General features: G+C 38.2%; 1 pseudogene; it reads right to left on the minus strand.

The window, feature by feature from the left end:
* Positions 1–10,549: 10,549 nt before the first annotated feature.
* Positions 10,550–11,374, minus strand: LOC149262999 (uncharacterized; annotated as a pseudogene).
* Positions 11,375–72,089: the final 60,715 nt, after the last annotated feature.

Genomic DNA, 72,089 nt, shown 5'->3' on the forward strand with positions numbered 1-72,089 from the left:
CCAAAATGGGTAAAGTAAGAAAACGTCTTCAAAGTGCATAACTACAAATCAAAGAATTGCAAAAGTGAAATCATGAATTACACAACACAATTGAAGTGCTTACGTGAAAGTTAAAGCAAAATTAAAAACTTAATCAATCAGATGATTAGCACATTAGAAGCAATAAAAGATATTCAAATTGATCTATATATGAAAGAACAACTCATTAATGCGTTCCAGATTAAATTAAGTGAAAAACAAGATCTACTTCATGCACGATGTATAGAAAATATAGATGCAGTTTGTGACACAGAAGACCTCATCCCATCAACAAATGCAAGTTGTGACACAGATGACCTCATTCAACATGTTGATGAAAGTTGTGACACCATATTGATGAAATTTGTGACACAAATGATATAATCCAACATGTTGATGTAAGTTGTAACACAGATGATCTCATCTAGGAAGTTGTGCTACTAAACGATGCAACTAGTAGTACTAAAGATCTAATTGAAAAGTTTGATGCAACATGTGATACAAATGATTTGTTAATAAAGATGATTGATGCTTAGTGTGACACAGATGATTTAATGAATCAAGCACAAAATATGAGTAGCAGTAGCAAGTGTGAAGAACAACAAGAAAATGATCTTTCCAAGAAGGTGATCAGACCTTGGGAAGAAATTTCTTTCAACAAAGATAGACTTGGTCTGGGATACAACAAAGAAAACAATTTGTATGTTCTAGATTTCTCAAAACCAGTTCAGTTTGCAAGAGCAAGTTTTCTCGAAAATGCCCATAATCTTGCTTAGTGTAACCGTTGTAAGAGAAATGGTCATATGGAGAGTAAATGTTAAGACCTTCGTCCTTGTCACCATTGCGGCAAGAAAAATCATCTATCTGAGAAATGTCGAATGCAGACTAAAGTGACAGTTAATTATGGCTCGATAAACCCTTGGAGATGGAATCTAGAAATGAAGAAATTGCATAAGTCCTACAATCTACTCAAGGCATAGGTAAAAATAAAGTCTCTTGAAAGAGAAACTCTCCTAAACCTTAAGGGGGGAGTTCAAAAATCAAATGCAAATGATTGTCTCTCCTTTCAGCTGATAAAGGGGGGAAATGATCATGGAATTGAAGATGGTTTCCATACTAAAAGTTTCGACAACATCAACAAATCAGCTAGTGGGCATCATCAAAGCAGCCAGTGGACATCGTCAAAATTTTCTAGTGGGAAAGTGATTGGGAATCTCAACTTCAACAAATATACCAGTGGGCGGCATCAAAATTTTGTGAGTGGACAAGCGGTTGATGTTGATTGATAACATTTTTGGATATTCTTTTGTTCACTTTGATGCTCAGTGGACCAAGCAAAGGACAGATGGATCCTTTTCCATTTCAGCTTGGCATCAAAGCAGCTAGTGGGCATCGTCTAACTTTTCTAGTGGGAAAGTGATTGGGAATCTCAACTTCAACAAATATGCCAGTGGGCGACATCAAAATTTTGTCAGTGGACAAGCGATTGGATGTTGATTGAGTGCATTTGTGGACATTCTTTTGTTCACTTTGATGCTCAATGGACCAAGCAAAGGGCAGATGGATCCTTTTCCATTTCAGCTTGGCATTTGATGGAGTTGTCAAGAAACTTTTAGGAATGTATCAGACTTGCAGCCAATTCATGTTTCTTAGTATGTTAGCCTCACTCTCACATTGAAAATAAATAATATATATATAGATATTCAAAATAGTTAAAATTATGCAAGTTGGATTTATTCCTACCTATCTATTCTAGAATGTGATTGTTCCTCAACTTGGGAGTTTGTTTCGGTCTAGTTGGTTGAGATATTCTCTCCAACTAGTTAGGCTCCTAGATTAGTGTGTGGTTGAGATATTTACTAAACCAAAGTGATTGAGTGTCCAAGATGGACGCACTATCTTGAGGCATACTCTTGATGTATTAATATTGTATCATTCTCATTAGTTTGTGTAGAATGTGTGTGTGTGATAATACATTCAGGCTTCAGGCCTTTTCCGCCATGTCTCTGGCTCTAGCCTCTCATGTTTTTAGTGTTTTATTAGTTTATTAAATCCTTTATCTATTAACCAGATTCATCATTAGGACAAAAAAGTCAAGGAGAAGAAGGAAGGAAAGAAAATATATTAATCCAAGATGGAGAGTGGGGGTGAGAAAATAAGGAAGAGAATGGTTGGCTTAGAGAAAAAACCTAAAAGATAAAAATAAAATAAAATAAAAATTAAAAAAAATAATATATATATATATATATATATATATATATATATATGTATATATATATGTATATATATATATATATATATGTATATATATATATATATATATATACATATATATATATATATATATATACATATATATATATACATATATATATATATATATATATATATATATATATATATATATATTACATTAATAATACATTATTAAAGAACAACATTATTTGAATGAATCATTCTTTGTGTTAAGTTTCATGGACAATATAGGAAAGTTTGTTGATCAAGTTTTGTAATTTTTCATCATACTCCCAAGATCTTTCTCCAACCATTTTCTTAGTCTCCTTTAGCTTAGTCAAAATTCATTGTTCAATGTTTATCGAGTCTAGACCTTAGCTATAAATCACTCCTTTAATTCATCTAAGGCCCTAGTTCCGCCTTAGGGATTAATCTATATGAACTTAATGCACCATTGTAGAAGCTTCCAACTGTAGGGTTTTTTTGGACAGATAGCCCCACTATTGGTTCCACTCCCTCAAAATATGTTGGAAGAAAATATTTTTAAAGATACATTTTAGGAAGAAAAGATTATCCATTTAGTACTTTAGGGAAAGGACCCTCAGATGACCCTTCCTCAACAACCATTCCAGCACACACTTGGAGTCCCCGTAGACATGAAGAGAGGTAATATTCAGTGAAGCTGCAAAATATAAAAGGTTCCATGCAAAAAACACCTCTACTTTGATGTTTGACCCAACACTAGAATTCAAACAAATATGGTAAGACACATTGCTAGGAAGGAAAAAAATGACACTGCCTCCACAAATCCTGGATTGACATGCTCCATCAAAGAAGTCGACATTTGCAGGTAGTGGATTGGGAGGGAAGCGAAAGGATCGACTTCATCGCTCCTTCTAAGGCTTGACATAATATGAGAAGAAACTCACGATCTAGGCCAAGACGGCATTTATTTCTATAGGTCTTCCCTCAAAGATGAATTTATTTATTACTTTCCATATATCCCATGAAATGAAGATGCGTAAAGCTTTATAAATGTCCATGTTTTTCTCCCACCAAATAAGGCATTGATCAAGAGGCGTCAATGGGCCATTATCCAGGATGTTTAATAACCCAAGGGCTTCTAACCAAAGATTCTTGGAAAATTCACACATAAAAAATAAATGATTAACTATTTCAGAGTCCTTTGAGAAAAGGACACAAACATTTGGCCTGAAAATCCTTTTTGCAGCAAAAGGTCCCAAGTTTGAATTTGATTTTGTAATGCCAACCAAATAAAACACTTCAATTTCGGTGATATAGGTCAATCCCATATTTTTTGGTGCCACCATTTTACCGTTTACAAAGGAGAGCGATGAGATATGGCATTGTAGTAATGACGAGCATTAATTTTTCCAGATGAGGAATTCCAAGCACAAAAAATAGAATCATCCTCCTCATTTTGAGTAATACCACTGAGAAGAATATTTTTTTTTAATAAATCCCATTCCTCAACAAGAGCACCCTGAAGACCCAAATCTGCAGCAATTTTCCACCTACTAGCAAGAGGTTGTCATGAGGAAGACATAAGAGCATGGCATAATCTAAAAAAACTTTGAGAGTTGAGATGATTGATGAGATCATAAGATAAATGGAAGAAATAAGACCCCCCTGTAATATGAAATGACCCCAGTTTGACCTGCTTCCCATTACCTACTTTCCACATCATCCATTTATTGATACAAGGTATAGTGGTCATCATTCCCCTCCAAATGTTCAATCCTGTAGTGTCTTTTGGTGGTCTGAAGGACCAAATCCAATCCTGAACAGGTTGGTTGTGCAAGTATTTGTCCAAAATTATGTTGCTGCAAATACCATCCCTTGTGACTTCTCAACATGCACTTTTCATGGCCAATGCAAGACTGAACCACTGGAGATTCTTGAATCCCCAGTGACCCAAGTGTTTTGGTTGGGAAATAATTTCCCACTTGACCAAATGATGATATGTTCAACTACTTTTGCCATTCCATAAGAAATTACTCATACATTGTTGAATCTTGAGAATGGTAGACTTTGTAATCTTTGCAAGAGAAAACCAATACATGGGGATGCTTTTCCAAAGATGATTTAATCAAGTCATTATGCCACCAATTGAAAGCCATCTATAGCACCAGTTGTTAACTTTGCCTTCAATCTTCTTTATTAACCAATTCCAATCCTCCACATGATAGTATTTTGGCTTGAGAAAAAAGTCCAAGTATAGAAGACAATGGTCCCAGGGAGTCATCTTATATGGTAGCATTAATTCAACATTCTAGATAGTCTACTTAGGGAAATTATTATAAAAGAAGGTGGGCTTATGTTGACTAATCAACATGCCTAAGGATGAACAATAGACTAAGAAAATGCTTCTAAATATTTTCCACTCATATTTGGAGCCATCACCCTAAATAAGGATATCATTGAAAAACAAAAAGTGAGTAGTTTTCCTTGAGAAAAAAATTCCAAGTGTAGAAAACCATGATCCCATGGAGTCATCTTATATGGTAGCATTGATTCAATATTCTGGATAGCCTGCATAGGGACATTATCATAAAATAAAGCAAGCTTATGTTGACTGATCAACATGCCCGAGGTTACTATAGACTAAGAAAATGCTTCTAAATATTTTCCACCCATCTTTGGATCCATCACTCAGAATAAGGATATCATCGTAAAACAAAAGAACCTAGGAAGATGTTGAATGAATTGAAGTTGATTATGGATTAGAAAATCACCAAGATCCATAAAAATATCATAAAAGTGAGTCCTTGCTAATTTTTCCAGATCCTATTGAGAGGCATAGGAATTGCCCTTAGCATCCACAATGCCCCATATGGCGTTCTTATTCTTCCCGTAGGAGGAAAACTTATGGAAACATAGTGTATTATGGTCACCCTCCTTTATCCAGATTTCCCTACTTTTGAGTCTCCAAAGTTCCTCCTCCGATCTGAGTAGAATTGCTTTCCTTTTAGCTAAGAAGTACATCCCTTTTTTTCATAAGATCTGGGAACCCTGTATGAATAAAATCATTTTGACATAAGTATAGTTTAGATTCAATATATTCCAAACCTTGGTGTTGCTCATGGATAAGATTTCGAGACCAGGCTTTCACATGGAATTTTAAATTTTTCATTTTATTGGTCCATGAATCCATAACAGATAAGGAAGGATCCACCATATAATTATTCCAACATTCATACACAAGGGATACAAAGGACTGCTCATTGAGCCAAGTTCTGTTAAATTTGAAGGGATACTTTGAAGAGGATTTATTAAAATCCAACTGCAATAAAATAGGATAATGATCAGAAATGACTTCCTGGAAGATCCAGGATCAATGTTTTCCCACTTTTGATATCAAAGGATCAACTACTAGGAATATATCAATACACTTTGCCACTCCCTTAGTCCTTGGTCTTCGATTTTTCCAAGTCAATCAAAGAGGAGACAAACATATGTCGATAAGTTGAGACTCATAGATAATCCTAGAGATCACTTGTGCAAAAGGATCAAGTAAAGCATTCTCACCCCAGATTTCTCAGACAAAGGAGGAACAATTTAGGTCTCCAACAAGGATAAGGGAGTGTTCTAGTAAAATTAGATCTTTATATAAGTCCTTATGTTTCCTTCCCCTTTTGAACTCTTCCAAGTGGGTCACCTCCATGTATGTTTCCTTGCCTACTTAGGACCAACATTGAAAACCCATGATTCAAACTTCTTCAAATATCAAATTAATTAGGCCTCATACCTCTTCTTGACGCCTTCACTGGGGCATATTTCTTTAGAGAGACTTTTGAGGATTTCCCATCATAGTTTGCAGGTTGGTCTCATAGGACTTGTTACCCCACTTTCTATATAGTATATGGGTTTTTAGAGGATATTTTTAAATTTTGATTGTCATCTCAATGCCTGTGATTCTTGTTACATTGATCACTTTGCAAATGAGATATATGGATCTATATGTAATTCAAGGATGTATCATTGATTTGATGACACCTTGCCTTGGCCATATAGGACACTAGGTGTAGGAAGGGGTTGCTTTAGTTACACGTTTAGATTGATATGTATGATCCATGTGTATATGATATCTCCAATGCATATTATTTTTATTTTTATCACTTAAAAACTATATTCTAACTCTTGATGCTTTGGCTAAAGGTTCTAAGCTAAGTTTTTATGTAGTGTTTCTCGCTAGTGACTCTTCATTAATAACATAACATAGTACCATCCTTAATTCAAGGAGATCATAATGATATATATATATATATATATATATATATATATATATATATATATATATATATATATATATATATATATATATATTCGTGAGTAGGTTGATCCTAGGCTAGGGATAGCCCTTTTATTGGTTATAAGAAGATCAATTTACCCATAATGGAATTTTATTCACTAGGATTGTGTGAGGCTCGATCAAGCCTACACTAGTACATATGGGCAGAAAATTGAATGTTGTACTCTGACAATGTGACCCTACTGCCATATTTTACTTTCATTTTTTGTACTTTTAAAAAAAAATCCCAACTTTTATTGGATATTCAAAGAACACAATTATCAGCATATATTCAATGATACTTTAGTTGGATATCTAATGATAATTGAATGTTTTTTGGAGATCTGACGAACATTGAATTGTCATTGAATATCTAATGTTTGGCCATTGTACCATCCTCCACCTTTCTTTCCTCATAAAATATATGTTTTCATCTAATCAATATGAAATCTTATGGGGTATAGGTGAAGATGTAACTATCAAGAATCAAGGAGAGGTTTCAACTATCCCCTAATAAGATAAAGTGTTTCCTAGAACGATGGCATAAAAAAGGAAGAGATTATTGAAAAGAATGCAAATCCAAATTCACCAAAAGTGGACTCAACTCAAATTTAACCTAAGGATCAAGAAAAAACTTGAGATGAAGTAGCAAGTGTTATGAATTAGAAAATCCATTTGGACAAGGAAGCATATCAAAGCTTGAGAAATTCCTTCAATGCATAAGGTTCATTCACTTGAATCTTTTGAATCCATTTCTCATGTTGAATCTTTGAAAAAGGTTCCTCATTCTCTCTCCCCTTCACTTCCAAAGGAAAATGAATTTGGAGATATAAGAAAGAGAGAAATAAAAATAATTTCTTTGGGATATGAGACCTCTCTGGACTAACTATTCAAGAAAAATCTTTGAGAAAAATATTTTGTTCATGTTACCCTTGATGTTGGGGTTTTGATTCAATGATTATGGGACTTTCAAATTCAATTCTTTAAAGTATACTTTATGAAAGTTGGAGATTTTAAGTGGGAAGAGAGGTTGTTTGTATGAAATTATTTTAAAAGGTTGCACCAGAGGGTCAAGGTTTCTCTTTTTGTTCTATGATAAATGGTGACTAAAATTCCATTAAAGATGTTGCCTCATTTAGGGATGGAAGGAACCTTGGGGGGGCAATTAAGGGCCCAAGTATCTCAATGTAAGAGACTTATGGGGAGGGATTTGCAAAAGAGTTGGGGATGTTGCTATGAGAGAAGAATCTTATCAAGGTGAGTGAGAGGGAGAGGGAATTGAATCTCTATTATAGTGGAAGTGAACCTCCTAGTGTTCAAGGCTCTCTGACTATTGTTGGTGGTTTTTTTGGTAATGTTTTACGGCTGAGTGTTGATATGAGGGTCGATAGTGGTTTTCCATCAGAGGATGATCTCAGATATAATCCAACATATTTGGATTACTATCACTCCCATGTTAATCTCAATTTGAGGATGCTGCCACCACCTCTTTCACGAGAGGACTGGAAACTTGTGAAATGTTTTCAAGTTGTGCCTAGACATGGTGGCATTCATGACTTGAGGAAATCGAAGCCATTTGTTGATGGAAACAACAATATGATTATAGAAGGTTCAAAACTTTAATACCAATTGAGGGTTGATGCATACATAAAATCCAACTCTAAACAACTATCAGTCTATGTTAAATACTCAATTATTTGGAAGAGAAGGAGCTCCATTCTTTTAGCAATGTAATTGTTTCGTTATTGAGCAAAGCATCTAGAAGTGAAATTTAAAAACAGAATAGACGAGGAATAAGATTTTGTAGTAGCCATTTAGGCCACAATATTAAAATAAACTCCATAGTGAGTGTCCCTTTCTTTATATTTTCATTTTATAATTGAGAAAAGAGAGCAGAGCATAGCCCTCACCTTCCAATTGGGTTTTCTCTCGTATTGGGTTTCTTATGATACATATTGTGTTCATTTGTTTGCTCTTTCATTTTCCTATTGTAGTTGTTTTCATAAATTCAAGCACCAAGCTAGTAATAATATGACCAACGTAATAAACTACATTAAAATATTTCATAATATTTGCAAGGCTTATCATGTTGAATTGTTTGAGTGTAATATCCATGGCACTTTACATATCACTTCGTAACTATGATTTGCTTCAACCTTGAATTGTTTGAAGTAGTCAAGTATTAAATGATTTATTAAATCTAAAATAATATCATGGGGGAGATTGTAAAGCTTGTTTTACAATATCCCAAATGGAGTTTTGAAACCAAGTTAGCTTGCTTTTTTGTAGGGGCATTTTGATGCTTCAAGGCATGGTAAAATTATAACTTATCGAAGTCGTGCATTTCGTGAAGGATTTGACATACTAGACCAACGAAAATAGGCCCTGTATAGATGAATTCATTTATCATTATGTTTAGAATGATCACATAATCCCCCATAATTGTTTCCACATGATTACTTGAGGAATAAAAAAAAAAAAAAAAATTAAAAACACTCACATTTTAGCTTCATTATGAATAGTGATCCCAACATCTCAACTATATTTTGATTTTTTATTTCTCTTAAAATCTATGATGAATCCTCTTACATTTCCACCTTGGAAGATGGAATTATCAAGACACTATTTTAATTTAGTTAGAATGATAGAGTTCTTCTTACGCAGAGTTATTACCCGCATTAAATTTTATTCCCTTATTGACAATACACATCATTATTAAAATATTATTTAAATTTTATTATCGAATAAGGTATTGTGCCTTAGAAACACATGTTACATCTTACTTATAACATTATAACATTGCTCTTTCCATCATTATTTAATTTTTTTTCCTTAAGCTAAGGGAGAATCAACTTTGTCGTAACCATTATCAATCTTTGTTAAAAATCTCAAAATGAATACTACAAATATCAAAACCCTCAAATTAACCACCCAAGGAAGCACTCAACATCCCTCATTGATTGGACCACAGAAGTATCCTTGCAATTCTTTTCAATAGATTTTCCCACTCGAGATAAAATTGTGACACACATTGCATGGCATTGTAATTAATTGTGTTCATCAGCCATAAATTTATCCATCAAATAGGTTGTAAACTCTAACGGTGCTACTTGGCGGAAATTGCTGAAGTGAAAAATTGAAGAGAATAATCATATCCTCCATTTCAAACCCAGTGGAGCACTAGATGGATGGATATTTTTCATGGCAGAACGCATTGTGATCCATTTTTTATCAACACAAAGACTTTGTCATGCTCTCGAGGGACTGTTGAATCGTTTAATCTGGCGTTGGACCGGTAATTTCCCAATCTTTAAAAGTTTTATTTTGCAACTCGTTAAATATTTTGGACCGGTTTTTATTTTGCTCTCTAGTTTCATTGAAATATCTTTAGAGTTGCAGTAACTTTGACATGTACGTCATTGGTTTCATTTGAAATATGACATCCAAGGTTTACAAGGGTTTAGTTTGTATAGTGTTACGCACTTTATTCAAAACGGTGGCTTTGGTTCTTCTTTTCCATTTTATGGTTAATTTTTGAAAGGATCTTTGTTCACAACTCATCAACACAAATTGATTTCCTTCCTTCAGAGCTAAGTAAAGACCTTATTTTGCAGTTTATATTGGTTTTTGTTAGCTACCAAGGTAAATAGAGGCTTAACATGTTGTGAGGATGGAATTGGATTAAAAGTCAAACAATTTGCTGAGAAATATAGTTAAATTGTATAGTTCAAGTTAACTGCTTTAAAATCAAGGTGTTTTTTGGTTTAATTTTTGTTTGGTTAGTTGTATGTATTTGACGCTGAAATTAGACTTAAATCGAGGGACTTTGTGAAGATAGCTTAAATGTTGTATTGAGCTAATAAAACCCAAAATGAATGTCTTCTTGTTGAACATATTCTAAACTTAGAACTACAAAGGGTCTCCAAAATGAGGTAAAACTTTTGTTGAACAGAGGCTCTAATTGTAGAAAGGAGCTATAGGGTTTTACTGAAGGGAGGTTGAAATTAAAGCAAGTTGTCTCACAAGATTAAAATTAAACCATTTTTTAATTTTTGTTTCCCTATTAAGTCTTCCTTCAACAAGTGCTACAAGTAACCATTTCTTAGGTTGTACATCCACACTGTATGAAAGCTAGGTTTGAAAGTCCTTTTGGATTGAAAATTTTTGGTTTCCTGTACTCCCCTCAAATTGTTCTATACCCCATTTCCCTTCAAAGACATGAAACTCACCTTTGACCATCTTGAAATCAATATCACGTTGAATCCCAATTGGAAGAATCTCAAGCTCATTCTCATAGACATCCACTATGCCTTTGACTTTGAATTTTAAACCAAATTCGAAGTTTTTCTCACCAATCTGCAAAAGCATAGCACCATTCTCTCTTCGTTTCAGCAATTGGCTGATAGCAAGCCTTAGTATGAAGTCATCCAATCTCTCATAGTCTGTCAACACATTCCAAACTGCATCAAGGAGAGATTCCACATTGATTGTTGTAGTTTTTCTCCTCGAATTTTTCCCAGATTTGTTAATCTTCAAATCAACGATATCCTCCACATTGTCAATCTCTTCCTTTCTCTCTTCATTGTTATCATCTGCATCAATTGTGCCATTTTCAACTGCCCTACACATTGTGATTCATTTTCTACCATGGGTGAATTTGATGGGAAAAAAATGGACTCCCTTGGGTACTTGAAATACTTGGAAGTGTATCAGATTAGCATGGGAAATTGTTATTATGAGATGGGGTGATTTTGATGGCAAGAATTGTAATGGGCATTGTACTTTCAGCATGTATGTGGAGCACTCCATGGAATTATTACTTACATGACCCGGAGCTTTCGTAATCATGGAATATTAATAGAAAAAGTAGCAGTTGAATCACATATTACATGTGGCTCCTAACTTAGGTCATCATCCTCCATGCCTTTGCATTTTACTGTCGTTTTTTCAAAAACATTAATATCAGTGCCTCATTAAACTTCTCCTCCTACGTTGTTCCTTAATAACCTTTTGACATTAATCATCTCTTTTCCAAGATGGTGACCTAGGTCATATTAATCCAAGCACTGAAATTTCCCATTTTATGTGGAAAATCTCACTTTGGAGGAATTGAAATTTCATATTCTATTCTATTGCTAGGGAATATTCAACATTTTAAATACAAAAGGATAGCATACAAAGGTCAACAACAAAAATTGCAGTTAACAACATATTAAACACTAGTTCAAGTTTGTTCATCATCCTTCATGCATTTGAATTTTCCTAATGTATTCTAAAACCCATTAATGTCAGTGCTTCACTTAACTATTCCTCACACATTGTTTTGGTTTTCCATTAATCTATTCATCACCTCTCTACCAACCAACTCAGAAATTTGTAAAATAATGCAATGTTCCACCAAGTTTCGTGGACGAGGAGGCAAGTGAGCAGGGATACACAAGAGTGGTCTATGCAAAAGCTCCCCACAAATTTTTAGGAAACGTGGGGGGATGCCGGGCTCTTAAAAACTTATAAATATAAAATATAAATCAAGGAATCATATAATTGAAACAAATTTAAAACAAAAAGCATGATCATTGATATCATTATCATATAAATTATAATCATACATCATACATGTAATTTTGTAACTGTACAGTGTAACTACTAGTCTACTAACTTACTAACAATGCACAATGAAAATAAATTATAAAATTATAAATGTTTAAAGTTTCAAACTTTAAACTTTAAACCATATTGATGTTCCACTTCCAACTATGAACATTGAATATTGAATAATATAAAAGTCAAGTCTGATACATTAGCAACAACGTTCAGTTCAATGAAGGAGTAGACAGAAGGTTGCTTGGTGATGGCGGCACTGTTCAATTCAACGAAGGAGCAAACAAAAAATGAAATGTGAAATGAACATAATGTAAACCCTAAGTTCCCAGTCAGTCAACAAATATAAAAAATTACGATTTTTTTGTTTCATAAAAAAAAAAAAAAATGATTTTTTTCTAGGGAAACGACCCCTAGGACCCCTTAAAACCCCTTTCTGCTAGGGAATGACCCCTTTCAAGTTTCCTTGCATACCCTGTTTTTTGGGAGCATGGGGAAACGTCCCCCTCTCATCCCCAAATCCCCGGAGCGCAAGAGAGCTAGGAAACTCGACCCCCTGGTGGGGGGACGCGACCCTGTGGAACACTGAAATAATGTAGTCTTCTCCATTCAATATTATAGCATCCAAATTATGCCAACATCCATGTCAATAACAAAAGTACTAGTTAATAACATTTAATATACCACTCCTAAATCAATTCATCGTCCTCCATGTATTTATATATTCCTATTGTATTTTCAAACCCACTAATATCAGTATTTCACTGAACTTTTCCACCTAGCACATTGTTTAGTCATTACCTTCTATCAGAGTTTCCTATATTTCCATTAATAGTCTCTTGTCCAAACACCATTTGAAAACCAGCTATGCAGTTAAAACAATTAAATTTAATGGAAAAATACCTTAAAAATGCATGGGATTGAAATATAGTCTTAAAAACTGGAATTGGGCTTTGAACTGGCCAGCTATCTAACTGGGTTTCAAACTGGAACCAAAATCAAAGCCGAATCAATGAATTGGATTTGGAAAACATACACAAAATAATTAGTTTTTAGTGAAAAATCACTTTAAGATTTAATATGGAAAAACATTGGTCCTTGTGGCTGTCATGAAGGAAAACTCAGACCACTTGTATGCATTCCAAACATAGTTATTTTGGATTCGAATTGGGTGTAATATTTCCAGGAAGCCTGAATACGGTATACCCCACTACTAAATTTTCAGAATATAGACACGTAAATATACAAATAACGCATGTCTAAATTGTGTCATTAATTTCCTTGTTGTTGTGAGTCAATTACATTAAAATATGCCTTGGTTTCAACAAATAAATGACACCTTTTCAAGTGCATGTACCAAAAACAGCTGGTTGTATAATTTCTTGTGTAAACAAAGATAGCAACCCGAATCTAAAGCCCTGAGACCAACATAAAATTACAGACATGAATGTTGTTATGTAGATGAAAAATAATTATTTTAAACATTTTGTCAAACAATTTTCATTTGAACACATAAAAGCTTCAGAGTTATAAATTTCGAGTCATAATTGAGAGAGGATTGTGATTTCTAGGCATTAATAAAACTTCACAACTGTTTACTATGCATCTATAGCCATCATCAAAAGAATAAACCTAAGTCTGTTGTGCATGTACAAGAAAATTTATTCAAAAAATTCTTAGAAATTTAAGTCTCATGTCCAGATGGTTAGGGCGAGTTTGTATTGGTTAGGTACCAGTCTGGTCAACAGGCTAGTTCAATACCATGCCCAGTCCAACAGGCCAATTTGACTTGTTTCAATTTAGACGAGGCCTACATCTAAAAAACATTCAAACAATTTAATTACTTTCTGATGTTGAATAATAAGACCCTAGTGCATGTTTACACTCTAACAAACCACTAGAAAACCTACATGATAAAGATAGGTTAAACACATAGGGGGTCTATAAAAAATTCTCCAAACTGAAGCTAAATTACTAGCACTTACATTGTTTGAGATTGAGAAAGGGAAGCAAAAACATAGACTCAAATTTCAAATTGTAAACAATGAAAAAACATGGAAAGTCTTACTTGTATTGTCATTTAAGTTATCACTAAACAACCTCTTCCAATCTCTTAAGAATGCACTCAAGTTTTTCCAAGACTCTTACTTGTATTGTCTCTCAACATGGTTCTCAAAGGTAGAGAGTACAATACTTATATGGACATATGCATGGGTGATGAAATTTCTTGAAATAAATAAATTTAGATAACAATGGTATGTTCTATGCTCAAGAGCAATTTTACTTCAATTTTATTATTAGCGCAATATCAATTTCCAGATTAGAAATCACATCAGCATGATAGTAAAATGCAGATAGAACATAAATAAAACACTAAAAGACAAACCAAGACAAGAGGACACTAGATATGGCGCTAGCCAGGGACAAACCCAAATGTGGGGAAACCTTTTGATCAATTCTTCTTATTATTCTTCAAAAGTTAAGTAGAGAGGTGGAGTACAATATGTAATATTCACTTGCCCAATCAAAGTGAAATCTATCCAGTCAAACAACAGCCACAGACAGCCCTAACCAGAAAGTCAATGTTGGTCAATAGGGTGGAATTTGATCTCCAAAACAACTCGGTCAAACCCAGTCAACTCGGCCTTCAACAGTAATCCGAATCAACCCAAAAAAATTCTAAAAAACTCAGTCAAACTTGGTCAACACAGGTCAATGCTGCAGTCAAACCCTTCTACAGTCAATGTTGGTCAAACAATAAGGATTGCCTCGATTTTTGTGCCCAAAAATGTGGTCTGCCCAAACATAATTTTCCCAAAAAAAATGCAGTCAAACAAGTCAACGTTGGTTGGTTAATGCTTGGTCAAACCGTTCTTGCAACTCGTTCAATGGCTAGAACAAAAAAGTACAGTCACCTTCTTTGCACATGTGGAGAGAGAGTTGCCCAGAAATTTGTACCCAATCAGATGAGGAGAGAGAGATGTGTGAATATGAGAGTGAGAAAATAAGGAAGAGGCTCCTTCTATTTATATGCAATGTTGAGGATGAATAGACATGACTGTTGGGCTTCTAAGCCTACATTAGTTTGTTGGACGACCTTGATAATTTGTCCATAATATAAATAAATTCATAATTCCATTTGTACATGTCAAAATGAGATGATCTTTAGATCAATCCTACACCTTTCAGAGAGAGGAATCCAATAAAAATATTAGCTGCATCATATGAGTTGTCCAAAGTCGTGGAGTTTGGCCTTAGCTGCCAAATTTAACACTCCCTCTCAACTAGGAATAAGTACACCTGCCAAACCATCTAAAAATCAGTACCATCCCTACTCTGCTCTGCTCTGCTCTGCTGAACCATGAAGAAATAATGAAGAAGAAGTGATCAAGAATGTGTCATACCATTCTCCACTGACCTGAAGTCAATCTCCAATAATCGAGAGTGTATCATACTACTCTCCACTGACCCGAAGTCAGCCTCCATGATCCCAGATCAATATCACACATCCTAGCATATGTAGTACAGTAGTACATAATGCATCCATCGATATTACTATGGTCACTATCCTCATTTCCCTACTCATTGGCCAGACGAGAGGTACTTTCCATGAGACTTAGATTTCATGGGTAGGATGTACCTGTAGGAGAAAGTGAACCACACATCCTGCTCATATTCCATAGGAAAAGGTGAACCATTCATCCTGCTCATATTCCATAAGAAAAGGTGAACCACTCATCCTATGCATATCTCAACATGGGATATCACAGGGGAAGGTGAACCACTCACCCTGTGCATCGCACACCACTAGGGGAAGGTCAACCACTCACCCTATGGTTGTTCATCGCTCCAAGAAGTACCCCAAGCCCCCCAGAGCTACAAGAGATCAACATCCATCTCATGCAGGACCCTCATAAGAGGGTCTCTCCACGACTCCAAGTCGTTCACAGAAGGTTGAGAATTTTACCTTCCCTAGGGTCTTCGTAAGAATATTTGTGATTTTATCATCAATCCAATGTGACAGAGCCTTATTTCTCCCCATTGTACCATATCTCAGATAAAGTGGTACCTTATATCAATATGCTTGGAGTGGTCATGAAACACGGGATTCTCATAAAGACATACCCCACTTTGGTTGTCACAATAGATCACGGCAATATCCATCACATGTTCAAACGACTCACTAAAGAGCTTCCTCAACTAAACAGCTTCACAGGAGGCCATACTAGCAGTAATGTATTCAGCCTCATTGGTGCTCAAGGCAACTGACTTCTGATTCCTACTCATCCAGGATATTGAAGCAGAACCTAGAGAGAAGCAACATCCATATGTGCTTTTACTATCCACCACACTACCAGCCTAGTCAGCATCAGAATAACCATGGAGCCTTACATTCTCGATAGTCTATCTCAGTCCATAGGTGATTGTGCCCCGAAGATATCTCAAGAGATTCTTAGCAACAATCCAGTGTATGTGATGAGGCTCGACCATAAACTGACTCAATGTGTTCACTGCAAAACATATGTATGGACGAGAGTTCACCAAGAACATCAAGGTCCCTACGAGTTGACGATACTCAAAAGTCCTAAATCAGGCCTAGCAGCACTTCCGCATAACTTCTTGAAGTTAAGTTCCATCGGAGTAGTCACGAACTTGCAGTCCACCATCCCAAATATTTCAAGTAGCTTCACGATGTATTTTCCTTGAGAAAGGAAAATCTCACCTGGCTTTTGCCAAACTTCCAACCTAGGAAGTAATGCATCAATCCTAGGTCCTTCATTTCAAACTCAAAAGCCAACTCCCTCTTACATTGATGAATAAGAGGGTATGCATCAGTTAGAAAGAGATCGTCCACATAAAGTACCAAGATGAGAGTTTTATCATTCTCAACCTTAAAATAAAGGTTCAGATCAACTTCACTTCTAGTAAATCACAGCTTCATTAGATAGTTTTCGATCCTCTCATACCAAGCTTGGGGAGCTTGCTTCAACTCATAGAGGGCTTTCTTCAACTTGCATACATGTGTCTGACGATCTTGAACTTTGAACCCCTCAATTTATTCTATATAGACTTCTTCCTTAATTGAACCATGTAAGAAGGTGGTCTTGACATCCATCTAATGTAGATTCCATCCTTGCAAGGTAGCGAGGGCTATAATCAAACGGATGGTGGTATATCAGAAAACAGGTGCAAATATATCATCGTAGTCCACACCTTCCTTTTGAGAGAAGCCTTGAGCAACAAATCTAGCCTTAAACTTTTCATCACTTCAATCAACTCCATGCTTGATCTTGTAGATACATTTAAAGGTGACAACAGATTTGTCCTTGGGTATAGGGACCACATCCCAAACATCATTCTTCATAATCGACTCATACTCTTCATTCATAGCATCCTTCCAAACTTGGTGCTTCGCAGCTTCTTTGAATGTGCAAGGCTCAGATTGAACAATGGTGCTCATGACAATTAAGTACCCTTGGTACTTATTCAACTTCTTACTTTTATGAAATGTCCTCCTTGGTGCAACAGGTCTCTCAACATCTTCGAGAGTTACCCTAAGCCATGAGGGTCTCCATTTTGAGGAGGAGGGTTCATGAGGGGGTGGATCAATGGAATCCATTGGTCCTTTAGCATCGGACATCGGCTCATCTTGCAGTTCTCCCTGCTTTCTTGAATCTTCTTCTTTGTCCTTCCTTGGAATAGGAAGGTTACTAATCTTCCCAAGGGCAACATCCTCATCGAAGGTGACATCATGACTTATCTCCACTTCTCTTTGACTAGGCACATAGATTCTATATGCCTTAAAAGTTTCACTATAGCCCACAAATGTTCCTTTCTTCCTAGAAGCATCTAATTTGCTTCTCTTTTCTTTTGGCACATGAAAATACACAGGGCTACCAAAACTTATAAAGTGAGAAACATAAGGTTTCTTACTGGTGAAAACTTCTTCGGGAGTTTTGGAGTCCAACGCTTGATGAGGGCATCTATTTTGAATGTACACGGTAGTGTTGGCAGCTTCTACCCATAATAACTTCAAAAGTCTTTGATCATGAAGCATGGCATGAGTGGCTTCTACGATAGTACGGTTCTTCCTTTCAGAAACACCATTTTTCTCAAGAGTATATGCGGTAGTAGTCTCCCTCTTAATGCCAACTTCTCTACAATAGTTATTGAACTCATTTGATTCATATTCGGTTCCATTATCGGTCCTCAATATTTTGATCTTCTTCCCTATTTGATTTTCAACAAAAGCTTTGAAAGAACGGAACCATGAGAATACTTCGTCCTTCTTCTTCAAGAAATAAATCCAAGTTTTGTGAGAGAAATCATCACAAATATAACATAATTTAAGTATCCCCCCAAAGGTTTCACGGGCATCATTCTAGATAGATTAGAATAAACCAATTGCAATATGTCGGTTGTCTTGATATCACTGGAGGGGAATGGTCCCCTTGTATGCTTTCCTTTAGCACACCCCTAACAAATACCTTCATGTTCTACTTTAAATTCAGGCATACCTGTCACCATGTTCCTCACATCAGATAGATCCTTATAATGTGGATGGGAAAACCTCTACTACCATAATTCAGATTGAAGAGATGTGTCGCAAGACGTAGATCCCAATGGACTTCCTCCAACTTGATACAAGCTATCAACCCTGAATCCAAGTCTAAATGCATCTTTGAAATTTTTATTCCATACACGTACCTTTCGATTGATGAATGCCACCTTGAAACCTTTTTCCTCCATTTCCAAGATAGATACCAGGTTCTTCTTTAGATCGGGTACATATAGTACTTCTTGTAGATGAATGGTGTAACCTTGATTCAATTAAAGAGTAACATTCCCAACTCCCTTGACATGATAGGTGGCATTGTCTCTAAGGATAATTTCCAAATTTGTATCATTTTCAATCAGATTTGAAAGAGCTTCCTTATACCCAGAGAAGTGCCTTGAGGCACCACTATCAATCAAATAATTTCCCAAGGTGTCTGAAGGAGAGGCAGTAGAGAGGGAAAATATAAGATAAAATTATTTTTGCTTGTTATCAACAACACTAGATTGATCATACTTGGAGTTTCTTGATGTTTTGGGAGGGTGACCATTTCCATGTTGAGTAGTGGGAGCATTCCTGTTTCCTCTATTGTTGAATATGTCATTCCTTTGATTGTTGTTGCCCCTGAAATTGTTTTTGTTGTGGCTGTAATCATCATGAGTTGTATCCCTTCTATTAGGACACTCCCTAGCATAGTGGCCAAACTTGTTGCAAATGAATCATCTTCCCTTCCTTCCATTCTTGAAACCCAATCTTCCTTGACATTGCTTCTTTGAACCTGCATTGTTCTTCTTTTTAGCATGAGCGGAGAATGCAGTAGGATCATTCCTATTTAAAGGAATATCTAGTCCCATCATCCTTGTTTCTTCTTGAGAACATCTAGTCAACAATCAAAACCTGGAATCTTGTCATTGTTAAGAATAGTAGTGTTGAACACATGACATTCACGAGGGAGTCCTCCAAAATGAGAGTGAGCTCCATGTCAGGAATAACTTCTCTAATCGAAAGAATATCATTTTTGATCTCAGTAATCCTCATGAAGTAGGATTGAATACCTTCACCTTTTCCCTTCTTTATGTCCTTCAGCTTGTTTTTTAGAAAGAGAACTTGGTTTGCATTGCTAGCTTTGAACATGCCAACCAACCTGTCATATATCTCCTTTGATGTGTTCAAATCGAAGACATAAGCAACTAAATGCTTATGAATAGAATCCTCGGTGATCTTCTTTGCTTTGACTTCACCGTTCTTGTACTTTGTCTTAGCAACAGTCGATGCATTAGAAGGAGGTTCAATAATCTTTCCCTGCACATAGTCCATAACATCTTGCTCTTCTAAAGTCAAATCAAGAGACATCTTCCATGCATGATAATCAGAATTAGCATGAAGCTTGTCATTAGATTTGAAGTAAGATGTGGAGGCCATTGACTCTTGTCCTTGTCCAACAAATCTTAGTGATTGCTCTTCTCAGTGATTGCTCTTTTCACTCTTGCTTGGACTTTGTCTCCACCTCAGCTCTGATACCATGTTAATTTTACATAACAATGGTATGTTCTATGCTTAAGAGCAATTTTACTTCAATTTTCTTATTAGCCCAATATCAATTTCTAGATTAGCAATCATATCAACATGATAATAAAATGTAGATAGAACATAAATAAAACAGCAGAAGACAAGCCAAGACAAGAGGATACAAGATATGGCGCAAACCAGGGACAAACCCCAATGTGGGGAAACCCTTTGATAAATTCTTATTATTATTATTCAAAAGTTCAATCGAGAGAAGGAGTACAATATGTAATATTCACTTGCCCAATCAAAGTGAAATTTGTCCAGTCAAACAGCAACCACAAAAATCCATAACCAAAAAGTCAACGTTGGTCAATAGGGCATATTCTGACCTCCAAAACAACTCACTCAAACCCAGTCAACTCGGCCTCCAACAGTAATCTGAATCAGCCCAAAACAGTTCCGAAAAACTCAGTCGAACTTGGTCAACATTGCAGTCAAACCCTTATGCAGTTAATGCTCGTCAAATAATATGGATTGCCTTGATTTCTATGCTCAGAAATTTGGCCTACCCAAACATATTTTCCCCAACAAAGACGCAGTCAAACAAGTCAACATTGGCTCATTAACGCTTGGCCAAACCCTTCCTACAATTCGGTCAACGACTAGAACAGAAAAGTACAGTCACCTTCTTCGTACGTGTGGAGAGAGAGTTCCTAAGAAATTCATACCCAATCATATGAGGAGAGAGAGGTGTGTGAATATGAGAGTGAAAAAATGAGGAAGAGTCTCCTATTTATATGCAACATTGAGGATGAATAGACGTGATTTTTGGGCTTCTGGGCCTACATTAGTTTGTTGGCCAACCTTGACAATTTGTCCATAACAGAAATAAATTCATAATTCCATTTGTACATGTCAGAATGAGATGATATTTAGATCAATCCTACACCTCTCGGAGAGAGGAATCCAATAAAAATATTAGTTGCATCATATGAGTTGTACAAGGTGGAGTTTGGCCCTAGTTTCCAAATTTAACAGATGCACATTCAACACCCAAAAGTAGTGGAACCCACAATGGAAAGCTTACATATATAGATTTCCTTATATGACTAGAACAAAGCAGGTTGTACAATATGGACATGACACATCCTTTTGAACATGGTATATAGGTGTAAAGGTTTTTTCACCACCAACAAAAGGCTTTCTGAAGTCAAAGTTATAATTCAGTTTTTTGGCATCCTGTAGTTGCCTCTCACATGCCTGCAAAACTTGTTGTATCTTTGTTGAATGGTTTATAGGGGTTCAATTTCCAATTGTCATCAAGAAAAGTTAGTTGTTGTACTAAATCTCCCTCCCTTATAAAAAACACCCATGGTATTCAGCAAAGCCCACCTCAAAGGGACTTTTTGAAGGTTGTTATGAATAAAATAAATTGCAAGCTCTTTCTGTTGAACAATATCATCCTTAACTTTCTTTCCCTTGACCTACTTCTGAAGAGCACAACTGCAAGCTCACATATAGCACATAGATTTCCCTTTATTATTGGCATAAAGTGTGGTATATAATATGGATGCGACACATCCTTCTGACCATGGTATATATGTGTACAAGTTGCTCCTAAAACAGCAAAAATATTTCTGAGTCATAATTCAATTCTTTTAGCATCCTGCAACTACCTTCCACATGTCTGCAGAACTTGTTGGGCCTTTGTTACATGGTTTACAAGGGGCTCATTTTCTAGTAGTTATCAAGACAAGTTAGTAGTTGTACTGAAGTTCTCTAGCAAACACTTATGGCATTCGACAAAGCCAACCTCAAATGGACTTTTTGAAGGTTGTAAAGGGTAAAATAGGCTGCAAGCTCTTGCTGTTGGACAATATGTTCCTTAACTTCCTCTCGATATCCATTTGAAGACCCATAGTACATTGTTTATTAATTCCAATCAATTTATTCACCTTCTCAACCTCCTAAATGGAATCTACATCAATAACTGGAATTGTGTGCAAGATGGTAAGAAATAACCTCAATGCTTCACTAAACTTTCCATCTGTTGTGGCTTTGTAAGCTAGTCATTTTCTCATCTAATAAATAAAGCTTCAATACCAAATCCCATGGACCTCTGACATTTGAGCTAGAAGTCTCACTCTGGCCTCCCTCTCTTGCTAAGGAGACCACAATGCAGAAACAAATGCAGGAAGATATGTATGGATTTCCACATAAAGATCCAAAAACAAAGGTTTTAACTTTTAATGGAATGAAATCCTTAATACCAAATTGTTGACTTGAGAGCTGCATCGCCATATTAATGTTACTAGCAGTTGCATTCTCACCTGTAAGAGAAGATTTTATGTGTCCAAATTTGAATTATTGGCATATGTGGTGATGGTGTAACTAATGAAATTATGAGTTTTACCTGCAACATTTACAACTTAGACATTTGTAGGTAGCTTAAAATCTTCTAGATTCTATCCTCCCTCATCATCATTGTCTCCTCTCACTTTCGTATCATCGATCACTACAACCTCGCCATTTTGTTTTGCAACTCAAGAAGTGTCAAGGTCTTAACCCTTATTGGTTGCAGCTCCTACATCCTATTCTTCATGGACTACACCCTCTACATTATCCAACCCACCCTCAAAAAGGCCTTTGGTAACCCTCAATAATGGCAAATCACCATTGTGACAAATTGAAGGAGGGGGCACAAGTGATGATTTATTTCCATGTGGTAGAGTGAGCAGATTGTCACCTAACTATTATGCACAAGCCTATCTGCAATATCTATAAGCCCATGAACTGTTGCACTCACATATGGGCTTGTGAAACTAACCCATAACATCATTTTATATTTCTGCAATCTCTAGCATCTTCAAAACCTTATCAATATTGTCCAGGACAAGATACAAAATGAAATCCTTTCAAAATTATTTAATCGTTGGTAAGCATATTCAATAATGCCAGCATTGCCTTACCAAAGGGCCTTAGTTCCAAGTGTATAACAGTGACCTTAACATGTCACACTTTTGCAGAAGCATTATCAATTTGAATATTTACACTTTGCACTACTAAGTTAAGACATGCCTTCTCATGTTTGAAAAACTAAAAAGCCAATTGTGGGAATCCCTTCAGATGTAACTAAGTAATCACTACCTGTACACAAACCAGTTCCTAATCATGCCCATAATATTGTCATACTTCATTTTTATCAGTGTCAACTTGAACATATACTCAAGCATCAATATGTATGACATGGTGTTACATGTCATTTTGTCGCATTAGACAAATGACCATCAGTCTGGATCTTTCGTTACCCATCAAAGTGTTCCAAAGCATCCCCCTGCAAGGCTAAAACCCAAACAATCCTAAAGAGAATAAAACTCCTGGATCTCAAGGCTCAAAAACCTATTTTTGGCTTCCTGCATAGTTCCCTAGTCCATTTTTGAACATATGCAGAAGAAACCATTAGAAACTGCACAAAAGTGTTCTCTGTCTAACACTGTGGCCTGCGCACATGACTTAACGCAAGTAAAAAATAAAAAGTAAAGTCTAGAAGCTTTGTTAGTTGAATATTTCCCAACTAACAACTTCGAATGGATGCCTATTCAAGCCTAATCCCTCCCATCATGGAGCTACTTCCCTCTCTTTGTGGGTCCCCTATCCCACCATTTGTGGATCTCATCAAACACAAGCTAGAGGATTGGAGAGGACTAGTGAAGGTAGGCTTATGCTGAAAAATAAGGCTAGGAGGATTTTCATCCAAGGAGAGGGTTGGAGATTGTGAGAAGAGGCTTGTAACATCAAGGCTTTGAGGTTGTAAGTTTGTTCTCCCTTTTATTTAATAAAAAGAAATTGTTCTTTCCTAATTATGTCTTTTCTGATATCATTTGTGGGATTCCTTGATCACTCACATAGGTTATGATTAGTTATTGATTCAATTTATGATATACACTAAGTTAAGTAGTTAATTTATCTTTCATTTTATATACTAGATGATTTAATCATTTGTGTGTTTATGTCTATGCAGATCTCCTTCGAAACAGCATGGAGAAGTTGTGGGAAGTGCTAGAATAGTCTCTAAGCATCAGGGGGAAGCTCATTGTCGAAGGCACTGAAAGGGACTTCAACAAGCATTTTGATAAAATGGTAAGTGATCTCTCTCATATTGTTTGTTTCAATCAATCGTAAGCTAAGGAAAGGTGGTAGTTATTTTCTTGTTTGTTACTAGATTTCTTTGAGGTCTAAGAAGAACCGTCTTGTCCGCAAAATGGATTATTCTACCTAACAAATTGGCGACTCCACTGGAGATCGTCTCACTCTCCAGCATTCTCTTTGTTTTTACCTTTGATCCTTTTGTCATAGCCCTCTCTAAGTGTTTGGAAATACTGAAAATCTAGGTTTTATGATTTATTTGACTTGTTTTTATTTTTTTCTGAAAATTTCCCGTTGTGCGCACTTTATCTTTAGGCACGGAGTGTATTTCTACACAGTTTTTCCTTTGTAACAATGTGTATGTGCACTAGATTGATCTATTGTTTGTGCACATACCTAGAATTTTTGAAAAAATCAGTTTTCTCTTCATCAAGTCCATAAATTTTTATTTTTCCTGCTTAATTACACTTGCATATACCTTCATTAAGTCTCTGTCAATTTAATTGGGTGTTTTGAATTTCCTTTTTAAGAACTTATTAATTTTATTTCTTTTGGTCATTACTTAGAGGTTGTGTTATGAAACCAGCTCACAAAAAGATAGAAAATATAGATCAACATCTTAAAAATTAGCCTCTTTGAGGGGGCAACCTCCTTTACATTACACAAATGAAAAATTCTTGGATGATTCAAATGACAAGACCTCCTTTCTATATATAGGAGTCTAAGGGTTCCCAATACAATCAAAGCCTACAAAACAATAACAATAGTGGGCTTCTATGGTGCATACTAATAACAACATGGGGACTATATGGGCATAATAATACAATAAGGGGGTTGCACTAATAACAATAAGGGGTTATGTTGGAAATAATACTGAGAGGGGGGGGTGAATCAGTATTATCACATTAATAAAACTTTTTCATTTCCATAATCAGATTCATATATGCTACTTCCACAACTTCTTATGATTAAGTTAATTGATCTTCAATGAGTGCATTAGAACATTATCAACCATATTATCAGATAACAGATGCAGTAATAGAGAATAGATCATCACACATAAGGCACACACATGAACACCATGATATAAGGTGGAAACCCAATGCGGGAGAAAAACCACCTGCTGCAAGTCATCTCAATCTTCTTAATAAGAAAATTCTTTTACAATATTTGTACTGGTGCAGTCTCATACCAGTACGGGAGCTACAACCCCCTTTGCTCTTGTACTAGCCGATCCATTTACTAGTACGCAGGCTGCTACCTGCTACAATGCTCCAAAGATCTCCCTTAGCTTTTGTACTAGCTTAGATACTAGTACATAGGCGCTGGCCTACAATCTTCTCTCCTCCAGGTACCACGTTTCATCAATTTTCAGACTGGATACACTGAAGCACAACACATAATCTGAAAGGCCACTTTTCATCCAATTTTCATACTGGACCCAACAACAACATTGAAGCTCATAATCAAACAACCTTCTGAATCACCCAATCACCAGATCCATACATATACAATGATATTATGAGAGTTATCAACCAGATCTAGTACATAAAGATAAGTCATTAATCATGCTGTTATCTGAACTCAATACCAGTAACCAAACATCAGTTATGCACCCAAAACCCTGCAGAATAGTCAAAGGCGGTTAAAACAAATTTTAAGCAGGGATCGCAACTTCACTGGTATAGATCTGCGGATATCTGTACTACCTCCGCACCTGCGCCTTCTGTGGCGCCGCGACCACCGCCCCTGCGCCTTCTGTGGCACCTCCGCACTGCGCCTTCTGTGGTGCCTCTGTGGCGTCTCTGCACTGCGCCTTCTGTGGCGCCTACGCACTGCGCCTTCTGTGGCGCCTCTGTGGCGTCTCCGCACTGCGCCTTCTGTGGCGCCTCCGCACTGCACCTTCTGTGGCGCCTCCGCACTTCTGCAGCTCCAGCGCTCGAGAGATCACCCTTCATAGATTCGCTTTCAACTTCATTTTCATAGATCAAACTTTCAAAACAATAACCCAATATTTCAGATCTTAAGATATTCAATTGCAAGGATGAATTAGCCAAGTGATCTCCTTTGCTTTATATAGGCTTAGGCCTTTCACAATACCACGGGCCAAAACCATAGGATCAAAAAACTGTTGGACTAATACCATGGTCCAAAACCATAGGTTCAAATACCAAGGACTAACTACCATGGACCAAAGGTAAGTTCTCCAACATATACGCGCTTTTCCTCATAGGTTCAAATACCAAGGACTAACTACCATGGACCAAAGGTAAGTTCTCCAACATATACGCGCTTTTCCTCATAGGTTCAAATACCAAGGACTAACTACCATGGACCAAAGGTAAGTTCTCCAACATATACGCGCTTTTCCTTGCATGAAAGTGCGTGAACTTTTTCTCTACATGAAATAAACATTTCTCTGCATATAAGTGCGTGAACTTTTCTCTACACTATAATTTATTATCTGAGATGAGTGGGTTGCCATCAAGTACAACATATGTATCATAATGCCAACAATCTCCCCTTTGGACTTGATGGCAACAACAACCAATCACTCTCCCCCTTTGACATCAAGGGCAAAGGGTTATGCTCCCCCTAAGAACATGCTCCCCTGACTATAAACCAGATCTGCAAAGAAGAACCATAATCCATGACCATGAAAGAGATAGATTGCAGCAATAATCATACCAGCATCCAAGATCTCCTTCTGTACGTCCTCCATAATGCCAACAATGCATTATAAGCTCCCCCTGAGTACCTGTTGAAATCTCTGAATGAGCTCCCCCTTTGTATATGTCATGGTGCACCAATCTGATCATGCTCTTTTTGAGAACAGGCTGAAATGTCTGCTCTGCTATATAGTGTTGTTCATGCTCAGGCTCCCCCTGACTGTAAGCAAGGTCTGCAAAAGGATGTTCTACATCACAAATGACCTTCCTAAAAGATTCAATACATACATCCATCACCCAACCAAGTGGGGATATATCAGAAAAATGAAAACCAAATACATTACATCTTCATCCCAGGCATAGTGGGGAAACCAACATAGGTCGTTACATGACCTGAAGAGATGACATTATTACATCATGAGTCTTGATATGACATCACCTAAATAAGATGAACATCAGCAACAACACTTTATGATCTGCTCCATAGTATCTGTCAACAGCAAATAGACCAGCAACTTGTATTAGTGCATGAATCATCAAGATATGTCTGCATCAACAGAATTTCACATTCTATGTGAGAAACATCATAGCCATCCAGATCTACATGAATCAAGTATCATCAATTTGGAATATCTGCATTAATCAACATATGTATGAAACAATCCTATCATCATATAGATAAGAGCTCATTATCATCATGTCTCCAACAATGCAACTTTGAATAATCATCCCTGTATCCAGCCAACAATCCTCATCCATTTGTGCCAAGAATGAAAGGAATCATAACTGTAATATATGATCTTTATGCATATGACGACAGCAGCATATGAGTGACTCAACATCAAGAAGATGTGAATTCAAGCTAAGTGCTTCCCATGCAAGCATCATTAGAGAATCAACCATAAATCTGATCCAAGAACCATGTGAACAACTCATAACCATAGCAAGATGAATCATTTATCCATATAAGTATCATCACCAAGGACTATTAACCATAATGCCAATAATGCATTAAGTCCATATGCTCCCTCTAAACCTGTGCCATCTGTCTGATCATGCATATCAATAAGAAGTATCAAGACATCATCAATATCAAGTTAGAACCAAAACACTTCTAACCATCATATCCACACATCATTATTATTAACTAGAGCAAAACTGATCCTTCTCTTGAATCTGTCCCTACTGCCTTTCTTCAAACAATCATATACGCGACTGTGCAGTAACTAACTCGCGTATATATGCAACTTTCCTTTATGGAGTTTGCATATGAGATTCAGGACACTGAAGTTTTGTACTTTCAGCTCCCTCTGATTCTGGTATGTCTGTACGTTGTGCAGTGCCGCCTTTTTCTGACTGTACTTCCTTTTTCCTCCATATCTTCAAGCGTGATGATGACATTTTCTCCTTTTGATATGGTGCCCACACTTTGTTCCTGCATTCCTTAGCTATATGTCCAAGCTTGTTACATGCATAACATCTTACATGTTTCATATTCCTCTTGTAACAATCAGCAGCTTTGTGACCAAACATATTGCAAGCAAAGCAATATCCATAAAAGTACCTTGAATGTGATGATCTTTCTGCATAATGGTCTTGAACCCTTCTTCTTCTAGATCTAGCTGCAACATGTCCAAGATTATGACATACATAACATTCAACATTATTCATAGGAGGAGTAAAGGATTTTCTTTGAGGAATCTCTTTTCTTGGTTGATGATTAGATTGATCTTTCATTTCTTCGTTGATCACTTTAGATTTCTCTTTAGAGTTCCTTGCCTCACCTTGTGAACTAGATTCACCTTCAACAGATTCATGGAAACCAAGACCAGTCTTTATAGCAGGAGACCTTTGACTACTAAGAATATCATCCAAGACTTTAGAACTATCTTGAAATCGTAAAAGCTTATCCTTTTCTTCTAGTTTACCTTTCAAGATATTTACCTCAACCTGAAGCTGTTCTTCCTTTTCAAGAGAATAATTTTTCAAATCTTCTTCATCTTTCCTTCCTTCTTCCATTTGTTCCCTTAGTTTGAGAATCTCCTTTTCTTGTTCTTCATTCAGATCCTGCTGCATTTGACGAACTCGGAAAGCACATTCTAGTTGAGATTTTAAGCTGGTGACTTCGTTTTCTTGTTTTGCAATAGCTTGGAGTAGATCTGTATTCTGCTTCTTTGATTCTTCAAGATCTCCTTTTAGTGAGAGGATTGTAGCTTCAAGATTTTCATAGTAGCTGGATCTATCTTTGAGTTTCTTGATGGTTGTGCTTCTTTCGTTGACTTCTTTTCTTAATGATGTCACTTCATGCTGCAATTTTTGACATTGGTCTTCCTTGTCCTTGAGTAGCTTTCTTACCTTGTTTCCTTCTTCTAGTTGGGCCTTTAGTTTGGTAGCTTCTTCTTTGAAATCACATTCCATTTTGTTCAATAGATCTTGTTAATCTCTAATTTTGTCTGTCAGCCTTTTAAATTCTGCCTCTATTTGATATCTTTCTTGTTCACCCATAAGAGCAAATTCAGTAGTTTCGCTATCACTTTCATCTCTTCCAAAAGGAAATATAGCTGGAACATCAGAGGATAATATATTCATACCTGATAATGATTCTGAATCTGATTCTGAATCTGAAGAGCTTCTTATACCTAATCCCCAATCGATTCTCCCACTGTCATAGTTCTTTTGAGATGACTTCTTTTTCTTAGGTGCTTTCTTCTTAAGCTTCTTTCCCATTGTTCCACGGATCTCCTTCAAGCGATCAAGCTTCTATCAAAGGACCTGCTCTGATACCAATTGTTGGAAATAATACTGAGGGGGGGGGAAATCAGTATTATCACATTAATAAAACTTTTTCATTTCCATAATCAGATTCATATATGCTACTTCCACAACTTCTTATGATTAAGTTAATTGATCTTCAATGAGTGCATTAGAACATTATCAACCATATTATCAGATAACAGATGCAGTAATAGAGAATAGATCATCACACATAAGGCACACACATGAACACCATGATATAAGGTGGAAACCCAATGCGGGAGAAAAACCACCTGCTGCAAGTCATCTCAATCTTCTTCTTAATAAGAAAATTCTTTTACAATATTTGTACTGGTGCAGTCTTATACCAGTACGGGAGCTACAACCCCCTTTGCTCTTGTACTAGCCGATCCATTTACTAGTACGCAGGCTGCTACCTGCTACAATGCTCCAAAGATCTCCCTTAGCTTTTGTACTAGCTTAGATACTAGTACATAGGCGCTGGCCTACAATCTTCTCTCCTCCAGGTACCACGTTTCATCAATTTTCAGACTGGATACACTGAAGCACAACACATAATCTGAAAGGCCACTTTTCATCCAATTTTCATACTGGACCCAACAACAACATTGAAGCTCATAATCAAACAACCTTCTGAATCACCCAATCACCAGATCCATACATATACAATGATATTATGAGAGTTATCAACCAGATCTAGTACATAAAGATAAGTCATTAATCATGCTGTTATCTGAACTCAATACCAGTAACCAAACATCAGTTATGCACCCAAAACCCTGCAGAATAGTCAAAGGCAGTTAAAACAAATTTTAAGCAGGGATCGCAACTTCACTGGTATAGATCTGCGGATATCTGTACTACCTCCGCACCTGCGCCTTCTGTGGCGCCGCGACCACCGCCCTGCGCCTTCTGTGGCGCCTCCGCACTGCGCCTTCTGTGGCACCTCTGTGGCGTCTCTGCACTGCGCCTTCTGTGGCGCCTCCGCACTGCGCCTTCTGTGGCGCCTCTGTGGCGTCTCCGCACTGCGCCTTCTGTGGCGCCTCCGCACTGCACCTTCTGTGGCGCCTCCGCACTTCCGCAGCTCCAGCGCTCGAGAGATCACCCTTCATAGATTCGCTTTCAACTTCATTTTCATAGATCAAACTTTCAAAACAATAACCCAATATTTCAGATCTTAAGATATTCAATTGCAAGGATGAATTAGCCAAGTGATCTCCTTTGCTTTATATAGGCTTAGGCCTTTCACAATACCACGGGCCAAAACCATAGGATCAAAAAACTGTTGGACTAATACCATGGTCCAAAACCATAGGTTCAAATACCAAGGACTAACTACCATGGACCAAAGGTAAGTTCTCCAACATATACGCGCTTTTCCTCATAGGTTCAAATACCAAGGACTAACTACCATGGACCAAAGGTAAGTTCTCCAACATATACGCGCTTTTCCTCATAGGTTCAAATACCAAGGACTAACTACCATGGACCAAAGGTAAGTTCTCCAACATATACGCGCTTTTCCTTGCATGAAAGTGCGTGAACTTTTTCTCTACATGAAATAAACATTTCTCTGCATATAAGTGCGTGAACTTTTCTCTACACTATAATTTATTATCTGAGATGAGTGGGTTGCCATCAAGTACAACATATGTATCATAATGCCAACAATCTCCCCCTTTGGACTTGATGGCAACAACAACCAATCACTCTCCCCCTTTGACATCAAGGGCAAAGGGTTATGCTCCCCCTAAGAACATGCTCCCCCTGACTATAAACCAGATCTGCAAAGAAGAACCATAATCCATGACCATGAAAGAGATAGATTGCAGCAATAATCAGACCAGCATCCAAGATCTCCTTCTGTACGTCCTCCATAATGCCAACAATGCATTATAAGCTCCCCCTGAGTACCTGTTGAAATCTCTGAATGAGCTCCCCCTTTGTATATGTCATGGTGCACCAATCTGATCATGCTCTTTTTGAGAACAGGCTGAAATGTCTGCTCTGCTATATAGTGTTGTTCATGCTCAGGCTCCCCCTGACTGTAAGCAAGGTCTGCAAAAGGATGTTCTACATCACAAATGACCTTCCTAAAAGATTCAATACATACATCCATCACCCAACCAAGTGGGGATATATCAGAAAAATGAAAACCAAATACATTACATCTTCATCCCAGGCATAGTGGGGAAACCAACATAGGTCGTTACATGACCTGAAGAGATGACATTATTACATCATGAGTCTTGATATGACATCACCTAAATAAGATGAACATCAGCAACAACACTTTATGATCTGCTCCATAGTATCTGTCAACAGCAAATAGACCAGCAACTTGTATTAGTGCATGAATCATCAAGATATGTCTGCATCAACAGAATTTCACATTCTATGTGAGAAACATCATAGCCATCCAGATCTACATGAATCAAGTATCATCAATTTGGAATATCTGCATTAATCAACATATGTATGAAACAATCCTATCATCATATAGATAAGAGCTCATTATCATCATGTCTCCAACAATGCAACTTTGAATAATCATCCCTGTATCCAGCCAACAATCCTCATCCATTTGTGCCAAGAATGAAAGGAATCATAACTGTAATATATGATCTTTATGCATATGACGACAGCAGCATATGAGTGACTCAACATCAAGAAGATGTGAATTCAAGCTAAGTGCTTCCCATGCAAGCATCATTAGAGAATCAACCATAAATCTGATCCAAGAACCATGTGAACAACTCATAACCATAGCAAGATGAATCATTTATCCATATAAGTATCATCACCAAGGACTATTAACCATAATGCCAATAATGCATTAAGTCCATATGCTCCCTCTAAACCTGTGCCATCTGTCTGATCATGCATATCAATAAGAAGTATCAAGACATCATCAATATCAAGTTAGAACCAAAACACTTCTAACCATCATATCCACACATCATTATTATTAACTAGAGCAAAACTGATCCTTCTCTTGAATCTGTCCCTACTGCCTTTCTTCAAACAATCATATACGCGACTGTGCAGTAACTAACTCGCGTATATATGCAACTTTCCTTTATGGAGTTTGCATATGAGATTCAGGACACTGAAGTTTTGTACTTTCAGCTCCCTCTGATTCTGGTATGTCTGTACGTTGTGCAGTGCCGCCTTTTTCTGACTGTACTTCCTTTTTCCTCCATATCTTCAAGCGTGATGATGACATTTTCTCCTTTTGATATGGTGCCCACACTTTGTTCCTGCATTCCTTAGCTATATGTCCAAGCTTGTTACATGCATAACATCTTACATGTTTCATATTCCTCTTGTAACAATCAGCAGCTTTGTGACCAAACATATTGCAAGCAAAGCAATATCCATAAAAGTACCTTGAATGTGATGATCTTTCTGCATAATGGTCTTGAACCCTTCTTCTTCTAGATCTAGCTGCAACATGTCCAAGATTATGACATACATAACATTCAACATTATTCATAGGAGGAGTAAAGGATTTTCTTTGAGGAATCTCTTTTCTTGGTTGATGATTAGATTGATCTTTCATTTCTTCGTTGATCACTTTAGATTTCTCTTTAGAGTTCCTTGCCTCACCTTGTGAACTAGATTCACCTTCAACAGATTCATGGAAACCAAGACCAGTCTTTATAGCAGGAGACCTTTGACTACTAAGAATATCATCCAAGACTTTAGAACTATCTTGAAATCGTAAAAGCTTATCCTTTTCTTCTAGTTTACCTTTCAAGATATTTACCTCAACCTGAAGCTGTTCTTCCTTTTCAAGAGAATAATTTTTCAAATCTTCTTCATCTTTCCTTCCTTCTTCCATTTGTTCCCTTAGTTTGAGAATCTCCTTTTCTTGTTCTTCATTCAGATCCTGCTGCATTTGACGAACTCGGAAAGCACATTCTAGTTGAGATTTTAAGCTGGTGACTTCGTTTTCTTGTTTTGCAATAGCTTGGAGTAGATCTGTATTCTGCTTCTTTGATTCTTCAAGATCTCCTTTTAGTGAGAGGATTGTAGCTTCAAGATTTTCATAGTAGCTGGATCTATCTTTGAGTTTCTTGATGGTTGTGCTTCTTTCGTTGACTTCTTTTCTTAATGATGTCACTTCATGCTGCAATTTTTGACATTGGTCTTCCTTGTCCTTGAGTAGCTTTCTTACCTTGTTTCCTTCTTCTAGTTGGGCCTTTAGTTTGGTAGCTTCTTCTTTGAAATCACATTCCATTTTGTTCAATAGATCTTGTTGATCTCTAATTTTGTCTGTCAGCCTTTTAAATTCTGCCTCTATTTGATATCTTTCTTGTTCACCCATAAGAGCAAATTCAGTAGTTTCGCTATCACTTTCATCTCTTCCAAAAGGAAATATAGCTGGAACATCAGAGGATAATATATTCATACCTGATAATGATTCTGAATCTGATTCTGAATCTGAAGAGCTTCTTATACCTAATCCCCAATCGATTCTCCCACTGTCATAGTTCTTTTGAGATGACTTCTTTTTCTTAGGTGCTTTCTTCTTAAGCTTCTTTCCCATTGTTCCACGGATCTCCTTCAAGCGATCAAGCTTCTATCAAAGGACCTGCTCTGATACCAATTGTTGGAAATAATACTGAGGGGGGGGGTGAATCAGTATTATCACATTAATAAAACTTTTTCATTTCCATAATCAGATTCATATATGCTACTTCCACAACTTCTTATGATTAAGTTAATTGATCTTCAATGAGTGCATTAGAACATTATCAACCATATTATCAGATAACAGATGCAGTAATAGAGAATAGATCATCACACATAAGGCACACACATGAACACCATGATATAAGGTGGAAACCCAATGCGGGAGAAAAACCACCTGCTGCAAGTCATCTCAATCTTCTTCTTAATAAGAAAATCCTTTTACAATATTTGTACTGGTGCAGTCTTATACCAGTACGGGAGCTACAACCCCCTTTGCTCTTGTACTAGCCGATCCATTTACTAGTACGCAGGCTGCTACCTGCTACAATGCTCCAAAGATCTCCCTTAGCTTTTGTACTAGCTTAGATACTAGTACATAGGCGCTGGCCTACAATCTTCTCTCCTCCAGGTACCACGTTTCATCAATTTTCAGACTGGATACACTGAAGCACAACACATAATCTGAAAGGCCACTTTTCATCCAATTTTCATACTGGACCCAACAACAACATTGAAGCTCATAATCAAACAACCTTCTGAATCACCCAATCACCAGATCCATACATATACAATGATATTATGAGAGTTATCAACCAGATCTAGTACATAAAGATAAGTCATTAATCATGCTGTTATCTGAACTCAATACCAGTAACCAAACATCAGTTATGCACCCAAAACCCTGCAGAATAGTCAAAGGCAGTTAAAACAAATTTTAAGCAGGGATCGCAACTTCACTGGTATAGATCTGCGGATATCTGTACTACCTCCGCACCTGCGCCTTCTGTGGCGCCGCGACCACCGCACCTGCGCCTTCTGTGGCGCCTCCGCACTGCGCCTTCTGTGGCACCTCTGTGGCGTCTCCGCACTACGCCTTCTGTGGCGCCTCCGCACTGCGCCTTCTGTGGCGCCTCCGCACTGCGCCTTCTGTGGCGCCTTTGTGGCGTCTCCACACTGCGCCTTCTGTGGCGCCTCCGCACTGCGCCTTCTGTGGCGCCTCCGCACTGCACCTTCTGTGGCATCTCCGCACTGCGCCTTCTGTGGCGCCTCCGCACTGCGCCTTCTGTGGCGTCTCCGCACTGCGCCTTCTGTGGCGCCTCCGCACTGCGCCTTTTGTGGCGCCTCCGCACTTCTGCAGCTCCAGTGCTCAAGAGATCCCCCTTCACAGATTCGCTTTCAACTTCACTTTCATAGATCAAACTTTCAAAACAATAACCCAATATTTCAGATCTTAAGATATTCAATTGCAAGGATGAATTAGCCAAGTGATCTCCTTTGCTTTATATAGGCTTAGGCCTTTCACAATACCACGGGCCAAAACCATAGGATCAAAAAACTGTTGGACTAATACCATGGTCCAAAACCATAGGTTCAAATACCAAGGACTAACTACCATGGACCAAAGGTAAGTTCTCCAACATATACGCGCTTTTCCTCATAGGTTCAAATACCAAGGACTAACTACCATGGACCAAAGGTAAGTTCTCCAACATATACGCGCTTTTCCTCATAGGTTCAAATACCAAGGACTAACTACCATGGACCAAAGGTAAGTTCTCCAACATATACGCGCTTTTCCTCATAGGTTCAAATACCAAGGACTAACTACCATGGACCAAAGGTAAGTTCTCCAACATATACGCGCTTTTCCTTGCATGAAAGTACGTGAACTTTTTCTCTACATGAAATAAACTTTTCTCTGCATATAAGTGCGTGAACTTTTCTCTACACTATAATTTATTATCTGGGATGAGTGTGTTGCCATCAAGTACAACATATGTATCATAATGCCAATAGGTTACACTAGTATTATAGGGACCTAACATGCCCCTTTCCTTAAAAAAATGTTGTCGTCAACGCTTGAATAGTTTTGGATGCTTCTATATAAAATTCACGTCCTCCCATGTGGAATCTTCAGCGGGTAAGTTCTTCCACATGATGAGATACTCTAAAATTGATCAATTTCGTAGCTATCGAGTTCTTGTTTCTATGACTGCTTAAGGTTCCAATATGACCTTTCCTTCCTCGTCAAGTTACAATAATATTGTTTGAACTGGGAGCTTGTCACCTATAACCTTCTTTAAGTATGAAACATGGAAAAATGGGGGCACTTAGGAATATGCGGGAAGCTCCAATTTGTATGCCATAGTACCAATGTTTTGTAGCACCTTGTAAGGACCATAGTACTTTGGTGATAATTTGTTATCCTTCTTAGCTTGCTTGAGGTACATTTGTATGTATGGTTGTATTCGTAAAGATACTCAATCACCTATATCAAAACTTATTTCGCTACGTTGTTACTCTGCCTGTTGTTTCATTTGATTCTGCATGAAAGTGAGATTATCCTTTTTCTTCTTTATATGTCCTTCTATCTTAAGAGTTTAACAAGTGGTAATTCATGCCAATGCATTACAAGATATGGTTGGATTCATTTCTTCTTTCTCTGGGGTTGGTTCCTGGTGTATATCCTCTTCTTTTGACTCTTCTTGATCCTTTTCTTCCTCCTCTTCACAATCAATGTAAAATAATTTCTTCTCAACACACTTATGACCTTTAGTGTATTTGTTATCACAACTGCAAAAAAGGTTGTTTTCTCCTTTTTCTTCCAATTGTTGTGGTGTCAACCTTGTAGGTTGTGGAAGGCTAGGAGCAACAACACTTCCATCTTTATAATTGTGAGTGGTATGATTTCTTGTTGCCATAATTTTGCTTTCAAGTTTTCTTTCCAGCCCAAGTGCCTTCTCCAATGAATTAGGTTCCCAAAGACAAACCTCATGTTGAATGTTAACCTTTAAAGTCCTTATGAAGACATCAATCCCCTACTTCTCTGGAATATCATTTACCCTTTTATTCAATTTTTGGAAGTCCTCAATGTGCTCTGCCATTGAAACCTTTTGTTTGAGATTTATCAATTGGCTAAAGAAGGTGTTGCTCTTTGTATCCTCATAATGTGATATCATTTCCTCCATGAAAATTGACCAAGTGACAAGTGGTTTATGAGAACAAATCCATTTATACCATAAAAATTTATTCGGTTCTAAATATAAAGATGCAATACATACCTTTTGTAACAGTTGCACATCATGTAGATCAAAATATTTCTCCATCTATAGTCTCCATGTTATGGGATCCTTGCCATCAAACTTCCTCATATCAATCTTCAGAATATGGTGGGTCTTCAATCCAATGTTAGATTCTGTGAAATCATCATTAATATTTATTTTTTTCTCATCATGAGTCTCCTCTACTACCTTTTCGTCATTAGGAGGTCTTTCTTGTAGCATCTTTGTCCCACCTTCCTTCAAACCTTCCATGTTTTTCTTGAAATCTTCCATGCCATTCTTCAAATATTCTTTCATACCATCAATATTAGCTTCCATGGCACATATAAAACTATTTATCTTAGCTTCGATCGCATTATTCAAAACATCCATCCAATTTTGCTTACTAGGTGTTTCTATTTTATTGATTTAAGTCATTATTTTTCTTGCCTTTAGGAGCTTAATCTTGAATCTGTTGTATCTCTAAAATTTCGGATCTACAAGGACTAAAGCTACGACCTGCGGTAGCCCTCTACGTTCTCTTTCCAATGCCACCATTCTGATCAAAATTTGATCTCCACGAAAGAGTTATGCCCAATCTCCCACAATGACCTGATTATACACTTTTTCAGTAGAGCGAACTTGTACGAAGTGCCACGTGTCATTGTTTCAACCTTGCACCTAAAACCGATGCACAGAAAACTAGAGGTTGTCCTCTTTCTATAACATTTTATGAAATTTCAATTTTGCGCTCAGAGAGAAAGTTATGACGCTTTCCCCTTGGTCATGTGTTTTGGATGTAATTCGGGAGCCTGCAAAAACTCTAAATTTCTTAAGCCATATCTCTAAAAGTATAGTGAAACAAGATCTAAAATTTGGGCCCGAGATTTATCACAATTTCGGCTCAAATGGTTTTTAATTTCAGAGTCTGAAACTTTGTAGAAAAAAATTATAGCGAAAATTCCACAATGACCTGTTTGCGATGGAATTCTAGAGCTTGCAAAACCCTAACTTCCTCAAATCATATCTCTGAAAATATAGAGAGAGAAGATCTAAAATTCAGACCCTAGGTTCAGAATGGTGTCGGTTCAAATGGGTTTTTTTTTAGCTTCTGAAACTTCATAAATAAAATGTTATAGTTAAAATTCCACAGTGGCCCATTTGGAGAAGCGAAGCTCTAGAATCCAAAGGCTCTGGTACCAAATGTTATGAAACCAGCTCACAAAATGATACAAAAGATAGATCAACGACTTAAAAATCAGTTTCTTTGGGAGGGAAACCTCTTTTACATTACACAAATGAACAATTCTTGGATGATTCAAATTATAAGACCTCCTTTCTATATATAAGATTCTAAGGGGTCCCAATACAATCAAAGCCTACATAACAATAATATTGTAGGGGCACAACAATAACAATAGTGGGCTTCTATGGGGCATAATAATAACAACATGGGGACTATATGGGCACAATAATACAATAAGGGGGTTGCACTAATAACAATAATGGATTACACTGGTAGTATAGGGACCTAACAGGTTGGTCATTAATCACCTTTGAGTGTCATCACTTTTGATCTTTAGAATTTTCACCCAATTTCCTTTACTTACACTCGATTGGTTCTTTAGCTAGATTAGTGAAGGAAACTAGTTTTGTTGTTATTTCACCGATTTGGAATCATATTGTGTTTGTTTTGAAGAATTCTCTTACATAGATTACATTTGCATAGTTAAAATTCTCATTTTCATAACATGAATGGAAATTGTGCATAGATTGAATTTGCATAGTTTTCAAGCAAATTATGCATATATTACATTGCATGGTTTGACACTTAGGGCTTTTAATTGCATTGAAAAATTATAAGTGGTGCATTTTGGAGTTAATATTTTAAAGAAGAACCTCTCTCCTTATTTTAGCTAGAATTCATCGAAATGAAAATATCACAATATCATGTTCGACTGCATTAAGGTTTTGGGTCAAGTCATAACACCATATGTTTCATGTCCATTTACCCTATGAGTAAGTAACAACTTTTAAAAATGGGGCTAATAAAATCAATTTAGAATTTTTTATCATTTTAGGGTTCTTTTCCACCTACATTAGATCAAGTTGTAGGGCTCTGGAATAGGGAAGTGAGTTAACTTTCCAAAGCTGCAAACAAACATTAGTACCTTGTGATAGGGAGTAAATCTATTTACTATAGTTTGGCTCTAGGAAGCTCCCCTTACAAAGGAGTTAAGCACAGGATCATGTCGGACCTAGTGGAGTGATCAACCCCACTTCGTTGATTACGATAAAGTGATTTACATGTATTAAAAATGGTACCAAAAGGTACTTGGGAGTCACTTGGAAGTAAACCTCAGATTAACCATGTTGAGGAACTTTCAAGGGAATTGAGCTTTGTTATTCTGCCCTTGCGTGTATGCCTGATCTGCAACTATCCCTCCAGGTTAAATTATTTTATGTGGTAACCTTAGAGACCATAATTTTGGGGTTATTACCTGAGGTGACGGTGGAGGGAAAGTCTTTGTTGTACCTGGAACATACGTTGGCTAGACTCACTTGGACCTTTTTGGAGGGTATTCTTCATTCAAGATGACATTAATGAAGTTTACTTGCACTAAATCATGTACATTAAGAGGGTTGTTGTTATCGGGAAAACTAGTGTCCATTCAGAGCTGCTAGTCCCACTAAGACGGGTAGCTATCTTAGAAACAAACAAACTAAAGTTACTTGTGTTTTCCTTTATGAGAGATAGATGAGAGAGAAGCAGAGAGTACCAACCTCAGTCTTTCGCTAGTCTCCTTGCTTGTTTCCTCTCTCCTTTGATAGAGCTTTCGCCACTCCTTTCTCACTTGTCTCGCTTCAAAGAACACCTGTAGAGTCAAGGCAAAAAAATACCATCAAAGCATAGAGATCTATAACCAAAACAATGTAGGATCAGAAGCACATTAACCATACAAATGCATATACAAATACAAGATTCAGAGATATACAATCATATGGAGGAAAACTCAAATAGCTTTATTGATAGAAGTATTAGAAGAGAGAATTAAAACCACGCTGTCTGATCCAGCATCATCCTCCCAGCATGAAAGCCCTCTTCACCTCATACAAAGCAAGATCACCCAACAATACAATGTCTTCAAAGAGAAACCAACAGCAATTCCTTACAAATTACAAAATTCCAGCCTTTTGATCTCTAGGATGAGGGATCCATATATAGATGTTTGCAGGAGAGTGAGTCAGCTTCTGGGATTTTGATTAGTATCATTTCACTGATAGTTCTTGGTTCCACTTGGAGATTTCTTTGATCTCTTACTCATCCCTGAGCGAATTCAAAGAGGCAAGTGTCATATGAGAAGTTTCTGGAAGATTCCATGATCATCCACTTAGCAAACTGTCTCTGCCATTTGTCCTTTCTCGCTCATCGCACCCTACAGAAGGCCTTTTCAGTATGCATTGCACCCTCCGTGTGTACAAGGTGAGATGCATCGCACCCTAGCCATGGAGCAGGTGAGATGGTCCAGTTTTGAGTAGTTTTTCAGGGAGAACTTATGGGAAATGATGTAATTAGTTGACCTTGATCCTTTAGGGTATGAAACAACAATTTTAGGGGTTTGAGAGCTCTTGGTTTATTGACATATATGATTGGGGTTGCAGTGCCCAAATATGTCTATAACAGTTGCCCCCTAAAGTATGAGGTCGTAAATCTTCTGATGTCGGGTGAAATGCTTTATCATGAGGATCCGAGGTTTTTCGAACTAGAAGGTGACCTATAATAAGATACAATACAATACAATACATTATCTTCATAATATTTTCATGATCTAGCTGAGGCAGGCATTCCCATGCTCAGCTTTATAAATTCATTTTCATGTACATAGGACAAACAATCGTCTGTGTGGCAGACTGATGATTCTGGTAGAGCCATCATCCCTTAGCTTGGATGATTATCTGTGTAGCTATGATGTACATTTGATGTCTTTATTTTCCTGAATATATCGCAGCCCGGATGGATGAAACTAGATCCGGGGTCTTCAAACTCGTTCAATCTTCGCCCAAAGTATAAGTCGATCCATGTGAAAAGATGTTCTAATGTCGAACATGGAAAGACATCACCTGATTACCAGCCAATAATGTAATTTGTTAACAGGCACGAGAGGAATCGCCGATAATGATGATGACCCTCAAGGTACTGTAGTATAATTCACGTGGTGTGAATACATGAGTCGATGTCGAACACCACGCAAAATCTTTTGGTCGAAGGCCATTGATGTAAACCTGTTGCCGGAAGTGAGAAACTTGCCATTGAGGCATGCAAGCTTCAAAGTACTGAAAGGGTTGTTCCTAAGTCAACTTCTTGGATAATGAGCTGATGTCGACAAGAAGTGACCCGTTGTAGGAGAGCCTTAATGAATCCCACATCTACGACATGGAACAGAGCAAATTATTTTGTGGAGGTGAAAACGATCTGATGATACAAGGTTCAGGGTGGCGGTCATGAAAGAATGGAGCGTTAAGGTATTGCAGCGGATGAGGCATTAGCTGGGTTGGTAAATTCTCTAAGTGACTTCTCTTGAACATATCGGCGAAACTGGAATGGATCGGTAGTGTTAACCCCAAAATGGATGGTACGGAGGACCAATGGTGATATGACCGGTGAACGGAATAACCCAACCCGACTCAATCATGGTGATGGAGTGAAAGGTTCATGTTCAAGAGCGACTTGCTACCAATAGAGTTCTTCAAGTTTTCTTCCCATTTTTCCCCAGTCATTTCTGACCAGTACCTCTTTATTTTTGTCAAGCTTGAGGAGGATAACATATGCTTGTTCTATAATTTGCCCTTCGGGCAAACCTGTCCCTATGTTTTAACGAGCCTAGTGACAATGAAACTCGCTCTTGTTTGCATGGAAAATTTTGTTACTATTGTTTTAACGAGTTTAACAACAAAGATAACTCGGTCCTTTTCAATTTTAGAGAGTCTGAAAAGAGACGGAAAGGCAACTTCAGTAGTCCTTTTTCGTAGTATAATCCCTTAAGTCCGAAAAAGTATAAAATAACATGAAAGGGATGACTTTTCTGATCACTTTAGCAAGCCGAAAAAGACAAGCACTCGATCTTTTTGTGTAATGATCCCTTCGGTCCAAAAAGATTAAAATATAGAGGAGGGATGGCACTTCCAATCACTTTAACGAGCTAGAGAGGCCAATTTCTTGGCAATCTTTTTATATTTACGAGTCTAAAAAGAGCTTAAAAGAGACTCATTTTTTTAGGAATGAGTGATGTTTTTGAGTAACAGCTGGTTCCAGGTAAGGTTTGGAACTTTTTCAATCACGACAGTGTAAAGAAGGTGGCTAATAGAATCACTCGTTGCAGTTGTTCCTCAAAAGGGTAAACAATCAAGTGGAGGCATATGATCGGCTAAAACATGGAGGTGATGGTAAGAACACGACCAAGGCTCAAAAGCTGATAGCAATGCGATCACAAAGGTTATTTACCAAAGGTGGGTTCATTTTTTAATGAGCTTGAACTTTGGGGGAACATATGCTCATTGCTAGGTTTATTTTTTAACGAGCTTGAACTTCGTGGAAACGTGCTCGTAGCTGGGTTTATTTTTTAATGAGCTTGAACTTTGTGGAAACATTGCTCCTATTCCTTTTTATGTAAGCTAGGAACGACCAAACTATAAAGCTAAAAAGCTAAAAATGCTAAAAAGCTAAAAATGAAATTGGTCGTTTTTTCTTGTATAGAAAAGGTTTGCATGCCCCCAGCATAAAAGGTCTTCAGTAACCATATGGAAACTTACTGTGGTTAAGCAGGATAATTTTCTGTCAATACTTAGACAAAAAACTTCCTGCACTTTGTCCGCCAAATAGACAAAGGTGAAAGGTCACTCGGACTAATCACATAACTTACAGGGAAACTTATCTCTACAGCTAGGTTTGTCCACAAAATAGACAAGGGTGCATGCCCCCTGAAGCTTCGTTACATTCACCAAACTACTCATGGTAATTAGGTGAATGGAATGAAGGTTCCTTTACGAAATCAAGAGAAAGACTCGACTTGGAACTTTGCTAAGCCTTGTTTCATTTTTTAACGAGCTTGACACAAGACAAAAAATTCTACTCAGATCCTTGGTTTCATTTTTAACGAGGTTGACACCAGTCAACGAACTATCCTTTGGCAACCTTTGATCACAACTCATAAGGGGTCATGAAGGAAAGATCTGGTTCCAATGCCCCCAGTACATAATGTAAAACATCATTGACTTGATCGTCAGATGATGTAGGTATGGTAGGGCTTGGAGGCAATACCTCGCGATGATCCACACTATCAAAATGTTCAGAGTTCTTCTTCATCTTTGTTGATGTAGAAGATATCATGTGACAGGTTTCCACTGTGGCCACTTCTGCCAGATTACTCAAAGGCGGAAGGGCAAAAGTCCCCATTAAGGAAGGGTCTTTTAGGAGACCTACTCCGATATTTTGAAGCAATTGAGAGCTTCCATGGATCAAAGGAATGCTTTCGGTAACTTGAGAACTGTTGGGGAGGAAGGTTAGTTGGTCAATGATTGTGATTCCACCTTGAAAGGGGAATGCAATCTTTCTAAAATATGTTGACACAACAGCAACCATAGCATAAATCCAGGGCCTGCCTAGTAGGATATTGTAGTCAAGGTTTCCATCAATGACCTCGACTTCAATTTCTACTGTCTTGCCCCCCAGTTCGACTTGCAAGTTACTTAATATCCCATACAGCATGTATGCTCTTCCATCAAACGTTTTTAATGTCATTGATGATCGTGACAAGGGTGGAGAGCCTAAAGTTTTCCAGCAACTCATTGACATAATACAAGTAGATGCCCCCTCATCAATGATTGTTCGATGAACAATTTTGTTGAGGGTTTTTACCTATATCAGGAAAGGGAGCTGTGCTGGTAACTGAGGTTCGTATCCTTTATGATTAAATGCCACTAGATTGGAATCCACTGGATCAATCCCACCTATTGCTGATAACAAAGCCTATTTTTGGGATGGGCAATTATGTAGTACTTCAAGTGTCGACATGGCGGATGGCGATTGGGCTAGATCCTCCACTATATTATAATTCTGTGTTGCTCGAGCACAAGGATTAAATGTTGATTTATGTACTACTCCCTTAGGCGGTTTTATTGTTAATTCAGGAATGATTGGTGGAACAATTTCCAATGAAGTTGTTGTAAAACTGCTTGGTTGATCTGTAGCCTTGCCATTCGACGATTGTGGATTTCCATAATCTTTATTCCTTGTTGATATGAAAGCATCATTTTGCTTTTTTGAGATGGATAACATAAGCACTTTGGATGGGGAAGCACGATCACTAGCAACCAAGTTTGTTTCTGGGCTCAGAAACGGATTAGTCAACACCGCTGGGGTATTTGAAGTTTTTAAAAACTTCATAACCTTAGCTTTATGTGGACAATCATTCGTGATATACTCGTCATCGCATATGTAACATGGATAACGAGGTTTGTTTTGCCCAGTAGGGTTTTTAGAAGATTTTTCAGGAGGTGAGTTTTCTTGTTTCTTCTTTTTGTTTGTCCCTTTCTTCTTGCCCCCTGGTTGCTTAGGATTTTTGCCTTTGTCAGTTGACACGGCATTGACCTTCGAGGCGAGAGGTTCTTCATCTGCTTTTTGACTAGAAACCATATGGGCTTTCTTAGATGTAGCCTTTGTGGTTTTCATGCTTGTCGTACCTATCACGCCATCGCCAGCATGAGAGTCTTTGTTTGATTTAGGAGGGGGAGGAACGGAAAATTCCGGTCTAGGAGCGTCAAGGATTTTGTCGTAGAGCGTGCCAGACTGAGTATAGATCAAGTCTAAATATTACGCATAGGCAATGACCTGCTCTTCTGTAACAACTCCTCCCTTAGCCACATCCTCTGTAATAGAGGGTAACAATGACTTTATAAACCATTCAGCTAAAACTTGATTAGGAACGTACGTCTTCACCATTCTTCGACGACGCCGCTACTCATGAATATGATCAGATATGTGAGTGGTTGTTGTCTGTTTAAAGTTGGTAAGGAGTTCTGTCCCTGTTTCATACCTTATGGGTAATTGAAAATGGGTTAAAAAGGTAGTGGCAAGGGTACTGAAGTTGTCACGTAGCTCTAGGAAATTCTATATACCATTTAGCTGCCAGACTTGTTAATGTTCACTGGAAAAGGTGAAGCCTAATTGAATCATCATTCAAGGTGTTGGGTGAACACTACAAATGGAAAGTCATCACATGATTCGACGAATCTTCACCCAGATTTCCATTGAATTTAGGAATATCAGAGGGAATTTTATGAGGAATCGTAGGCCACCAAGGGGCATAAGTAATTGGATCATTTGTCAGCTGGTTTAGATCTGGTAATTCTAGAGTTGCTACAAAAGGCAACTGTTGATTCAGGTTAGGCGAAGCATACCCAGGATAAGATGGAATCACCTAAGCAGTGGGTCTTTGCATACCAGCATAATGTATTTGATGATGGTAACTTTGATAAGGTTGATGGGCATAACCATTATAGTATGGTTGTTGATAACCGCTTTGTAAATGTGATTGCCCATTACTTACAAAGACTTGTTGCTCAGGTCCTTAGTATGATTGCTGGAATTGTGGTTGTTGGTATTGAACCAGCCATGGTTGTTGGACCATTTTTTGTTGTCCAATACTGGATGATTGACTAAGATGAGGAGTCACAGTACCTATTTGAGCTTGAGTCACTCCAGATAAGGAGGCACTAACCTGAGGTTGTGATTGAATCATTGAGACGAGAGGTTGTTGTATTGCAGCCTGAGAAACTTGAGGTTGACAAACAACAGGTAGCGCTTGTACTTGCGATACAATCACAATAGCAGGTGTAGTGGAAATATTGACACAAGATGGACTGGTTGCATTGAATATACAACCCTTGGTTGTTAAGGCAGTATTGGTACCCAAACGCTAGATGTAATTCCAGTTTGACCTGAACCTTGTTGTAAACTCTCATATGGTTTTTCTCCAGGAGGAACAATGAAAAGGCATACGGCCCCCCATATGGTTGCAATCCAATACTTAAAGGGTATATTGGCCTTTGAAGACACATCGGATTGACTTGTTGAGTTTCAACATAAGAAATACCAGATGAGAATACGGATGAAGAAATAGGAACTGACCATGTCGTCGAAACAGTCCTTGATTGGACTCCAGCTTGTTGTTGATAACTTGCCGGGACAGATGGTATACCAACAATCATCGTAGGAATGGCAGCAGGAAGCTCCGCCGTAGTTGTGTCTGTTGACACAATCCTAGATGTTGAAGGTTGTTTAGACATGTTTAGTTTATCCAAAAGATTTCCTAGCGATTCGACAAGAACTTGCAATGAAAAAGAACTAACTTCTGTAGTAGAAGGATGTAAGTGGATCCCAGTTCCAAAATGCACTGGAGTACTGGGTGGAAGATCCTCCACTATCTCTTCTATAGTAATCAATCTAGGTGGAAGAGGTAGACCATTAGGTCCGTGAAATATTTCTGGTGCGGAAGAAGGTATAGACTCTACAGCGACAGATGTTGGAGGGGTGACACCTTCCGAATCAGCCCTAGATGGAGCTGGTTTAGGAATAGAAGTGTTTATTGTTACACTAGGATCAGTTCTAATTTCCTCTTGTAACTGCGGAACTTCTTCTGTAGAGGCAGGGGTACCATAAATAATTGGAGTAATTGTAGTCTCTGAAGATGTTGAAACGCAAGTTTCAAATAAATCAGGTGTATTAGACTCAGTTAAACGAGAACTCTTTGCCCGGGATGGTTTCGTTTCCAGAGTCAAAGACAGTTGACTCGTTAGTCTCCGTGAATGATGGGGTTTTGATTGACTTTCTTCCACGATTGCGGATTACTCGAATCAACTCAAAATAAAAAGGGGAAAAATGTTATTCCGAATTAAATGACTTTTATGACGCTTTGACACAACTTGCTTTTTCAATTTTTAAGAGTCGAGAAAAAGCTAAAGATGACTCTAGTCGCCTTCGATTTTTAATGAGCCTAAAGTGACAAGTGCTCAGATGGACCTTTTCTTTTAAGGAGTGTGAAAAGGAACGAAAGTGACTACTCTGGAAATCTAGACAGAGGGATTACTAAACCAATCGCAAAACTGCAGAATACTTTTTAAGGTACGGCAGTCAATCTTCCCAAATGTTTTGTTCAATGCATTACGATTGATAGGGCGGCAGACACGGCTTCCTAAGGATAAAGGATATAGCCTATTGTGGTCTCCCAATATATACTTGATGGTACGTGGGAGCACAAGTCCGTACTAGCACTTGTCATATCAAAGAGGAGGAATCACCAAACGTACGATGAAAACGATAGTTACCAGGATTTACGACGCTAGAATACGTCTCTAGGTTAGACTTCTAGATGTTGTGCGTTAGGTTCCAAAGCGTTTTCATGTTCATTGAGGTTTATTTTACAGTTGATATTTCTTAAGAAGTTTTCCTTTATGGTCACCGCATGATGTAGATGTACAATTCCTAAACATGCAATCTAAGATGATAAACAGTTTTTCACTTTCTTTTAGCAATGAAAATCCTAGCTACTAAGGAAAGAGAAATAAAATTCTTTCAACATAGAGCAGAGAGCACACACTAGATGCACTTTTCCTAAATCAATTTCTTCATGCAGTCTAAATGAAAATGCACATGCATGTATTTGTTTTTTCAATTTCCTTAATGTGAGAATGACAAAAAGAAAACTAAGTACAGATCTGAACTATTTTCTTTCAAAGCAACAGTACTAACAATTTTCTCTTTTCGAAATGAAAGGAAGACTAAGACGACACTTTGCGATTTCAAATTTTAAACTGCTTTCGACACTTGAAATACTAATAATTTCAAAATCAAGTACAATGTCAAAAGTGTAATTGACTATCTAAAAGAGGAAGACTTTACGACACTCTTTTTCTTGACTGAAAACGACAGTTGCGACACTTTCAAATCAAAAGACGACAGTTTGATTAAGCTACTTTTTGCAAAGGAGAACTATAAATGATGAAAAATAAATTAAAAACATTCACAATTCCTTATCAATGGAGGCTGAATAATGCAAAGGAATAAGGTTTCAACAGTGATATACTAATCATAGACAGCAAAATTACTGAATAAAGTTGAAGATAATGAAGAAAAAAACCAAAATTGGAGGCAGAAACAGTCTTACTCAATCATCACACCCGTAACACAAGGAAACAGGGATGCATCTCACCTGCAACACACGGGAGGTGCGATGCATCCAGATTTCCAATCAGAGACAGTGCGATGGTCCAGGGACGAGACTGAGCTTGGTTTTCACTCACAGTTTGCAGCTAAGTTCAGGGATTTAGGCTGAGATAATGATAGTCAGTAAACACAAAGTATAGGGGCTGATCTAATGAGGTTATTTGAGCTACCACCAGGGCATTTAGGATGTTTGTAAGTCAAATGTTCAGTTCATAAACCAACCCGAAGATTGACTAAAGCAGTGTTGATCTACTTTGCAGTTCCATAACAAAAGAAGTTCGAAGGCTAGCTGGCTTAACTTCAGGCTCCATCTGTAGTTTATAAAGCAAATAATAGTAACAAAAAAAAACAAAATATTCGCTCCCCAGTTGAGTCGCCATTTTGTTATCGGGAAAACTAGTGTCCATTCAGAGCTGCTAGTCCCACTAAGAGGGGTAGCTATCTTAGAAACAAACTAACTAAATTTACTTGTGTTTTCCTTTATGAGAGATAGATGAGAGAGAAGCAGAGAGTACCAACCTCAGTCTTTCGCTAGTCTCCTTGCTTGTTTCCTCTCTCCTTTGATAGAGCTTTCGCCACTCCTTTCTCACTTGTCCCGCTTCAAAGAACACCTGTAGATTCAAGGCAGCAAAATACCATCAAATCATAGAGATCTATAACCATAAACAATGTAGGATCATATGCACATTAACCATACAAATGCATATACAAATACAAGATTCAGAGATATACAAGCATATGGAGGAAAACTCAAATAGCTTTATTGATAGAAGTAGTAGAAGAGAGGATTACAACCAAGTTGTCTGATCCAACATCATCCTCCCAGCATGAAAGCCCTCTTCACCTCATACAAAGCAAGATCACCCAACAATACAATGTCTTTAAAGAGAAACCAATAGCACTTCCTTACAAATTACAAAATTCCAGCCTTTTGATCTCTAGGATGAGGGATCCATATATAAATGTTTGCAGGAGAGTGAGTCAGCTTCTGGGATTTTGATTAGTATCATTTCACTGATAGTTCTTGGTTCCACTAGGAGATTTCTTTGATCTCTTACTCATCCCTAGGCAAATTCAGAGAGGCAAGTGTCATATGAGAAGTTTCTGAAAGATTCCATGATCATCCACTTAGCAAACTGTCTCTACCATTTGTCCTTTCTCGCTCATTGCACCCTATAGAAGGCCTTTTCAGTATGCATCGCACCCCCCGTGTGTACAAGATGAGATACATCGCACCCTGGCCATGGAGCAGGTGAGATGGTCCAGTTTTGACCAGTTCTGAGTAGTTTTTCAAGGAGAACTTCTGGGAAACGATGTAATTAGTTGACCTTGATCCTTTAGGGTATGAAACAACAATTTTAGGGGTTTGAGAGCCCTTGGTTTATTGACGTATGTGATTGGGGTTGTAGTGCCCAAATATGTCTATAACAGTTGTCAGCGTAACTGGTTACACTCACTTTATTATTCACTTTTCACATTGATCTATGCGATGCTAGATTTCAACACCAACTAGTGATTCATTGTGAAAGGTTTGTTTGCATGGTTTGACTCCTTAGATTTACTAGCGCATGTTATTTGCTTGTTTTTTACTTTTTACGGACCTGTTAATATTGGTAATAAATTTATCTAAGTTGAATCTAATGGCAACAATGTCGGAAGTTACTAATAAAGAACCCCCTTTTAATGGGAATCCTATTCCTTTTCCTGACTTTGCAAATATCGGTCCTCCTTTTATGGGTATGTTTTCACTTCCTGGATTCATGATAGGTTTATCGGTTTGGTTGTTTTTGACTTCTTTGATCCCAAATACGCGAACTATTCCGCCTCAACCAAGTTCACCATCTCAAATTACCAACCTCATGTTGACCCTTTACCTTTTTCACCCAACATGTCCTCCTCCCTTTCTTCTTCTTCGCTTGGTAAAATCCTTGAGGCTAGTAACCAGGTGACTAAGAAGAAGAAGAAAGGGAAGAAGAATAAGAAGCAAGATAAGAAATAAGTCAACCAACCAACCATGGTTGTAAGTATTGGTAATGTTGAGGAAACTTCCAACATGCATCGTAAGCCCAAATACCCTTGCAAGATTTGTAAGGGTGACCACTTCCTTATCAATTGTCCTAGTATTCCTAAGGTCTTGGAAGTATGGTTTGAAAATTCTTATCAAATTATTGTTGATTCATCAACCAATGATTGTGAGTTGTGAGGTTCCCATGAAAAAGGGTAAAGTTAGGTTTCCTTGTATGTTATGCAAAGGGATTCATCATAGTCACCTTTTCCCTCATATGGAAGAAGCCTCAAAATTGTTGGAAAAACTTATTGTTCCACAGCAACAACTTCCAACTAGTTACCGTAAACGTTCTCCCAACCTACCGTCAGTTGACAAAGTCATTTATCTAATTCGAAGTACAGTCAATCTCACTATTCCATTGGAAAGTGAAACACATATCACTCGGGTTGATGAACCATTGGTTGATCAAGTGGTCAAATCGATTCCATATTTGGTCTATCTCACTCTCCCTTTAGAGAGTGAAAGTAATACCGCTCAGGTTCTTCTTATTACTTCAGATTCTTCTACACATGGGGGCATTTCACCTATTTCCTTTAATCCCCCTCCAATTAATGAGGTTATTTCGTTTGATTGGAGTATACTAGCAGGACCTAGTCTTCCTTCTTACACCCCTTTCTAAATCATTGTGAAAGTGTATGGTAAGAATGTGCCGCGCACAAATGTTGATGAAGGTTCTTCTGTTAGTAGCCTCAACCGCTTGGAAAGCTTTGGGTTCCCCTCAACTCGTCTTGTTACACACAATATTTTGGCTTTTAACAGAACCATCAACCAACGTTTAGGGATCCTTCCTAAGTTACCTATTACTTTGGAAGGAAAAATTGTCTGTATCGATCCAAGGCCCCTTGGATTTCAATTTTATCCTTGGACAAGACTATGTCTACGCCATGAAAGTTGTTGTATCGACACTCTTTTGAGTGGTGTCTTTCCCTCACAATGGAAACATTGTGACTATTGACTAACTTTCTTTCGTTGGTCTTAAAATGACTACCAACCATCCGAAATCCCTTAATGTTCCTTATATGCAAGTGGTATCGACCCCACCACCGTTAATTATGTGGCAACCAATCCAATGTTTTCAGTTGTTGATGCAAGCAAGCCTCTCACTGTTTGCTCGATTTCTTAGGACTTAGATCCAGTAAATTACATAAGGAACCCTATGGGGGAATTTGAAATGGGTTTTCTTACCCCTTTTGATTCTCTTCACATGTCTTCTTTCCAGAGAGCTATTCTTCCTTTGATGAAGATCTCTTGGAAGCCATGCTCAGGATTTATCCCTTGCATGTGTTTCTTCCAAATGGAAGCCATGATCCAGGTCCTTGTGAGGATGGTTCTTTCATTGTGTCAACCTCATTAAAAAATGAATCAGATCCCTATGAGCATGGTTCTTTTACTATGTCAACCTCGTTAAAAAATGAAACAAATGTCCATGAGGACAGTTCTTTTACTGTGTCATCCTCGTTAAAAAATGAAACAGGTCATTATGAGGATGATTATTTTATTGTGTCAACCTCGTTAAAAAATTAAACAAGTTCTTATGAGGATATTTTTTTCACTATGTCAACCTCCTTAAAAAATGAAACAACTCCCATGAGCATATTTCCTTTTCTTGTGTCAAGCTCATTTAAAATGAAACAAGGTTATATGAGCATAGTTATTTTTCTGTGTTAAGCTCATTAAAAAATGAAACAAATCCTCCCCGAATTAAGTTGAGCCTTTCACTTGATCTCGTAAATGAACCTTCATTTCATCCGCCTATTAGTAACAGGTAGTCTACTTAGGTAGATCAAATGAAGCTTGGGGGACATGTGCCTATTTCATTATGTTGGGGGCATGCAAACTTATTTCAAGCATAGTTTCTTGTAGTTTCAAGCTTGTGTAAAAATGAAACCCTCTCAATTATAGTTTTTCCTATGTTTCAAGCTTGTGTAAAAATGGAACCTAATTCGAGTCCATTTTGGTTATTATTTTCATGCTCGTAAAACATATGAAAATGTCGAGTTTTTTCCATCTTTTCTTGCTTGTTAATTAAATTGAAAGTTGGTGATAATGAGTACATTTTTATTACTTTTTCAAACTTGTTAAAAACTTACAAAAAATAAAAACCCATGAGTTCTCTTTAAGCCCTTTTTAGACTCCCTAAACATGAGAAGATCATCGAGTACTTGACCATCAAACTCATAAAAGTAAATGAGCAATCGTCTATTCAATATAAGTTTACCCCTTTTACGGACTGAACTAGACTATTTACGAAAAAGGTATGCGTTGACTAATCATGGTCAATAGAGTTCTCTCCTGCATTATTTTACCATTTTCCAGGCTTTAGAGACTAAATGTACATAAAAGAACACCATGGAGTTTACTTATGTTTTTCTTCTCTCTCAATCAAAATGAAAAACACTAAGCTTTACTTTCTTCGGGCTTGTTAAAATTTTACTTTAAAAGAAATGAACGAGTTTTCTTTTTGTGTATTTTCAAACTCTTTAAACATTAAAACGACATCAAGTTACCCCTTCACTGGACTCGTCAAACTTAAATAGTGTAGGACTCGTCAATCATGACGATACTAAACCACTCCTTTCCATGGTTCGTCAAAAATACTTCGTAGGACTCATTTGAAGAATGAGCTTACAAGACAAGCATATGTTATCCTCCTCAAGTTTTCCAAAAATAAAGAGGTACTTTCCAATAATGGTGGGGGGGAATTTGGGAGGAAAGTTTGTTTTTATAATATAAAGGCAATATGTTGCTCTTGAACATGACAATTTATCACTTTTGTGTCCGAGTTGGGGAATTGTCTCTCAATTGACCATACATCATTTAAAGTCTTCAGTTGGTTTAGGTATTATTTTTTTGTCAAATGTTGCCAAGTCAGAATGTCTTGTCACCAATATGTTCAAGAGAAGTCCAACCTCAGTCAAAATTATTTTTCTATTCATAAGTCTTCAATCGCCATCCCTGATTTAGTCCTGGATTACTCTAAATTGTTGTCCTTCAAAAACTTGACATGAGTTTCATGTCATAGGACCTCCTGCGACGGGTTGCTTCCTATCGACTTCAACTCACTATCTAGAAAGTTGATCTAGAAACCTTTCTTAGTACCTTGGAGCTTGCATGCCTTAATGGAAATTTTCTTGCCTTCAATGACAGGTTCTCGTCATTGACCTTCGATCGAATGATTCTTTGAGTGTTTGACTTTAGGACATCTTTTCACACTTCATAGATTGTACTAGAAGTACCTTGATAACCATTGTACTAGGACATCTTTTCACATCATTGATTAGTAATCAAGTGGTTTCTACCATGTTCAACTATGAGACATTCACTCGCATGGCTAGATTCATATACAGATCGAGAGATGGAGATCAAGACCTTGGATCTAGTTTCATCCATCAAGGTTGCATGGATTTATTAAATATCCATGATTGTAAACATAGATCCATTGATGGTTGCATCCATAATATGTCGTTTATTTACATGGATCTTCAGATGTATTTCCATATTGGTTCTTTGAGACATTTATGCTCTGAGTACGGGAATGCCTACCTCAATGATGATTTTATATTGCATTGTAACATTTGATTGACTGTTTCACGTCTCGGATTGCAGTTTCTAACCAGAACCTTGGCATGTTAATGTGATACAGTCATCAAACATCTTTTCTGACTTTACACTTTAGGGGGCAATCTATTACACGTCATTTTGTCACATTAGCAAAATGACCATCAGTCTAGATCTTTCACTATCCATCAAAGTGTTCTAAAGCATCCCCCTACAATTTTATAACCCAAACAATCCCAAAGAGAATGAAATTCCTGAATCTCAAGGCTCAAAAACCTATTTTTGGCTTCCTGCACAGTTCCCTAGTCCATTTTTGTGCATACGCAAAAGAGAGCATTATAAACTGCACAAAAGTGCGCTTTGTCTAACACTATGGCCTGCGCACATGGCTTAATGCAAGTAAAAAATAAAAGTAAAATCTAGAAGCTTTCTTAGTCGAGTCTTTCCCATCTAACAAGTTCGAATGGATGCCTATTCAAGCCTGATCCCTCCCATCATGGAGCTACTTCCCTCTCTTTGTGGATTCCCTTTCCCACCATTTATGGATCTCATCCCTTAGGAAGTGGTTCCCAAACCTCCTCCTCTTGGCCTATAAATCAAACATAGGCCAGAGGATTGGTTAGGACTATTGAAGGTAGGCTTATGCCGCAGAAATAAGGCTAGGAGGCTTTTCATCCAAGGAGAGGGTTGGAGATTGTGAGAAGAGGCTTGTAACATCAAGGCTTTGAAGTTGCAAGTTTGTTCCCCCTTTTATTTAATAAAAATCAATCACTTTTTCCCTAATTATGTCTTTTCTGATATCATTTGTGGGATTCCTTGATCACTCGCATAGGTTATGATTAGTTATTGATTCAATTTATGATATACATTGAGTTAAGTAATTCATTTATCTTTCATTCTATATACTAGATGCTTTGATCCTTTGTGTGTTTATGTCTATGCAGATCTCCTTTGAGACATCATGGACATGTTTTGGGAAGCGTTGGAACAATCTCTAAAGCATCAAGGGGAAGCTAACTATCGAAGGCACTGAAAGGGACTTCAACACGCATTTCGATAAAAAAGTAAGTGATCTCTCTCATATTGTTTGTTTCAATCAAACGTAACCTAAGGAAAGCTAGTAGTTCTTCTCTTGTTTGTTACTAGATTTATTTGAAGTATATGGAGATCTGTCTTGTCCTCAAGAGGTATTAGTCTGCCTAACAGATGGTCAATTCCATCTCATCCAGGAAATTGACAGAATTCCCAAACACCTTCGTTACACATACTTGAACATCAAGTGTTCCAATAACGCCACCATCTTTGTTTGGAAGAAAACAAAGCAAGATTGTCACCCCATACACCACTCTTAAGTTTTAACAAAAATAGTCTTATGCAAAGCACATTGTACAAGTTTCTTGCTTCCAATGATGATTGCATGCCTGCTCAACAAGGTTACATTTTCCATTTCATTTGACTAGACAATGTATTTAACAAATGGACTCTTGAGGTCCTAAGGTACAATACTCTATTGCAAACCAAGGTCATTGGCCTTTCTTCCTGTATTGCATCACTTTTTTGTCCCAACATTATCTTTTGGACCAAGAAGAAGGATTTATGTTCTTGCACAAAAAATTGCATCCATAGCTATTGGATGACTAGACTTCTTGGTCACCTCATCACTGATATTTTTTATCATCACTTGGTTATGACTCATGTCAGCGACTGCCGATTGATTGCAAGCAGAAAAGACAATAGGTCCTCCAAGTCATTGTCTTTTCTTCCTGCATCACATCGCTTCTCCCAAGTCCCAACACTACCCTATAGACCAAGAATAAGTTAGTATCACCCACCATCAACATCCAAATGTATCAAGACAACATTATCCATGGGCTAAACAATAATGATCATCATCCTTGATCCAATTCATGCATCCTTCCCTTCTTATCTACATAATATGAGAGTCTTTTGGGTTTTAAATCGATGAGCCAACAAAAAATGGTCTTTAGTATTTGTTATAAAAATAGAATCTTTTGGCCATTGATTCATGTAAAAGTTGGCAAGTCTAATAAAATATCAAATTAGATATTCATGGAATCAACGTATGTTTTAAACAAAGTTGGCCAATGGAAAAATTAAATTTTTAAAAGTGGCCCAAAAAACAATTGATTGTTAAATAATAGGTTATAATATTATACTTAATGCATTTATAATACCTCAAATTAAACAATGTAGAGAAATCATAAATTGTGCACACAATATGATAGTGTTGTTTTCCAATTTAGTTTTTTCAATAGAATTGTATCAGGGTATTTATATTACATATAACACAAGTTTACTAACATGACTCGGTTATACTTGTTTTTATACGAAATTTTCACGATTGTGGACAAAAGTGAATTCCCTAGATCTAGTGGCCTGATCTAGAACAACAAAAGACAACAAGATTCAAGTTTTCCTTAGAGAAATTATAAAATCAGAAAGAAGCTTACTTGGAATTTGAAGAAAGCCTTCCTTTCCTCCTTGCTTGTAAGCTCCAAGTCTTATAATTAGAACCTGCACACACAACTAAAACAAGCAAAGAAACCACAATCCATGTAGCATAATCTAAAATATCTATTCAATGAATCAAAATGGCATTGAAATACACAAGTGCAAACATAACACAACAAATATAGGAAAACAAGGTACTTTTTGTATTGACAAATATAGGAGAGAGTTTACAACCATAAATAGAAGCTGACTTTTTAGATGTCTCTCTAAGTTAACGTGTCCTTCCTCATGAGCACCAGTATTGCAGCAAGTATGCCACAACTCCTGGGCTACCAGCTTTACTTTATCAACCCAGGGTTCGTACAAACTTGGAGGTGACAGTGTTGTATACACAAGTAAAAGTGATGGTTCTGCCTATTGTCACTGTTCAGCTGGCGAGAGACCACTGGGGTTCCAAGCCTAAATTCTATGGAGTCATAAGAAGCTTGATTCTTTGATGGAATAAAGGTAAATATACTCTAAGAGAGAATTACTCTACTGCAATAATGGAGAAGGTCGACATGTAATGCTAAATCACACCATTTCCTAATTAACCGCTAAGAAACTATGCTTGGAAGAAATGCTAAATCAACATGAAACAAATGCTACTATCTCTATCATAGAAGAAGCATCAAACATCACTAATGTGCAAGTAAAGAGAGTAAACTAAATATGTTTTTGCTTTTTTTGTCTTTTTATGCAAAATCAAGCATGCAAACTAATTGCTTTTGTGGATGTGGCAAGTGAATTAACGATGTTTGAGGATGGCTAGAAGGATTATGAGATGGTTGGATGGTGTGGAGGACCCCTGGGAGGATTTTGGTGACTTCCTATAGGTTTTCCATCAATTCGGCCTCAAACAGACCATTTCAAGAAAACCTACAGGATATACTAGAAACCTACAGGATCCCCTATAAACCTACAGGATACAACCGAGAGAAAAATGTGAGGTGTTGGAGGTGATGGAAGGCCTAGGAAAGGTGTGTGATGGGTGGAATGGAGTGGGAGAAGGTCTAGGATCACTTAGAAGTCAATATCCAAGATAGTAGATGGCTGGATTCGCTCAATGTGCTTGGAAGAATTTCTATGAAAAATGATGAAAAACTAGTGAAGGTGATGGTGAAAACAAGGGATGGCTAAGGTGGATGGAGTGGAAGGTGGCTGCTAGCTATGAAGTCTTAGTATCCTCTTGAAGCACCTGCTATGCATAAAACATGTATATCTTTCAAAAATCTATGCAAACAAGAAACATTTTCATAAACTAGAAAAGCAAAATTAATGAATTAACTGCCTACATTATGCATGAGGAAAGTTGCTGAAAGGAATGAAAGCATGGATGAGATCTACTACGAAAATAAATATGAAAAGGATGACAATGGAAATCTACCTTGCAAAACTAACCAAATACTAATTTAAAGACAGCAAACTCCAAAGCTCATAAAAGAATTAGAAATTTGTGTTTTTGGGGCTGCTTAAGGGTCCCTTCCTCAAGTCAAGATCCCAGAGGGAGGAAGTGAGGCTGAGACACCTGCTAACAACCTTGTGGTGATCCTTTTTATCCCTGCTAACCTTCTACTTGAAATAAGGCGCAAATGGAAGCAAACTAATAAACAATCAATCTAATCTACACTACTTGTAATGGAAATGCATCTAAAAGGAAAATTAACGATGAAGCTATGAAACTACACTAAACATACATATACAAGAAAGAGGAGCCTTGGCTACTAGGGTTGGGCCCTAACCCAAGAGCTTCAGCTCTCTAAGTTAACTCAGTGCTGGCTCAAAACAAAACTCATTCTTATTACCAAAACAACAAATTACATCAATAGAACTTTCACAAGTATTGCAGCTCGAAAATAGCTTAGAGTTTTACAATAAAAATTTGAATCCTACTAAGGTCCTAGGCCTCTCTACTTATACAACTGAAGTCCCCAACGACTTCCTTAAAATTAGGGAGGCTCGGCTCCCAAACTCAAGATAAACTGGTGCTTTGTCTCTCACTTGCTTGGCTGCCTTCTAATCCTCATGATTTGGTTGTTTGCACTTCAATCTGATGTGATGAATGGAGGAATATTCAAATGGAGGAGTAGTAAATGAGGAGGATTTACCTCCTACAATCCCTCTCCCTTGTCCCATTCGAGTTTTGACCTTAGTCTTTGCCAAAATTCCTTGATTTTCTCCTTTAATCCTGCATTCAATGCATATTAGTCCACTAAGCATAATATCCAACTCTAACTCACCTCATAAACAAAATATAATCAAAAACATGTAATAAGTTATGAGAAAAGTTGGTTTTACTAAGCTAGGAGGTGAATGACAGCCCATATAATTACCCAATGATGAGGCTCATCATCACCCCCTACTAAAAGTGTTGCTCATCCTCTCGGCAACTTAATCAATATCTATAGCCTTAATGGTTCTAGTGGCCTCTCTGACATCCCATGCCTCTGTTGTGGCCTCCTCCTCTTATTCATAGAAGCCTACTTTATTTTCTACCTCCTCCCACTGCCTCTTTTCTCCTTCTTCCTTTCTCCCTTCTAACATCCCTAGGAGTAGTGGTGGACTAAGTTTTAGGCCACTCCAATTGACTTTCAACCTTTGCATAGATTGCTTATACATGGGTGTCTCGTTTAGTGCCTCTCTCAACCTTTGAGTAGAGTGATACTCTCTTATCTTTAAGCTATATGGTAGTGTGTTCCATCTCCTTGGGCAAGCATGTATGCTATCATCTCCTAGCAACCTGAACATGTCCTCAAAATGTGAAATTGCTTGCTCTTGGGAAGCAAGATATCTAGGTGCCAGTTGAGGATCATTTGCAATCAAATTATGGGTACTGATGAGGGCCATGGGATTTGATTGTTCAACTCTGATCATAAGAGGTTCAGTTTGCTCTCTTGCCAATATCCTTTTCATCTCTGCAGCCCTTGACTCCTCATGGTTCATCCATGATGCCAAAGCCATCAATTGTAAATCTCCTAGCTTGGCATTAGGGTCCCATACATTCATGTCTATTAGGGCCATGTTGTGCAAATAAAACTCAGCCATTTTGGCCCTATCTTCTAGTGTACTTTGATCACAAAGATCAATGAACTACCTATAGTCCTGAAATGGCATGGTGCCTCTCTGTGCTAGGGTCTTAATCTAGAACTGCAACCACTATTCTTTGAGGTATAGGGCATAGGATTTAGCTGGCATCCTACACTGGATTTCTTCCAAAGAGAGACTGGCCATACATGCCAATTGATTCTCTCTTTCCTGTAGTTGTCCTCTCAACCATGCATTTTTTGTCTCTAGTTGATTTCTCATTATGGCCTCTCTGTTTCTCAAGCCACTTAGCTCTCTACCCATCTCCTTGATTTTCTCTTCCATGTGCCCAATATCTTCCACCCCCTTTGATTTGGTGATTTGCATCCATCGGTGAGTTCTGGCCCTCTCCTTCTCAACCTCGAACAATAGTGGGATAGCAAATTTTTTATGTATGACCTACCTCCTTCAATAAACATGTAGTAGGAGTCCCGGTTAGGTTGGGGGTTGGGTTCTTTTGTCTCTAGGTCCTCTTCTTTAGTTTCTTGCTGCTCCCCTACCTCTTCTTCCAACTTTTGTGCTTTCTGTAGGTTCAGCAAAGTATCATGTAGGATTGCTTCTACTTCCTGTAGATTCTGTTGTGTATCCTGTAGGATTACCTTTCCCTTGGAGGAGGTTGATTTAGTACTAGGCCTTCTCACATAGGTGATAGGAGACTTAGGGGAAGGCATTTTTTCCTTTTGTGTAGGGGAGTCTTCAATTACAATAGGAATTTTGGTTGATGTTTTGGGTTTCCCCTATCTTATTCTTGTGCTTTTCCTTGTCCTGAAATATAAGGGGGTCTGCCTCTGTCTTTTGCCTTTTTGCTTGATGGGGGTGCTAAGAGCAGTGAGGGTAGTTGTTGCCTCTCTCTCAATGGCTTCTGGAGACGCCCTAGGTGACTCCTCCTTATTTTTTGTCCCCTCTTTTCCATTGCCTTCTTCACCTATGTCCTTCCTATCTTCTTCCTCTTGTAGATCTTCAACATCTTTATCAATTTCCTCCTTAACATCCTCCTCTGTTTCTTCATCATCCTCCTTTTCTTTCCCCTCTTCTTCCTCAACTTCCTCATTAACTTTTGTTTCCTCTCCTTCTTCATCCATCACATCTTCATCTCCTTCTGTTTCTTCCTCTTCCTGCTTTACTTCTTCTTCCTCTACTTCAGTCTTTTCCTCTCCCTCCTCACTGACAATAGAACTAACATCATATGTGAGAGCTTTGATGTTATCCTCTGCTGGCATGTCTCTGAAAATTGACTGTGTTATAGGAATTCTAAGGTTTTGGGGGGCATCTTCTATAAGAATCCTAATTAACCCATGGTGAGCTAACTATTGGGAATTTCCCTCCTGCACTTTGATGCTTGAGTCTATTAGTGATTGCAGCAAGAAGTATGGTATGTTGAGCCTTTGTTGAGGGGCTGTGACTACTCCAAATCTCAATTATTCAAGAAGCCTAAGCTGATAGCCATATACTACACTATACCTACCATCACATGAAATGTATTTGATCAGTTTATAGCTTACCTCATTCCATGGATATGGTAGACTTTCCCTCCTTACTCCATTTTTGTCCTCAGTGGGTTCCTCACCTTCTAAAAAGAATTTCCTTTTGGCAACCTGGCTATCTCCTTTGTCTTCTTTCCTCCATGGTATTCCTAGGGGAAGTGTGGTGACTCTGTTGATGAGCTCAAGGGTGAGTTCTATAGATAGGCCCCTTATCACAACAGTGGCATGGATTCTGGTGAGTGGAATGAGGGAGAGAGAAAATTCTCGAGCCACCTCATCATCATACCCTCTGAATTTTTTGAAAAACCCCATCCAATTATGTCTTGTGAATATTTCAAGCACTTGGGGGTGTTGTTGGATTCTCACAGTGTTGATGGGCTCCCTCCTATTAAACCCTCCTGTCATCTTGGTTGGTGAAGTTTGAGGAGATGAGAGGGTTGAGACAATTTTCAAATGCAGAACCAAAATAGAAATGATTGTGTATGTAATTCCCTTACACAGCTATTAAATTCACTCAAACTTAGAGGATTTCTAGTTCAATTACTTGTAAAGAGGGATGTAATTACAGATCCTACCTCTTCATATTGTTTGCAGTGGCCAACTCCCATGTTTTCCCCTCTAAAACTCCTCTCGGCCAATCCTGTAGACAGTCTCTGTGTATCCTGTAGGAATTCCTATGCATGATCTTGTAGGAATTCCTATGCAATCCTGTAGGAATTCTTGTGTAGTAAAACGATGGAGTTTTGCTTCCGGTGGGTTGCCTGGGTATGAGAGCGACCTGTGAGAGTGAGCTTCGAGGAAGTGAATGCATGAATGCATGGGGACATTGATTATTTCCTCTTATGGTTATTCGGGGTGAGGTGGTGTGCTAGAAGCAAAGGTACATTTCCATTTTTGGACCATTGGTCCCCAATACCACCTCATCATTCCCCACTCCTTGTAATCATCTCCCACCTTATGCATCCATAGTTTTAACTACTTTTGTCCTTCTCCCTTTCTGTCCTTGAGTTGATTGCTGCGATGTGTGAGAGGACACCCTGTTGTGTATGTGTTGACTGAACAAAGGTGGCCAAGTTAACTAGCCACCTTTTCGCTTATAAACCAACTTACTCGTAACCCTTACATTTTTTTTACTACATGATGCATATGAGAGAGCGAGCGGGATACTTACCTGTGGTGCCAATGCTTTGCTGCAGTTGTCGAAGACCAGAGGTGTTGTTGTGTGTATTGGCTGCATGTTATTCTTTTTCCTCCTCTTGTTGTTTCCTAATGACTCCTTTGTTTGTGCAGGTACCTGTGGTTGAAGATGGTGGTGGTGCTGCTGCTTTGGAGCTCTTGGATCATCATGTTGGAGGCTTGTTGTTGTTATGATTAGTATTCTGTGGGATAGGCTGCTACAGGATTTCCTACAGGATGTCCTGTAGCTGCTTCTTCCTCAGAACTTTTAATCATTCTTTTTGTTGTGGTTGTGAGGATGGTGACATGGATGGAGAGAAATAATAGGAGTGTGGAGAATAAGGAATACTCAAGTGATGCTCTATATTCCTCCCTGTTTCCCTTCTTTTCGAAGATTGGAAAAAAAAAATACTCTTGAAACTGATTTTGTTTTTAATGGTGAGTGCAGGGGTGATGCTGGTGGACAAGGTATGGTGATTGAATGATGAAGGGGGTAAATTTTATTGTCCTAGCAAGTCATTCATTTGCCTTAGGACTGACTCCTATAGGATTTCTGGGTTACTATAATTCCTATAGGATCATACTGTAGGTTTTCAGGGGATCCTGTAGAAAACACAGCCCCCTTGTAAACTAAAGCAACGGAGTGGAAAAAATGACAGAAATGGTGGAGGAATGAATGGTCATGAGTGGGAAAAATAAAGATGTGAGTGACAGGGGTCTCTTTGTGATCCTCCTTTGCTCCTTGACCGTCCTTCTTGGTGACCTGCAAATGGAAATTTCATGATTTTAATTTATTTATTTAAACAACTAGGCTGCCTCTTAGAGGTTTTCACCCTAGCTGTTTGCCCTAAGTGCCTCAACAGAGGTTTTCACCCAGGGATCTTTATTATTCTCTTTTTTTTCTCTCTTTTTTTTGTTTTAACACCACTGGGCCACCTCAAGAGGTTTTCAACCCAATGATGGGACTCAGACACCTCTTGGAGCTTTTCACCTGAGTCCTTATTTTTCTTTTCTCTTTTTCTTGGTGATTTGATGAGGCAGGAGTTGGAACTTGCTCCACTATCATCATTGTTTTATTGATATCATCAATGAACTCTTGTTTTGATAAAGGTCTCTTGTAAATTTTCAATCGGTGTCCATTAACAAGCAAAGGAATGGCCTCTTCATCTATGGTTCTAATTTGCACTGAACCATTATCATGGCATCTTTCCACAACATAAGGTCCTAGCCATCTTGTCCTTAACTTGCCCTTGAAGTCTTTATACCTAGAATCATATAGCAATGCCCAATCGCCTTCCTGAAATTGCTTCTCCTTGATGTTTTTATCATGCCAGATCTTCCTCTGAAGTTGAACTACCTCTGTATGTAGGAGGGCCTGCATTCTGAATTCATCCAAACCATTCAACTAGAACAATCTCTCTTTTTGTGCACTGCTGAGATCTAGATCTAGTTGGGTTGTCATCCTTAATGTGTTATATTCAAATTCAATGGACAGCAAGGCCCTTTTCCCATAGACCAGCTCATAGGGTGTGAATCCAGTGGTGGTCTTCCATGTGGTATTATAGTCCTAGGTGGCCTCAACTAGTCTATCTGCCCAATCCTTCCTACTGCTGCTTAACACTTTGGTCAAGATGACCTCCAGCACTCTGTTGGTCACCTCCACTTGCCTATTAGCTTGTCGACGATAGGGGGTGGAGGTTCTATGCTTGATCTTGTGTTGGTTGAGCAATTCTTCAATCATGTTATAGGTAAATGGTCTATGACCAGCTCTCTAAGGTACCCAAATTTGTAGAATACATTCTCCCTTAGGAATTCAACCACCTTCTCCTCTGTTGCTGCCTTAATTGCCTTGGTTTCAGCCCACTTAGTCAAATAATCAGTGCGCACAATGATGTATTGTTTTTGCTTGGAAGGAGGGTCAATAGGCCCAATGAAGTCCATGCCCCACTTTTCAAATGGCTCGAAAGTCACTTGAGGCTACAGAGGCACTTCATCTCTTGGAGTAGGCCTTCCCATCCTTTGGCACTGACCACACTAACTAGTATATCTTTTCACATCCTGATGAAGAGTGGGCCAATAATAGCTTGCTTGTAACAGTTTGAATGTTGTCCTCTTTGCTACAAAGTGACCTCCACAAGGCCCATCATGACAGGTCAGAAGGATGTCAAAGACTTCCTCCTCCCTGACACACCTTCTTAAGATTTGATATGGGCCAAGTTTGAAGAGATTTCCCCCAATCCAAGTGAAGGGGGATTTTTTCCTTACTATCTTTCTTTTTTCTTCGGAGGACAAGTTTGGTGGGAACTATGCTGATACCAAATAGTTTGCTATATCAGCAAACCATGGAGAGAGAACTGAAATAGCAAATAAGTGCTTGTCCGGTAACTGGTCATCAACCATTCCTTCTTCACCTGTAGGCAAATTTACTCTAGACAAAAAGTCTGCAACAACATTTTCCTTACCATACTTATCAACAATGGTTAGATCGAACTATTGTAATAAAAGTAACCATATTATAATTCTAGCATTCACATCTGGTTTGTTCATTAAATATTTGATTGCAGCATGGTCAGTATTCACAAATGTTTGATAACATGTAATATAATGCCTGAATTTGTTCAATGAATGCACAACAGCCAAGAGTTCCTTTTCGGTCACTGTGTAATTTAGTTCATCCTTTGACAGATTCTTACTAAAAAAATAGATAGCATAAGGCAATTTTTCATCTATCTGACCTAGGGATGCTCCTATGGCTTTGTGTGATGCATCAGAATGAATATGAAAGGGGAGGGTCCAATTTGGGCCTTGGAGAATTGGTGTAGTGGTTAACTTATCCTTTAGGATGTCTAAGGCCTCTTGACAGCTTTTTGACCATATAAACTCAGAGTCCTTGGCCAACAAACCAAATAAAGGAGAGGCCAACTTGCTGAAGTCCTTTATGAACCTTCGGTAGTATCCAACTAACCCTAGGAAACTTCTGACATCTCTCTGCTTTTGAGGAGGTGGGACCCTTTGGATGATAGCTATTTTGTTTGGGTCCACCTATAGTCCTTGCTAAGATATTGAATGACCTAGCATGGTCCCTACAGTCATCAAGAATTCACATTTTTCGGGACTGAGAGATAGGTTCATTTCAATGCATTTGTGTAGTACTTTGCCTAGGTTAGACAAAGCTTCTTGAAAATCATAGCCATAAGGTGTAAAATCATCCATATAAATCTCCACCACATCATGGACTAATTCGGCGAAAATACTCAGGACTGCTCTCTGGAAAGTGGCAGGAGCATTGCATAGGCCAAAAGGAAGGACCCTATAGGCAAAAGTACCCCAAGGACAAGTGAATGTGGTTTTATCCTGGTCTTCCAGGCTGATATGGATTTGGTTGTACCCATTGAATCCATCTAGGAAGGAGAAAAACCTTTTCCCTGCCAGGCCATCTAGCACTTGGTCAATGAAGGGTAGAGGGAAATGGTCCTTCTTTGTGGCTTTGTTCAACTCCCTGTAATCGACACAAATTCTCCACTTACCATTTTTCTTTGGAACTAACACCAAAGGAGAGACCCACTCACTGTCGGAGATAGGGTAAATGAATCCTACATCTAGCAGTTTTTGTAGTTCTTCTTTGACTATATCTTTAAGAGATGGATTCATCCTCCTTTGGGGTTGTCAGACCGGCTTGCAACATTCTTTGATGTATATGTGGTGAGTACACACTAAGGGGTGTACTCCCTTCATTTCTTTGTAACTCCAAGCGAAGGTTTCTAGATTTTCCTTTAGCATGTTGCATAACTTCTCTTCTTGGAGAGCAGAAAGAGATGGATTGATTTTCAAGGTTCTCTCTAGCCCGAATTCTATGGTTTTGACATGGAAAGGGTTGGAATTGACCAATCATAATTCAATTGAATGATTGTTCTAGGTTTCATTTACTGCTTCTTCTAAGGGCAATGAACTGGGAGTTGGACTTTGGAGTAGGTGTTCAATCAAGTCATCCTCATCCTGTTGTCCCCCCCCCATGGTTGTTTCTAAAGTATAAAGTTGGGCGGATGGTGAGCCTCATCATTGAGTAATTATATGGGCCTTAATTGGCCTTAATTCACCACCTAGCTTAGTCAAACCAACTATTCTCACAACTTATTGCATACTTTTGATTATATTTTGTTTATGAAATGAGTTAGAGTTGGATATTTGGCTTTGTGGTCTAATGTGCACGTAATACAAGAATAAAGGATAAAAGCAAGGAAAAATGAAGGTATAAAGGATAAAAGCAAAGAACTATGGCAAAGACCTTGGTAAAGACTCGAATGGGATAGGAGAGTAACTAAAGGAGCTAAATCCATCTCATTTACTACCCCTCCATTCGAATATTCCACCATCAGCTCTGAGTGCACACAGCCATCACTTTGAAGACTAAAAGACAGTCGAGCAAGTGAAAGTGACGCAAACCAATTTTTCTTGAGTTAGAGGCCAAGCCTCCCTAATGGGAAGGAAGTCGTTAAAGACTTCAAATGTATAAATAGAGAGGCTTAGGACCTCAGTAGGATTCGTACTTCTATTGTAAAAACTCTGTTTTATTTCTGAGTTGCAAGAGACTTGTGACAGTTTGTTCTGTAATCTAGGGTTTTCATAATAAAGATGAGTTCTGTTTAAGCCAACTCTGAGTTAACTTTGAGGGCTGAAGCTCTTGGGTTAGGGCCCGACCCAAGTAGCCACAACTCCTCTTTACTGTATATGTATGCTAGCATAGAGTTCTATTCTATCTATTTGCTTAAGTAGTTTCATGGTTTTCTGTTCATTTGCTTAAGTAGCCTTATGGTTTTCACTGTTTATTTGCTTAATTAGTTGCACTTTCATTACAGATATATAGCGTAGATCATTCATGGTTTTCCTGTTCATTTGCTTCAGTAGCTACACTTGCTTCAGTTTACTGCCATTTATGCCTTCTTTTAGTTCACAGGTTAGTTAGGAGAAAAACATCACTATCAGGTTATGCGCAGGTGTCTCGGCCTCATCTCCTCCCTCTGGGACCATGACTTGAGGAAGGGAACCTTCAGTAGTCCCAAAAACACAGGTTTTTGGTTCTCGCATGAGCTAGGGAGTTCGTTGTTTGATGCAGTTATTTGCCACCACACTATGTTTTTTTGTCATTTTCATTTGAAACTGCCTTGAGCATGTTTCTCCTACATCGCTTCCTCAGTCGTCCAATCCCCAAAAAACCTTCACAATCACCGTCCGATTCACTATTTTCTCCAACTGCTGCCTCGCATGGAATCCACCACTTGCTTTATGAGCCTTAAGTCCCCACCATCGATCTGCCTCGCCTGATCTAACGGCTATCACGTCATCTCCACACCTTTAGGCGCTTTAAACCCCCGCGGTCGATCTGCCTTGCTTGATCTGACGGTTGTCACTTCACTCGATCGCCAACTAGCTTAGTCGATCTCCACCATTGATCAGCCCCGCCTGATCCAACGGCTATCGCACAATCTCGCGTTGATTAGTGCGTGAATGTTATCCACCCGAGAACATGTGAAAAAAGTGGTTTTCTCATGCTACCTGTTGCACAGTAAGGCTAATTGCGTGAAATTTCCAAATATTGCTTACAACTTGAAGGAGGCGCGAGAAACTACTTACCACCATAGAAACCCACTCCATCATTTCCACACATTTCTTTTTCCCGCGATACAATCTCCGCTGTCCATCTCTTGACTTCACCTGTGCAATCAGATATCAATCATTCATCACTCCTGTTAGCCTCATTTGTCCATCCACTCACTTAATCCCTCGCGATATGATCTCCATCATTCATCTTGTTCATTAAACCCGTTCATGCATTTATTCGCTTAAGCCTTCGCAATAGATCTCCACCGTTCATCCTGTTAGTTAACCCTGTTCGCCCATCTATATACGTAACCTTCTGCGATCCAATCTCTGTCGTTCATTCGCCTTTCACCTGACTGATCCAACGGTTCTTATGCATTGTTGCTCCCTCACGTCCTCCTTTCACTGATTTCGTCCTTCAACTGCTCTTCCGCTTAAAATCTGAGTTAGTTTAGTTCTTTGCTTACACCTTAGCCTAGTTTTGATGCTCTTTACTTCTGCAAATTAGATAATTAGCATTAGGTTAGTGTTGATTTAGAAATTTTGTTTAGGCATAGCTGTTTAACTGGTTAGCTAGGGTGTGGTGTGATTTGACATTACATGTTGATTTCTTCATTACTACAGTAGAGTATTTCTCCCTTAGGATAGATTTGTTCTTCTTCCATCAAAATCAAGCTTCTTCTGACCCTATAGAAGTTTGGCTTGGAACCCCTAGGGTCTCTTGCTAGATGAGCAGTGACAGCAGGCAATGTCTTCACTTTTACTTGTGCATATAGCACTGTCACCTCCAAGTTTGTACTAACCCCAGGTTGATAAGTAAAGTTGATAGCCCTAGGAGTTGCAGCATTATTGTTGCAATACCTAGGCTCATCACTTTTTGGCATCATTGCCAGGGAGGTGTCTAAGTAGAAGTAATTACTACTTTCTTCTATTTCTAGTCTCCAACTTTCTTTTCTTCTACTTCTAGTCTTCAATTTTCTTCCATTAGTTTATTTCTGCAAAAGTAATCTAGCTTCCTTTCTTTCATTTGTCATTATCTGCTTTCCTTTCCATTCTGCAAGTACTTTCTAGCTTTAAAGAAAATCTTACAAAAACCAACCCAAAAACATTTCCTTTCATGCCTTGTAGGAATAGGGACAATTCAGGGAAATTCTTGTCAAATACCCCCACTGCATCCAATAGTCAACCTTCTCTCTTCTTCGGTGACTGTGAAGTGGAAGAACCTTTAGGTGAGAAACCTTACATATTTGAAGGACCTACAAGGGAAGAAGAAGAGGAAGAACCCATTAATATTGAACCAATGGCTAAAAACCTAAATGACAGAGGAAATAGAAAGAGAATTCAGAGTGCCTTCCCCATTAGGGAGACCAATGGGGACACTAAGATGAAGAATATAAGCCCCTCTCCTCTACCTCATTTCCATGGCCTAACCACAGAGGACTCTGACACTTTCCTATTTGAGTTTGTTGTTATATGCCGAACCTATGACTATACAGATGATGAGCAAAAGTTAAAATTGTTTCCATCTACCCTCAAGGATGCAGCATTGCGTTGTTCCATGGGTTTACCTGGAGATAGCATCACAACTTGGGCTCAGATGCAACAAACTTTCAACAACAAATATAGGGACTACTATAGGCCAAGGGACACTAAAGAAGATATTTTTAGGATGACCATAGCCCAGGATGAATCCTTAGAAGACTATAAAGAAAGATTCCAACTCAGTTACAAAAGGGCCAGGTGCATACCTGACCCTGAGTCACTAAAGTTGGTCCTGCTTAGAGGAGTAAGGGAGGATATCCTGGATACCTTACATATGATAGCAAGAGGAGATGTCTACCAATTACCCTATGAGGATATTAATACTGTCTTTAGAAACCATTCTAGGGCAGCCAGGAAAAAGGGTAGGGGTAGTCAACCTATGGCCATTACATCATCCTCCAACTTATCCATCAAGGGTGAAATTTGAAATATGCTGGAAGATTTCAAAAGTGATATGTTGCAAACCCTTGCCTTGCAATTGGACACCATGAACATCAAAAGGAAGCAATAGGAAGCAGAGAGAGCCTTGGCCATCTTTTGTCCTAGATGCACCAGGAGGCATCCTAGGAATGAATGTCCATTGAACTGTATTAAGATTTGCTCAGCCTATGAAGAAAACCACTCCACAGACAAGTGACCTTCTTTACCTGGACCCAAAGTTGTATATCAAGGGGCTGAAGGGGTCATTGAGCAGCTTTGCTACATCAACCAAAGGATACCTCCTGGGCCTAGACCATACCAGCAGGGTATGCAAGGGCCAACCCATGCATACTACAACCCCAACAAAGCCACAGCTATACCTTCTTGGGGACCCCTGCTTATCCTTCCTGGTCTACACCCCCTCGTTGGTCCTATGCATCTCAGTATCAATCCCAGCCAGCGAGCCAATCATTCCAACCTTATGTTCAGCCACAACATGAATGGAATACCCCACACCAAGGGTGGAGGCCCCAATTCAACAACGTCCCAGCCCTATTGCCTCCACCACCTACCCAATCACAACTCCTGCACTCTGCTCCACCTAAGAAACCCTAGATGCCTGCCCAGCCATATCCGAACCCAAACTATAAGCAGGTTCAACAAGCATACGGTGGAGAGACACCATACCCAACTTATGTTGTATAAATCCAAGAGATCAACCTAATATCTATGAGAATTCTCCCTGATAACCAACCTCCCTCTCCACATAGGGAGGTCAAGGAAGAAAGAGAGGAAAGCCACCTTAAAGTAAATCCACCCTTTCCTGAGAGATTAACCCAACCACTCCAGCCTACACAAGAAGAAACTAAACTTCTCGGAGAATTGAAAAATATATGTGTAAATATCCCCTTCTCCAAGCCATCAAAGAAGTTCCCATTTACAACAAGTTGATTAAGGAGAAGTGCTTCAAGCATCCAGGAAGAAGAAAAAGGGATGCCCCTACCATTAATTTCATTGGACAGTTGTCTATCTTAATGTCGGGGCAGGTAATATGTCCAAAATATTTAGACCCTAGAAGCCCTATAGTAGATGTACACATCAATGGCACTATTGTCCCACACACTCTGATTGATCTTGGGGCTACCATTAATGTGATGACCAAGGACACCATGCTCAAGCTCAACCTCCAAGGGTCATTGAGAAAGACCACAACAGTTCTGCAACTTGCAGACAGTTCCATAGTCAACCCTGAGGGAATTGTGGAGGATCGAATGGTCTCCATTGATTCCTGGGAATACCCTGCAAATTTCCTAGTTCTCCAGCCTAAAGCTAAGCTTACTGGTTACCCTCTCATCCTTGGGAGGCCATGGTTGGCCACAGCTGATGCTTGCATTAGTTGCAGAGCTAGGAATATGACCATTGAGAATTGGCATATGTCCAAACAATTAGTCCTATACCCTCTTGCTCAACCTACCCTAGAGCATGATTTACCTTTATGGTTGGAGGAGGAGGAAGGGGATGAGGTTTATGCCCAACTTTATGCTTTTGAAACAACCATAGGAGGAGGACAGCAAGATGAGGATGACTTAATTAAACACCTGCTCCGAAGCCCAATTCCTAGTTCACTACCATTAGAAGAAGAAGTAAGGGAAACCCAGAGAAATCATCCAATTGACTCATGCTTGGCAAATTCCAACCCACTCCGTGTAAAAACCATAGAATTTGGCCCAGAGAAAACTTTGCAAGTTAATCCATCTCTTTATGCTTTAGAAGAGGAAAAGCTATGCAACATGTTGAGAGAGAACCT

This window comes from Pinus tabuliformis, chromosome 6 (assembly GCF_031772625.1).
Source record: "Pinus tabuliformis cultivar Carrire ecotype Pingquan chromosome 6, CPIR1, whole genome shotgun sequence".
Classification (NCBI taxonomy): domain Eukaryota; kingdom Viridiplantae; phylum Streptophyta; class Pinopsida; order Pinales; family Pinaceae; genus Pinus; species Pinus tabuliformis.